This window comes from Salvelinus sp. IW2-2015, linkage group LG20 (genome assembly GCF_002910315.2).
Source record: "Salvelinus sp. IW2-2015 linkage group LG20, ASM291031v2, whole genome shotgun sequence".
NCBI classification, from domain to species: Eukaryota; Metazoa; Chordata; class Actinopteri; order Salmoniformes; family Salmonidae; genus Salvelinus; species Salvelinus sp. IW2-2015.
The window spans coordinates 55,049,406-55,121,494 of NC_036860.1; the positions used below are offsets into that span (position 1 = coordinate 55,049,406).

General features: G+C 42.6%; 3 protein-coding genes across 6 annotated transcripts in view; 2 read left to right on the forward strand and 1 right to left on the reverse strand.

The window, feature by feature from the left end:
• LOC111980168 (E3 ubiquitin-protein ligase RNF34) overlaps positions 1-2,179 on the forward strand; it is a 22,290-nt gene extending 20,111 nt beyond the window's left edge. For 2 of the 3 annotated variants that reach the window (XM_024010830.1, XM_024010831.1), the window contains 2 exons: positions 361-402; positions 702-2,179. In XM_024010830.1, coding sequence (XP_023866598.1) covers positions 361-402; positions 702-886 — 227 coding nt within the window. In that variant the 3' untranslated portion in view covers positions 887-2,179. The remainder of the gene's footprint in view (positions 1-360; positions 403-701) is intronic. The other variant, XM_024010832.1, reaches the window with a different exon arrangement.
• A 5,119-nt stretch (positions 2,180-7,298) lies between these two features.
• On the reverse strand, positions 7,299-52,847 carry LOC111980664 (lysine-specific demethylase 2B-like). The gene is made up of 22 exons (XM_070449501.1): positions 52,508-52,847; positions 52,025-52,131; positions 47,552-47,696; positions 46,606-46,684; positions 46,409-46,455; positions 45,792-45,970; positions 45,593-45,699; positions 42,518-42,611; positions 41,943-42,096; positions 41,627-41,742; positions 36,327-36,453; positions 35,592-35,998; positions 35,399-35,485; positions 15,639-15,875; positions 15,372-15,515; positions 13,042-13,129; positions 12,554-12,885; positions 11,142-12,187; positions 9,988-10,152; positions 9,150-9,306; positions 8,645-8,863; positions 7,299-7,952 (listed from the first exon to the last, which is right to left on the reverse strand). Exons 1-21 carry the CDS (start codon positions 52,521-52,523, stop codon positions 8,753-8,755), a joined length of 3,945 nt encoding a protein of 1,314 aa, XP_070305602.1. The 5' UTR covers positions 52,524-52,847; the 3' UTR covers positions 7,299-7,952; positions 8,645-8,752.
• On the forward strand, positions 47,720-51,446 carry LOC111980663 (calcium release-activated calcium channel protein 1). Of its 2 annotated transcripts, none has more exons than XM_070449502.1 (2): positions 47,720-49,567; positions 49,835-51,446. In XM_070449502.1, exons 1-2 carry the CDS (start codon positions 49,411-49,413, stop codon positions 50,389-50,391), a joined length of 714 nt encoding a protein of 237 aa, XP_070305603.1. In that variant the 5' UTR covers positions 47,720-49,410; the 3' UTR covers positions 50,392-51,446. The 2 variants fall into 2 exon arrangements, with proteins under 2 accessions (XP_070305603.1, XP_023867288.1); XM_024011520.2 differs by having other exon boundaries at positions 47,721-49,524; positions 49,831-51,446.
• Positions 52,848-72,089: the final 19,242 nt, after the last annotated feature.

Here is a 72,089-nt window from a genome sequence, read left to right on the forward strand (position 1 = left end):
TAAATAATTCTCTCTACTATTATTCTGACGTTTCACATTCTAAAATAAAGTGGTGATCCTAACTGACCTAAGACAGGGAATTTTTAATAGGATTAAATGTCAGGAATTGTGAAAAACTAAGTTTAAATGTATTTGGCTAAGGTGTATGTAATCTTCTGACTTCAACTGTATATTTGAGTTGTGTACAGGAAATGACTATGTACAGGAAATGACTGTGTAATGGAATTGTGTATAGGAAATGACTGTGTACAGGAATTGTTTTAATACTATGTGAGAAGGAAGAATTGGAGTAAGAGGTTGTGTCCTATTAGAATCACTAATGGTTGTTTTGTTACTGCTCCTTTCCTTCTGTAAATAAAGTGGTGTCATATCCTCCGCCTATCTGCAATGGTGAGGTGGAAGGTAGGCATGTCTAACTCCACCACTATCCCACCTGCAAAACCATCACTGTCTTGAAATACATCTCTCCATATTGATGCATGCTGAAGTCTAATTTCCCATTCAATCCCAACCATAACCCCTCCTGAGTAATACGCTATGTGCTGTTCTGAGAGAGACCACCTCATCCTGCTGTTTAACTGGCTATTTKGGCACTACGTCATCATGTACAGTATGTGAATGACCCAAGAGAAGACATCCATCCTCAGGCTGCTAGCTCCGTGGAGTAATACTATTTTCTCATGTGTTGTTTTTCTCCACAGACAGTGTAAAGGCTCAGCTGGCCTCTGATGACCACCTATGTCGCATCTGCATGGACGCTGTGATCGACTGTGTGCTGCTAGAGTGCGGTCACATGGTCACCTGTACCAAATGTGGGATGAGGATGAGCGAGTGCCCCATCTGCAGGCAGTACGTGGTGCGGGCCGTGCACGTCTTCAAGTCTTAACTCTGYCTTGAGCGTGCATGTCAGCCAAGGACATTGAAGCTGTGACGTAGTGTGTGCATATGCTTGAAAACCTGAGGGAGTGTGAATGGTTTTGCAAGTTTCCAAGGACTTRATGCTGCAGCAGATGTGCACATCCTCCAGTCCAAATGACATGCAGAGCAGACAGCTTCACACAGCCTGACTTTTACTACAGCTACTAGAACTACAAGAGCCCCACAGGAAACTGCTCTGTCGTGTCTGAACCTCCTTCTGTCTTTAGTGTGATACACACTGAATTGTTTCACAAATAACTCTACAATATCTTATTTTACAGTGCTTCATTTCAATTAGTTTTTTACTTTTAATAAACCATGAAGCGGAATTGGTCCCATCAGAGCCGGTATACCGAACGGGGACACAGGGCTTGTGCCCCGGGGCCCAGACCTTCCTCAACCAAATTTGTATTATTACATTTTTTAGGGTTGTGGGTCAGTGGGCCCCCCAGATAGCAAATAGTGTAAAATTACAGGAAATGAGCTTTAAAACGGCAACATATTCTCTTTGCCTCATGATAAAATGTGTAGAAGGAGGGGGGAGTGCCTTGAGGTCGGTGCCCCAGGGTTCCAAATGCAGTAGTCTGGCCCTGGGTCCCATGGATACTTGAATTGGATATGTTTCATGGTGAGTAGGTATGAGGTGATCAAGGTGGAGATCATTATGATATCCCAGGGTTAGAGTCAATATGGTTTACACACTCACACCACACCAGGCTATACTATACGTATCTCCTTCAATGTTCTTTAGTATGTGCAATATTAAAAAATAGACTTCTACATCTGTCTATGAAACTAGTCTGAGAAACTCAACCAGGCTGCATGTCTCTGTGCTGTTCCATTCTACACACACACAGGGGAGGGTGTTTTAGGTGCCAAACTTCATTACTGATGTCTGATTGCTGTTTCTATGCCAAGTGTCACTCCTCACTTCAGACCATGCATTGTAGATTTGAGCAGCATCCAACCCAATCAATATGTAAACCATCAAGCTCAGTGATTGGTTGGATTGTAGGGAAGCTCTTGAGCCACATGCTATGGGTTATAGGGGGCTWCAGTTCAAGGCTGTCCAACCCATGTTCTCCTTGCATGTGTTTAATCAGTCACAAGTGATATCACATTATGATGATCTTGTTTGGTTTAGAGAAGGCTCCGGTCTACTGTGGTAACATACCATATGCTGTGGCTGGGTCATCCCATGCTTTACGTTCCTATGCTCTTCGTCGGTGTATCTTTTATTAAAGTCTGGCATGACTGACAATGTGTCTCTGCTACTTAGCTTAATTAAGCAATATCATTCCATTACTTTTCCTAGGTGTGTTGTCCATTGGCTCAGTGTTCACCTCTTGAAGGTGACAGGTGCTAATTCCTCTGTTCTGAGCTCATATTTAAAYGTCTTTTATCACGTTGTGGGTTTGTCTTTTAATATCTCTTTTCAAGAGAAGAAAAGGATGCATAAACTCAGTCTTAAGTTTATTTGTTTATACAAATACAACTTCTGTTCTATCATAAAATTATATTTATTCAAATGTCTATTTAAAAAAAAAAATCTACTAATGCCTTTAGATCGTTAGACAAAAAGCTTATTGCTGTAAAATAATTGCATATGATATGTAAGCTATTGATAAATATATATTTTTCCATTTGCTTTGGATGTCTTAATATAATTTATTAGCATTTGATATTTTAAGAGGTTGAATATAATTTTTTTCAGAATGTAAATTCCCTTAATTTGATCAAATTAATGACTCTCCAATCAAAAACAGAGATCACTGATCATGACATTTCCCCATTAAAGTTTTCATTTTATTTTGGAGCATTTCTTGTCCTTACCTGCTAGGGGATTCAAAACCTTATGAATATTTGTACATTGCACACGGTAGCGAACACTGTCACTGTGTTTACATGTATGTTTATAATAATGCTGCGATATCTCAGATGTCACTTGTAGGCAGCTATATGATGTCAAAGTAGGATGAGTTATAGCTATGAGCACTCTATGGAATCCTGGAACTTTGTATTTTGGAATGTTGAACTTTTTATTTTGGTAATTACAAGTATTTAATAGATTGAATAAAATACTGTACCATATAATAAGCAGAGATCCTGTTTTKTTTTTTTAACACTGCTGTATCTGACCGGTTACCCTAAATCAATTGTTTATCCCCGGTTTAATGAATGCAAGTTGACAAAATGGCAAACTATTCCAAATGTTGATGTTTAAGGTCTTTATTTCAGAATGTAAAAACCGTTAATAGATATTCCAACATATGACATACTTTAAACATATTTCACAAATGTTTTGTTTACATATTGCACACAATGCTTATAAACATGACCAAAAAGATAAATTAAGACAATCGTGGAAACATGACCAAAAATAGAGAGTTCAGTATTTAGAATTAATTTTTAGTAACTCAAGTCACAAACAGTTCTCTATACAGTATATACAGTTGAACCAATGACATACTAGTACTAAAATATTTCCCAACTGCACAGGGAAGACATGGTTGGTAGATAGACCTGTCCTCATACAAAAGAAGTATATTTATATACACATTAGGACCCCCCAGTAGCCATACTTTTGTTATTTCCTGTAATTAACACACGTTAAATACAAACTGGGGAACTGTACGGTCAGTGTCTGACAGGTAACTAACTACATTCCTTATATTACACCAGTAGTAAGTAGTGGCTTTACTTGTGTATGCAGGTTATTATACACATACTATACTGTGTCTGGTTAAAGAGATTCTCCAGTACTTTTGTATACTTTTTAGCCAGTAGTTCTGAAAGTAGCGCTCATAAGATAAAACTGGTCCCCGAAAACTGCATACCACATCAGATATGTGCACCACATCATTGCTCTCTCTCTCGCTCTATTATGTGTGCATCTTGCTAGCTGTCACTCAAGCATTTCACGGTTAAGTCTACAACCATTGTATTCGGCGCACGTGACAAATACAATTTGATTGCGAGGGGCTGAAGCTCAAATTGCTAGGGGGCTAGCCCACGTGGGGGAAAATGGCAGAGCCTACAGTTTCCAGTTAACAGTCGCTTTCAAACTAGCGATTTCATGGAACAGTAATTCTGTTCATAGATTATGCATGTATGAACGGCATTGACACATTCAGTCGAAAGTGGGAGGTTTAAAAAAGACTCACTAGTCGGCAAAGTTCAGGAGCATGTCTTTAAAACCTGCATCTAAAACAGTATGGTAATGTCACCAGCCTAGTATATGGAGACTGATTGACAGATTCTTGGTATGCAAGTAGTAGACTTTACATCAGTCTCATGATGCTTCCTCTAGCAAACGGTCACTGGTGCCAACTCACACTGGCTTGATAAACCTGGGAAAGTACAGTAATATTTAAAAAATTGTCAAAGTGGAAATCGATTTTTATAGATATTTAGAAATTGAAGTGGAGTAAAATATTTAGAAATTGAAGTGGAGTAAAACAACTGTTCTATGGAAAGGAGAAAGTACCTGTGTACAGACAAATACACATATCAAAATGAAATAGCAGCACTTAAATAAATACAATATAAAACACCTGCACAGAAAACAAGCTAMTGCTCTATTGGCATAAATCTTCAGAGAAGGTTTGAGTCTAAATAATAAAAAACAAACTGAGGCAGATTGAATAGTGTCAATCAAAATGGTACATGTAAATCAGTGCATTCAGTACTGCACAAAAGTATGAAACACTTTCTGATAAAAAACATTGTTCTGTATAATGTAGAAACGGTGCATTGCAACAAAATAAAATAATGAACAGAATTAGAAAAACATGACCATTGTGTAAACCAGGGGTGGCCAATCATTTTGGCTCGAGGGCCACATCAGCTTTTCAAAATTAAACGTTGAGCCGCACAGATTTATTTTCGGACTGATGTGTTTGTTCGTCAAMAGCAAATTTGCAGGTCAGGAAAAAAAGGCAGTTATTTGAAAATATATCGTCCCATTATAATATCTATATAGTTTTAGATGTTCAAGAGTGGCCTGGAGTGGTTTTTAACCCAAAWCAATCATTCCTCATAGAAAGAGAACACCTGCTCTTTCAATGACAGACTGACCAGGTGAATCCCRGTGAAAGCTATGGTCCCTTATTAATGTGATGTTAAATCCACTTCAAATCAGTGTAGATGAAGGGGAGGAGACCCGTTAAAGAATGATTTCTAAGCCTTGCAACAATTGAGACATGGATTGTGTAYGTGTGCCATTCAGACGGGGAATGGGAAGACAAAAGATTTAAGTGCCTTTCAAAAGGTTATTGTAGTAGGAGCCAGGCACACCAGTTTGAGTGAGTCAAGAACTGCAATGCTGCTGGGTTTTTCACACGCAACACGTTTCCCGTGTGTATCAAGAATGGTCCACCACCCAAAGGACATCCAGCCAACTTGACAGAACTGTAGGAAGCATTGGAGAAAACTTGACACCTTGTAGAGTCCCCAACGTAATGAGGCTGTTGAGGGCAAAAGGGTGCAACTCCATATTAGGAAGGTGTTCCTAATGTTTTTTTCACTCAGTGTGTGTGTGTGTGTGTGTGTGTGTGTCTGTGTACATACATACACTACCGTTCAAAAGTTTTGGTCACTTAAAAATGTCCTTGTTTTTTTAAAACACCAGTCTCAACGGCAACAGTGAAGAGGCGACTCCGGGATGCTGGTCTTCTAGGCAGAGTTCCTCTGTCTTGTGTCTGTGATCTGTTGCCCATCTTAACCTTTTATTTTTATTGGCCAGTCTGAGATATGGCTTTTTCTTTGCCGCTCTGCCTAGGCCAGCATCCTGGAGTCGCCTCTTCACTGTTGACGTTGAGACTGGTGTTTTGCGGGTACWATTTAATGAAGCTGCCAGTTGAGGACTTGTGAGGCGTCTGTTTCTCAAACTAGACACTCTAATGTACTTGTCCTCTTGCTCAGTTGTGCACCGGGGCCTCCCACTCCTCTCTATTCTGGTTAGTGCCAGTTTTCTCTGTTCTGTGAAGGGAGTAGTACACAGCGTTATACAAGATTTTCAGTTTCTTGGCAATTTCTCGCATGGAATAGCCTTCATTTCTCAGAACAAGAATAGACTGACGAGTTTCAGAAGAAAGTACTTGGTTTSTGGCCATTTTGAGCCTGTAATCGAACCCACAAATGCTGATGCTCCAGATACTCAACTAGTCTAAAGAAGGCCAGTTGTATTGCTTCTTTAAATCAGCACAACAGTTTTCAGCTGTGCTAACATAATTCCAAAAGGGTTTTATATAGTTGAAGTCGGAAGTTTACATACACTTAGGTACCACGTTCATCTGTACAAACAATAGTATGTAAGTATAAACACCATGGGACCAYGCAGCCGGCATACCGCTCAGGAAGGAGACGCGTTCTGTCTCCTAGAGATTAACGTACTTTGGTGCGAAAAGTGCAAATCAATTTCAGAACAACAGCAAAGGACCTTGTGAAGATGCTGGAGGAAACAGGTACAAAAGTATCTATATCCACAGTAAAACGAGTCCATATATCACATAAACCTGAAAGGCCGCTCAGCAAGGAAGAAGCCACTGCCTCCAAAACCGCCAAAAAAAAGCCAGACTACGGTTGCAACTGCACATGGGGACAAAGATTGTACTTTTGCGAGAAAGGTCCTCTGGTGTCTGATGAAACAAAAATAGAACCGATGGCCATAATGACCATCTTTAGTTGGAGAAAAAGGGGAGGCTTGCAAACCGAAGAACACCATCCCAACCAGTGAACCACAAGGTGGCAGCATCATGTTGTGGGGGTGTTTGCTGCAGGAGGACTGGTGACTTCGCAAAATAGATGGCATCATGAGGAAGGGAAATTATGTGATATATTGAAGCAATCCTAAGACATCATCAGGAAGTTAAAGCTTGGTCGCAAATGCGTTTCCAAATGGACAATGACCCCAAGTTATACTTCCAAAGTTGTGGCAAACTGGGGTTAAGGACAACAAAGTCAAGGTATTGGAGTGGCCATCACAAAGTCCTGACCTCAATCCTATAGAAAATTTGTGGGCAGAACTGAAAAGCGTGTGCGAGCAAGGAGGCCTACAAACCTGACTAGTTACCACCAGCTCTGTCAGGAGGAATGGGGACAAAATTCACCCAACTTATTTGGGAAGCTTGTGGATGGCTACCAAAACTATTGACCAAAGTTAAACAGTTTAAAGGCAAAGCTACCAAATACTAATTGAGTGTAGTTAAACTTCGACCCACTGGGAATGTGATGAAAGAAATAAAGCTGAAATAAATCATTCTCTCTACTTTATTCGACGTCACATTCTTAAAATAAAGTGGTGATCCTAACTGACCTAAGACAGGGAATTATTACTAGGATTAAATGTCAGGAATTGTGAAAAACTGAGTTTAAATGTATTTGGCTAAGGTGTATGTAAACTTCCGACTTCAACTGTATATATGTATGTATGTATGTATGTATGTATGTATGTATGTATGTATGTATGTATGTATGTATTTATAGAGTTCACTTGCAGAAAGAAAAAATTAAATACTTCAATATCTTAGCAAAGACAAACAAAGAAAAAAAAAAACATGCGCTGTCAAATTTCCAGTACAGCCAGGTGTCCTGCCTTACATGTTGAACATCCTGTTCTGGAAAACATTCTTGCTTCAGCAGCACAAGAGCCATTCAATGAGTATCAGGGCAACAGTCACTATTAAAATGTCTTATGCCATTTCCAATGTGGGTTGTTTTTTGCACAGAGATGCGTGAAATACAACACCGTCTCCATGGTGATAACATCACCCTTGCCAGTTCCTTATTCTAACGAGTGTCCTAGCTAGCCAGTGCATACAGTACAGTCTTCGTCAACCTGCTGTTTGTCCACTAGCTGAGTTTCAGCAGTAGTTTCTCCTCTACTAGTTCAAACTGTACACTCACTGACATCTCAGCAATGAATTGCTCRCAGCCCTCTTTGGTCACCTGCTTGCAGTATCGCAAGTCAATATGACAGATGCTTCCACAGCGCTTGAAGTAGGTCAGGGACTGGTCCGTGACTCTGTTGCACACTGCAGAGATTAGGGAGGAGGAATATACAGTATTAGGTTGTCGTAATATGAGACCATTCATCATCTTCAGTTAAAACACAAAGATAGGCGCCTCCTATATACTTGGTCATAACAGTCATTTGTTTTCTAGAATAAAGGCTCCAACCAAAACCTCACCATAGTCATGAGCATATTGAGTGCAGTCAATGGGTGACGGCTTCCCCCATTAACAGTGACTGACAGTGGATAATTAGACATCAGTGGTGCCAGAGAACCCCCTGTCTGTCTGTCCCACATTGACCCAACCTTTAACAGCACTACTCAGGGAGAGGAGAACCATGGGGGTACTTCAGTTATGGTGTTTGGAATGGAGCCTAGTTTTACTCCACCCCATGGCTCCAACTGTGCATCAGAAATAGAGACAATTCTCTATTTAAGCTATTTATACTTTATACTGGTGTTTATGGGGTCGTTATATGACTTTATGGAGGCACACATTCATCTCAGTAGGGAACATTTGTTATTCAATAAGACCTATGAAGCAATGAATGAACATTGCAATGAGCAGTCAATGGCCATGTCCGGATTCTCACCAGTATGTTCTAAATAGTGAATAGTACTGTTAGCGGTGATTACTTTTAGTAGAGACATTCTGACATGGCCAATGTCTATAGTGATAGTAGGCATTGTGACATGGCCTTGTATGATCCTACCGGAGAGGTTGATGTCAGTGAGCGAGTCTCTGGTGGTGGTCCCTGCAGCGGTCAGGATGTTGACTGACTGGTCAGTAACGTGGTTGCAGTAGCTCAGGTCCAGTCTGGTCAGTTGGGGCATGTAGCGGATGAGGAGGCGCAGAGAGGTGTCCGTGATGTCCAGCCCGGCCAGACGCAGGTCCACCACATTTCGCAGCTTACTCCTGTTGTCCAGCTGACCTAGAGAGGTAGAGAGAGACAAAGATTGAATGCATGTCAAGTTCTTTTTTAAATATTTTTTTAAAAAGCTTCCTTACTTCTACTAGGAGCAAAATCGAATGCAAGCTTTTCCAGCTGTGTGGCCTATAAAGACCGACACAAATGGTCAGCAGAGAGCACAGCAAGACCTGACATGGATGGGCTGCARYAGCCTGACTGGACTCCAAAGCAGATTGACATACTGTTCAATACTTCACACCATGTGTCCAGATGGTCACTAACACAGTGCAGGATGGCGAAAACCTACCTGGTCTGTTGTCTGTGGTGGGGTGAGAGCAGATCCCTCATCTGGGCGTCTTTGAGACCCTCTACCACCTGACGTCCAGGGTCCGCGCAGGGGGCAGCTGGCGGTTGAGAGGCAGACACAGCCACCAGGAGCAGCCTGAGAGCAGGCATCCGCAGACCTGCAGGACAACAGTCAGGGGTTAAGAGGGTCAAATCAACGACATCACTCACTCTCCAATTCCACTAAACACACCCTAGCACTGTCAAAATGACCGACCGAAACACAAGCCATAATAATACAGAATGGGTTTGCCTCCCTTGGACAAGTCAGTCCTAATTAAGTAACTCAAAACTCAAAGCGTGTAACATTATCTGCTGCCCCGTTCAATCCTTTTGGGGGGTCTTAATAGTCTCCAACAGTTCATTAACCTGAGGGTGCAAATCAAGCAAACAAAAACCATCACTATGCAAATGTAATTACAGTCGCCGCATAATTAATTCTAAGAAGAAACAAAGCCAATCGTCAGAAACACTGAGGAACCCTGGGGATACCATTATTATGAGCAGAATCGCAGACATACGGCAGCATTCTCTGAAACTTCCAGCTCACCCAACCAAGGAAACAAAGACAGCGTTACATTATCCACAATACGTCACATTAAATACGTTCTTATCAATGCTCTCAGTACAAAGAAGCACAGTAACAGCTGCAGTGGTACATCAGGTTTGCAGTGTGTACCCAGAGCCATGGACAGACACAGTATAATGGCTAGGTGATACTGTAACCGTTCTATTAAAAAGCCACAGAGGGATATGCACATTGCCTCAGTTACAACACTGCTGGCTAGTGTTGAATATACCTGGCAGTCTGTTGATGAGCCAGCTGAGCTGCTTCTTGGAGATGTTGGTCCAGCTGAGGTCCAGAGCCACAGGCTGTCTGCGGATGATGCCACTCAGCATGAGGGGAGTGATGACTTACAGCGGGTTCAGGATCGATCTGCGTCCACAGTTTCTTATCACAGCACCTGGGAGGCAGGGACGAAGGTAACTACACGATCACACAGCCACCATAGCTACAGCTGTGGAAAGACTAACACTGACGGAGAGCTCTAGGCAAGCCACGAGCCTTACAGCTTAGTGTTCATACGGTCTTTCCAATAAACAAAGACCACTTTGAAAAACACAACCCACTATTCACAAGACTGACTTGTCCAACTTCGTACCAGACGTTTTGGTCTATCAGGCCCTGTCTGGACTTGGCAGTTCATGCAGCTTTAGTATTCTGATAATGGAGTTCTGATCATGGAATTCCGAACACGTCACGAGTCTACATTTAAATGCGTCCACATTGTGTCCGTTCCTGCACTATAATCAAATGCCAGTGTGCATTCTACAAATGGTGGAATAAACCAAATATGATAACAACAACAATAGACGGCAGTAGCTAACTACTGTATAGCTAAGTAGCCAGCTAACCTCTGTAGTTACCAAGCAATGCTGAAGGGATTGCATAACTCTAGCCAAACAAAAGCATTTATGAGGCCAGCAAACACGATCCTCACACGCTAGGAACGCATTTCCTCCAATGTTATAATGATGGCCTTTCGAGGGAGTTTTTCCTAGCCACCGTGCGTCTACACCTGCATTGCTTGCTGTTTGGGGTTTTAGGCTGGGTTTCTGTACAGCACTTTGTGATATCAGYTGATGTAAGACGGGCTTTATAAATAMATTTGTTTTGATAAGGTGCCTCTCGGTCCCAAAACACARGTTTTCTAGACACTGATGACGTCGTCCAATGTATGCGCTTTTGGTAGCCTGATTGCGTCCAGACTGAGGAGAAATCCGCACACAACGCATCCCTGACCACCTCCTGAAGTGGTCAGACAGATCTGAACACAATCAGACCACAAAGTGACTTTTGTGCGTCTAGACCCATACGATCTTCGTATTCTGATAGCAGAAGTTGCATGTAAATTGTCAAGTGTAGACACGACCTCCGATAGCTACAGCTCACCATCTGTTCCAGGTCTTGCAGACGCGCATGCAGACACACAGGTCTCTGTGTGCGAGGTGGCCGAACACGACCATCCACACCTCCCTGCGCATCACGTGGGCCTGTCCGTCATCCAGGGGAAGTCTGTCTGGCGGGGGGCTGATGGGAGGCGGCCGGATCACGTGACGCTCCATCTGTACACACTTGGACGGTGAGTGGCAGGGAGGGGGGCGTGGGCAAATAGGTGTGATCGGAGAGCTGCGGTTCCACCCCAGGGGCGAGAGCTGGCGGGCCGTCCCATTTAATTCCCGCCCCCTGGGGTGGAGCCAGTCTCCGAGGTCACTGCTGCCGTTGTCGAGTGGCCGCTTGGGCTTATGCTCCTCCCCGTCACTCTCAGGCTCTGTCTTCATTGGCCTGTGATTCCGATTGACTAACCTGTCCTCGATCTTCAATGGCCGGCGGTTGTGATTGGATAGGCCATCCTCAGTCTTAATTGGCCTGCGGTTCTGATTGGTGGGGGAGTCCTCTGTTTTTAGTGGTCTGCGGTTCTGATTGATAGAGTCCTCAGTCTTCAGTGGTCGACGGTTGTTATTGGTTGGGCTGTTCTCCCCCTTCAGTGGTCTGCGGTTCTGATTGGCCAAGCAGTCCTCGGTCTTCTGGATCTCCAGGTTGAGCTCTTTGCTCAGCTCCTTGCTCAGCTCTTTGTTGGGTAGGCGGCGTCGCTGGTGTGCCTTCAGCTGGCCAAGTGTCTTCTCTGGGGCATCGCCCCCCTCACTGCTGGGCCCTGCCCGGGGAGAGCTGGAGCARGACTGGTCACTCTCTCTGGCTGCAGACGTCCGTAACAGTGGACTCAGCATAGTCTTTACTTTACCGTCTTTACTGTCCTCTACACCATCTTTCTCCTCTTCTTCCTCCTCATCTTCATCCTCTTCTCTTTTCCCTTTAGCTGCAACCCTGTCCCCTGTGTATCTGTCATCTTCATGGTCTTCGTCCTCATCAACTTTCTCTTGCTTGATGGGCCGTAACAGCTTGGAGGTGAAGGAGTCATCGGGTTTTGGGGGCTTCTTCTGTAAGGGCACATGGGGAGCATATCAATTACTCTGACATTCATTTGTTACAATCATCTTTACAGTTTTAATTTGCATTTTTATAAAGACCTTATTTATCATAGATTTTTGTAAGTCGCTCTGGATAAGAGCGTCTGCTAAATGACTTAAATGTAAATGTAAAAATTTTTCTCCAAAAGGTGTTTGACAAGTAAGTGGACTACAAATCCTCAAATCAAAAGGGTTGTTTGGTAATAGAATCTTGACAAAATAAACTCTGGGCCTTATCAAATCTGTCTCTTATCAAATCAAGAGGAATGCTCAGTAAAGACAGTCAATATAAAAATAATTATCCATAGTCAGCTTAAAGCCTGTTGGATAAATTACCTTTTTCTTGACAACAGGAGGCTCGTCCTCATCTTTGATGTCGAACAGCTTCCTCTTCTTCCTCAGAGGGTTGTCCTCAGGCCTGGGTCGGGGATGAGGTAGCCCGCCCAGAGACAACATGGGAGAACGTTTCTTCAGAGGAGGATATTCCTCTGCTTTCCTCTTGGGGGTGTCATCACGCTCTACCTTCCTCTTCACTGCAGTGGGTGATGTTGGCACACTGGGCAGGTCGGACTCTTCCTTAACGTCACGGTTCAATCGCGAGTCCTTCAGTAGCGACCCGGGAAGGTTGGACGCGTACTTGAATCCTGGTCCTCTTTTTTGCTTGACAGCCAAAAGGGAAGAAACAAGGGAAGACAACTTTATACCTTTTGCCTATTTGTTTCCAGACAATTCAAGTCTTTTTATAATAAACGTGATTTATTGAACAGTGCAGAGCGTAGATATTCTGCCTAGAACATTAATTTCCACAACCACATAGATGCTTACTTTCCCGGTCTTCCCTGCATGGTTGCATTTTGGACACTCCCAGCAGTTTGGCAACTCTTCATTTACAACTCCACCAGAATTCTTCACCTGAACAAGAGAGCACAAGTAGTGAGTTGGTGAAGGTGATAGGAAGCACAAGTAAAAGTGATAAAGTATGAAACAAAGCTATAATTTATCATTTGCAGAATAAGTCCTTTATAGCAGGGGAAGGCAACTAGATTAATCTGCGGACCRATTTTTGTCGGAGCGGAAGATGGGGGGGCCGGAACATAATTATGATAATATGTACACTGCAAATTGACCACAACTTAGACCCTCATATTTTTKGGGGGTGAAAAATATAGCTACGAGCAGCAATAAACAGGGTTCACAGGGTGACAAAAGGAACACAAKATCAGTTGGATAACAAAGCAAGCACTATCATGTAGGAACTACTGTATCTTCCTTTATGTGCACTAAATACAAAATCATTAGCGTTACATATGCAAAGAGTGAGTTGTTAATATTTTTCTTGTTTAAAAAAAAAATATCAATACCAAATTCAGTGTGGTACATCTTAAGGACGTCCATGATAACAATGACAAGTTTCAAGTCGATAGGCCACTGTTAAATGTGGATTTACAGTGGGTTAAATGAGCTCTTAAAATCAGATTTTGATTTGTCAATAACTCAGCCATCTTTTACTGATCAGGACCAAATTTGGTGTCATTTGGTCCTATGGCTCATGAGAAGATTTTTTAAAAGTATTTTGGCATATTTTAACATATGTGCTAATATGCATCTACTGGCGAACATTTGAAGTGAACAACCAAATTTGGAGTGAATCTGGCTTTTGTCAATGAAAAKATTTGTTATGATTATTTTAAGTTGTAGCATTACATAGTTAAACAAGTGAATTRTTAGTTTGCTTATTTGTTAAGATATCAATGCCAAACTTAACATGGTTCATCAATGTAATGTCTTTGATGACATTACACAGGATTTACAAAGGATTTAAAATTGACACATGAAATCACATTTCCTGATTTATCAATAACTCAGCCATCTCTTAACTAAACCCTTAGCTTTTCTCAAGGTCCATCCTGTTTCCATTGATCATCCTTKAGATGTTTCTACAACTTGATTGGAATCCACCTGTGGTAAATGTATTGATTGGACATGATTTGGAAAGGGAATTCCCTGTCTATATGAGGTCCCACMGTTGATAGTGCATGTCAGGGCAAAAACCAAGTCATGAGGTCGAAGGAATTGTCCGTAGAGCTCCGAGACAGAATTGTGTCGAGGCACTGATCTGGAGAAGGATACCAAAACATTTCTGCAGCATTGTAGGTCCCCAAGAACACAGTGGTCTCCATTCTTAAATGGAAGAAGATTGGAACCACCAAGACTCTTCCTAGAGCTGGCCACCTGGCCTAATTGAGCAGTCGGGGGAGAAGGGCCTTGTTCACGGAGGTGACCAAGAACCTGATRGTCACTCTGACAGAGCTCCAGAGTTCCTTTGTGGAGATGGGATAACCTTCCAGAAGGACAACCATCTCTGCAGCACTCCACCAATCAGKCCTTTATGGTAGAGTGGCCAGACGGAAGCCACTCCTCAGTAAAAGGCAAAAGGCACCTAAAGGACTCTCAGACCATGAGAAACAAGATTTAGATTTTCTGGTCTGATGAAACCAAGACTGAACTCTTTGGCCTGAACGCCAAGCGTCACGTCTGGAGGAAACCTGGCACCATCCTTACGATGAAGTAAAGTATTGAGTAAAGGGTCTGAATACTTATGTCAATGGGATATCAGTTTTTTATTTTTCATACATTTGAAAACATTTCTAAAAACCTGTTTTTGCTTTGTCATTATGGGGATTGAGAAAAAACAACATGTAATCCGTTTTAGAATAAGGCTGTAACGTAACAAATGTCAAACGGAGCAGCGGATAGATATGGGGGTTTAAGTGAGACTGCTTATAACTGCGCCACGGCTTTGCTCTGAACCCCTAATAACAATAATTTCATACCTTGAATACATTGAGACACGTTCACGTATGTCTCTTTATTTGTGGGAATACCTGGGAATAGATTTCCTAAATTAAACTAATKTTTTGCTCCTGGTGACTTTACATTCTTTTGACCAAAAACATAAATCTTAAAAATTCTAAATACTTTTCTTTGGGGGTGCGGGACAAAACCAAACCACTCTCAGTCGCCGACCCCTGCTCTATAGGAGGAAGGGCTACCATAAACAAATATTACTGCAGTAATGTAAGTGCTCACAYTGAATCAATTAAATCAAACAGATAAGATGCTCATTAACAGCATACTGTCTTGAGCAGTTTACCTTGAGGCAGAGTGGATGGACTATCTCATTGCAGATGGAGCACTCCATGAGCATGAGGTTAAATTTGTCCTCCTCTTCCTCCACTGTGTCCTCCTTCCCTGCCTCCCCACACACCAGACACACCGCAGTGTGTGGCAGGACAGGCTGGAGACAACAAACACCACATTAGTATATTAGAAACTCCCCCTCTGCACATAGTCACCAGATAAAATGTCCACACACATACAAAGAATGTCCAAATACTCTGCAGGTTAGTATGAGGCCTACCGCAATACACTGCCTCATGATGCAGGACTGTTTCATGCGACCCGGCCCGCCAAACTTCTTCATGTCTTTACAGAAGTGGCATTCTCCACACTCTGTCCTCAGGCACGCCTCACACTTCCGACATCGCGTCCTCCTTCTCCGGGCCCCAGACGTGCTCCGGCTGGCCGATAGCTTGACCGCAGGCGCAGGAGACGAGGCCGCCATTTTGGGTTTGGGCCTGTTGGGAGGTCTCTGCTGCTGAATGGAGAAGATGAAGAGGTAGGAGTCAGGTATCTTTATAGTACAACAACACAAAAAGTGAAAGCAAGGTCTAGTACAGAGACAGATGGATCTGGGCCTATATTCACAAAGAGTCTCAGAGTAGGAGTGCTCATCTAGAATCAGGTCCCAATCAGTCCAAATACTCCCAATTCATTATGATCTAAAAGACTGACACTTGATCAACACCTACTCTGAAAGGCTTTGTGAATACAGGATCAGGTCTGCAGGGTGTTGCAGTATTTGCTGTCATATTGACCCCGGAATTGGCAGCTGTTTAGGGAAACCAGGTGAATTGACTCATCTAATCAATCCCAGCAGTTGACCAACTAAGTTCTGCACCACAAGAAGCAGTGCTTTTATGATGACCTGTGATACCTAGTTCGCTGGTCTAACCATCTACTACGGAAAACACAGAACCATGGGTACAGGCCTAGATCCCTGTCATTTGAGTGAAGAGAAGGCAGAGAAAAAGGAGCCAAAGGGCGGGCTGCCTTCTGAGAATTCATTATCAAATCAAAGTTTATTTGTCCCGTGCGCCGAATACAACAGGTGTAGACCTTACAGTGAAATGCGTACTTACAGGCTCTAACCAATAGTGCGAAAAAAAGGTATGTGTAGGTAAGTAAGKAAATWAATWAAACAACAGTAAAAATACATTTGAAAATAAGAGTAGCAAGGCTATATACAGACACCGGTTAGTCAGGCTTATTGAGGTAGTATGTACATGTAGGTATGGTTAAAGTGACTATGCATATATGATGAACAGAGAGAAGCAGTAGTGTAAAAGGAGGGGTTGGCGGGAGGTGGGACACAATGCAGATAGCCCAGTTAGTCAATGTGCGGAAGCACTGGTTGGTCAGCCCAATTGAGGTAGTATGTACATGGATGTATGGTTAAAGTGAGTATGCATATAAGATAAACAGAGAGTAGCAGCAGTGTAAAAGAGGGGTTGGGGGGGGGCACACAATGTAAATAGTCCCGGGTAGAAGTCTTTTTGTCCTAGACTTGGCACTCCGGTACCGCTTGCCATGCAGTAGTAGAGAGAACAGTCTATGACTGGGGTGGCTGGAATAAACCCCCACTGCCTTCCATTCTGCTAGCAAATGTGCAATCTTTGGAAAATAAAATCGATGACCTACGCGGAAGATTAAACTACCAACATTCAAAACTGTAATATCTTATGCTTCATGGAGTCGTGGCTGAACGACGACATTATCAACATACAGCTGGCTGGTTATACGCTGTATCGGCAGGATAGAACAGCGGCGTCTGGTAAGACAAGGGGCGGCGGACAATGTATTTTTGTAAATAACAGCTGGTGAACGATATCTAGGGAAGTCTCRAGGTTTTGCTCACCTGAGTTAGAGCATCTCCTGATAAGCTGTACACCACGCTATCTACCTAGAGAGTTCATCTGTATTTTTCGTAGCGGTCTACATACCACCACAGACTGAGGCTGGCACTAAGACTGCACTGAATGAGCTGTATTCCGTCATAAGCAAACAGGAAAACACTCACCCAAAGGCGGTGCTCCTAATAGTCGGGGGCTTTAATGCAGGAAAACTTAAATCAGTCTTACCAAATTTCTATCAGCATGTTAAATGTGCAAACAGAGGAAGATTTTTTATTTTATTTTTATAAATAAACACAATTAAACACCTCTGGACCACCTTTACTCCACTCACGCATACAATGCTCTCCGTCGCACTCCATTTGTCAAATCTGACCATAATTCTATCCTGATTCCTGCAGGAAGCACCAGTGACTCAATCAATAAAAAAAAATGGGTCAGATGAAGCAGATGCTAAGCTACATGACTGTTTTGCTAGCACAGACTGGAATAAGTTCCGGGATTCCTCCGATGGCATTGAGGAGTACACCACATCAGTCATTGGCTTCAACAATAAATGCATAGATGACGTCATCCCCACAGTGACCATACGTACATACCACAACCAGAAGCCATGAATTACAGGCAACATTCCCACTGAGCTAAAGGCTAGAGCTGCCGCTTTCAAGGAGCTGGAATCTAACCCGGAAGCTTATAAGAAATCCCGCTATGCCCCCCGACGAACCATCAAACAGGCAAAGCGTCAATACAGGACTAAGATCGAATTCATACTACACCCGGCTCTGACGCTTGTCGGATATGGCAGGGCTTGCAAACCATTACAGACTACAAAGGGAAGCACACCCGAGAGCTTCCCAGTGACACGAGCCTACCAGACGAGCTAAACTACTTCTATGCTCSCTTTGAGGCAAATAACACCGAAACATGCATGAGAGCACCAGCTGTTCCGGAAGACTGTGTGATCACGCTCTCCGCAGCTGATGTAAGACCTTTAAAACAGGTCAACAGGGCCAGACAGATGACCAGAACATGTACTGCGAGCATGCACTGACCAACTGGTAAGTGTCTTCACTGACATTTTCAACCTCTCCCTGTCCGAGTCTGTAATACCAACATGTTTCAAGCAGACCACCATCGTCCCTGTGCACAGGAACACTAAGGAAACCTGCCTAAATGGCTACTGACCCGTAGCACTCACGTCTGTAGCCATGAAGTGCTTTGAAAGGCTGGCCATGGCTCACAGCAACACCATTATCTCAGAAACCCTAGACCCACTCCAATTTGCATACCACCCTAACAGATGATGCAATCTCTACTGCACTCCACACTGCCCTTTCGCACCAGGACAAAAGAAACACCTATGTGAGAATGCTATTCATTGACTACAGCTCAGCGTTCAACACCATAGTGCCCTCAAAGCTCATCACTAAGCTAAGGACCCTGGGACTAAACACCTCCCTCTGCAACTGGATCCTGGACTTCCTGACGGGCCRCCCCCAGGTGGTAAGGGTAGRTMRCAACACATCCGCCACACTGATTCTCAACACAGGGGCCCCTCAGGGGTGCATGCTCAGTCCCCTCCTGTTCTCCCTGTTCACTCATGACTCCACAGCCAGGCACGTCTCCAACACCATCATTAAGTTTGTTGATGACAACCGACAACGACGAGACACCCTATAGGGAGGTGGTCAGAGACCTGGTCGTGTGGTGCCAACAGCCTCTCCCTCAATGTGATCAAGACAAAGGAGATTGTGGACTACAGGAAAAAGAGGACCGARCACACCCCCATTCTCATCGACGGGGCTGTAGTGGAGCAGGTTGAGAGCTTCAAGTTCATTGGTGTCCACATCACCAACAAACTAACATGGTCCAAGGAAGCACCCCAAGACAGTCGTGAAGAGGGCACGACAAAACCTATTCYCCCTCAGGAGACTGAAAAGATTTGGCATGGGTCCTCAGATCCTCAAAAGGTTCTACAGCTGCACCATCGATAGCAACCTGACTGGTTGCATCACTGCCTGGTATGGCAACTGCTCGGCCACCAATACAGAGGGTAGTGCGTACGGCCCAGTACATCACTGAGGCAAAGCTTCCTGCCATCCAGGACCTCTATACCAGGTGGTGTCAGAGGAAGGCCCTAAAAATTGCCCAAAACTCCAGCCACCCTAGTCGTAGACTGTTCTCTCTGCTACCGCACGGCAAGCGGTACCAGAGCGCCAAGTCTAGGTCCAAGATGCATCTAAACAGCTTCCACCCCCAAGCCATAAGACTCCTGAACATCTAATAAAATGGCTACCCAGACTATTTGCATTGCACCCCCCCTCCCCTTTTACACCGCTGATACTCAGTGTTGTTATCATCTATGCATAGTCACTTTAATAACTCTACCTACATGTACATATTACCTCAATTACCTTCGACTAACCGGTGCTCCCACACATTGACTCTGTACCGGTACGCCCCTGTATATAGTCTCGCTATTGTTATTTTACTGCTGCTCTTTAATTACGTATTACTTTTATTTCTTATTWWAAWTKTTTTTACTGCATTGTTGGTTAGGGGCTCGTAAGTAAGCATTTCACTGTAAGGTCTACACCTGTTGAATTCGCCGCATGTGACTAATACAATTTGAAGTCATCAACATCTGACCGCACTCAAGTGAGAACATGCAATTTTTCTAACTCAAATCATCTGCACTCCAACATCTTAAAAGCTTGGTTTGAAAGTGTTTCCATGTTTCCCTAGCAACATTGTATGCCAAAACACTAACACTTTTACGTAACAACGAGAGGGCACAAGTTTATATATGCTGTAAAATTAAATTGAAGGCAGTGGGAGATGGAGGGGAGAGGGGCTGCTTTGATGTGGAGCATTTTCCATTATTGAGTCTATTTCTTCCTGAAAGAGTGTTTATTTTCCCCTCTTATTTCTGGCCCTGAGCCAACGCAGAGACAACGTTGTAAGTGCTGCTSATAAAACACACACACACACGTTAAAATATTTTTCTGGATCAAAAAAGGTGGGTGTGGCAATAGCCATGGTCGGCCCATCGACGCAGCCGAATTCGGTCCAGTTCATGTGCAAGAACATTTGAGGCCCCCAATCTTGGCGGTGTAGAGTAATGTTTGCATTTTAAGCCAATTACCTGCAATTCTACACATGGAGCGGAGAGAAAATGTTGCAATATTATAGCGAATTCCTTGCGATTTAACATCCTGCCGTGGAGCTGAGAAAAATGTGCAATTCTATGCATTTTGCCATGGCTAATGCTGTAATATGCTCAAACAAAATCAATAATCCCGAATGTATTCATTTTTCCCCCTAGCTTTTATTTTGGTGAGTTAGTTCTCAAAGATGATATATATCTTTTTAAATACAGTGGCCACAAAGGCAATACTTTGTAGAGCCACCTTTTGCAGCAATTACAGCTGCAAGTCTCTTCGGGTATGCCTCTATAAGCTTGGCACATCTAGCCACTGGGATTGTTGCCCATTCTTCAAGGCAAAACTGCTCCAGCTCCTTCAAGTTGGATKGGTTCCGCTGGTGTACAGCAATCTTTAAGTCATACCACAGATTCTCAATTGGATTGAGGTTTGGGCTTTGACGAGGCCATTCCAAGACATGTTTCCCCTTAAACCACTCAAGTGTTGCTTTAGCAGTATGCTTAGGGTCATTGTCCTGCTGGAAGGTGAACCTCCATCCCAGTCTCCAATCTCAAAGACTGAAACAGGTTACCCTCAAGAATTTCCCTGTATTTAGCACCATCCATAATTCCTTCAATTCTGACCAGTTTTCCAATCCCTGCCAATGAAAATAAYAACATGATGCTGCCACCACCATGCTTCACTGTGGGGATGRTGTTCTCGGGGTGATGAGAGGTGTTGGGTTTGCGCCAGACATAGCATTATCCTCGATGGACAAAAAAMTACATTTTAGTCTCATCTGACCAGAATACCTTCTTCCATATGTTTGGGGAGTCTCCCAAATGCCTATTGGCGAACACCAAACGTGTTTACTTATTTTTTTCTTTAAGCAATGGCTTTTTTCTGGCCACTCTTCCGTAAAGTCCAGCTCTGTGGAGTGTTTGGCTTAAAGTGGTCCTATGGACAGATACTCCAATCTCCGCTGTGGAGCTTTGCAGCTTTGTTGCCTCTCTGATTAATGCCCTCCTTGCCAGGTCTGTGAGTTTTGGTGGGCGGCCCTCTCTTGGCAGGTTTGTTGTGGTGCAATATTCTTWAAAAAWTGTAATAATGGATTTAATGGTGCTCTGTGGGATGTTCAAAGTTTCTGATATTTTTTTATAACCCAACCCTGATCTGTAGTTCTTCACAACATTGTACCTGACCTGTTTGGAGAGCACCTTGGTCTTCATGGTGCCGCTTGCTTGGTGGAGCCCCTTGCTTAGTGGTGTTGCAGACTCTGGGGCCTTTCAGAACAGGTGTATAAGTACTGAGATCATGTGACAGATCATGTGACACTTCAATTGCACACAGGTGGACTTTATTTAACTAATTGTGTGACTTCTGAAGGTAATTGGTTGCACCAGATCTTATTTAGGGGCTTCAGAGCAAAGGGGGTGAATACATATGCACACACCACTTTTTCATTTTTTTATTTTTTGAAACATTCAATTTTTTTMATTTCACTTCACCAATTTGGACTATTTGGTGTATGTCCATTAAATGAAATCCAAATAAAAATCCATTTAAATTACAGGTTGTAACGCAACAAAATAGGAAAAACGCCAAAGGTGATGAATACTTTTGCAAGGCACTGTATACAGTACCAGTCAAAAGATTGGACACACCTACTCATTCAAGGGTTTCTCTTTATTGTTCTACATTGTAGAATAATAGTGAAGACATGAAAACTATGAAATAACACATATGGAATCATSTAGCAACCAAAAAAGTATTACATAAAAATATATTTCATATTTGAGATTTTTCAAAGTAGCCACCCTTTGCCTTGATGACAGCTTTGCACACTCTTGGGCTCCCGAGTGGCGCAGCGGTCTAAGGCACTGCATCTCAGTGCAAGAGGCATTATTACAGTCCCTGGTTCGAATCCAGGCTGTATCACATCCAGCCATGACTGGGAGTCCCATAGGGCGGTGCACAATTGGCCCAAGTTTGTCCGGGGTAGGCCGTCATTGTAAATAAGAATTTGTTCTTAACTGACTTGCCTAGTTAAATAAAAGGCTACATTTACCTACAATGCATTTCAATCAACATGTGTGCCTTGTTAAAAGTACATTTGTGGAATTTCTTTCCTTCTTAATGCATTTGAGCCAATCAGTTGTGTTGTGACAAGGTAGGGTGGTATACAGAAGAAGCCCTATTTGGTAAAAGACCAAGTCCATATTATGGCAAGAACAGCTCAAATAGGCAAAGAGAAACAGCAGTCCATTATTACTATAAGACATGAAGGTCAGTCAAACCTGGAAAATTTCAAGATTCTTCAAGTGCRGTCGCAAAAACCAGCAAGCGCAATGAAGAAACTGTCTCTCATGAGGACCGCCACAGGAAAGAAAGACCCAGAGTTAACTCTAATGAACTTATCCTCTGCAGCAGAGGTAACTGCACCTCAGATTGCAGCCCAAATAAATGCTTCAGAGTTCAAGTAACAGACACATCTCAACATCAACTGTTCAGAGGGGACCGTGTGAAATCAGGCATTGGACACCAATAAGAAGAAGAAGAGAMTTGCTTGGGTCAAGAAACACAAGTAATGGACATTAGACTGGTGGAAATCTGTCCTTTGGTCTGTTGAGTCCAAATTTGAGATTTTTCGTTCCAACCGCTGAGTCTTTGTGAGACGCAGAGTAGGTGAACAGATGATCTCCACATGTGTGGTTCCCACCATGAAGCATGGAGGACGAGGTGTGATGGTGTGGAGGTGCTTTGTTGGTGACACTGATTTATTTAGAATTAAAAAAGGCACACTTAACCAGCATGGCTACCACAGCATTCTGCAGCGATACGCCATCCCATCTGATTTGTGCTTAGTGGGACTATCATTTGTTTTTCAACAGGACAATGACACAACACACCTCCAGGCTGAGTAAGGGCAATTTACCAAGAAGGAGAGTGATGGAGTGCTGCATCAGATGACCTGGCCTTCACAATCACCCGACCTCAACCCAATTGAGATGGTTTGGGATGAGTTGGACCGCAGAGTGATGGAAAAGCAGCCAACAAGTGCTCAGCATATTTGGGAACTCCTTCAAGACTGTTGGAAAAGCATTCCTCATAGGGCGGCGCACAATTGGCCCAGCGTCGTCCGGGGTAGGGGAGGGTTTGGCCGGTGTAGGCCGTCATTGTAAATAAGAATTTGTTCTTAACCGACTTGCCTAGTTAAATAAAAAGGTTAAATAAAATAAAAAGCTGGTTGAGAGAATGCCAAGAGTGTGCAAAGCTGTTATCAAGGCACAGGGTGGATATTTTGAAGAATCTCAAATATATTTTGATTTGTTTAACACTGTTTTGGTTACTACAGGATTCCATGTGTGTTATTTCAGTTTTGATGTCTTCACTATTATTCTATGTAAAAAATAGTAAAAATAAAGAAAAACCCCAAAATGAGTAGGTGAGTCCTAACTTTTGACTGGTACTGTATATAGGTACATTATCTTTTCTACATATTTCAAAATTACAACTTAGGCGGACCAGAAAACACCTAGGTGGAACACCCAAGCATTTTCTATACAGAACAATCCCTTATATAGATGTACTGTACGCAAACAACAAGGACATACAGGCTATGCCTGGTCACTTAAAAGACCCAGGGGATATTAGCTACTGTAAACAAACTCATATTTTAAATCATATTCAAAATCACACTGATTTTCATATAAATATTTTATTTGTTATACTATTTTGATATTGAATACTGCAGAGTATTGTCTACACATTTCACTGTACCTGTGCACGTGACAAATAAAACTTGAAACATCCCGAGGGTACTGTGAACTCATCTATATTAGGCAGACTATTGGAGGTTTGTTTCTGTACTGAACAAAAATACAAAGCAACATGTAAAGTCTTGGTTCCATGTTTCATGAGCTGAAGATCCAGAAATGTTCACAAAAAKATTATTTCTCCCACATTTTGTGCACGTTTGTTTACATCCCTGTTAGTGAGTATTTCTCCTTTGCCAAGATAACGCATCCACCTGAAAGGTGTGGCATATCAAGAAGCTGATTAAACAGCATGATCAGTACACAGATGGACCTTGCGCTGGGGACAATAAAAAGCCACTCTAAAATGTGCAGTTGTCACACAACACAATGCCACAGATGTCTCAAGTTGAGAGAGTGTGCAATTGGCATGCTGACTGCAGGAATGTCCACCAGAACTGTTGGCAGAKAATTTAATGTTAATTTTTCTACCATAAGCCACCTCCAATGTCATTTTAGAGAATTTGGCAGTACACCCATCTGGCCTCACAACCGCAGACCATGTGTAACCAGCCCATCCCAGTACCTTCACATCAAGCTTCTTCAGCTGCGGGATCGTCTGAGACCAGTCACCCAGACAGCTGATGAAACTGAGGAGAATTTGTYTGTAATAAAGCCCTTTTTGTGGGGAAAAACTCATTCTAATTGGCTGCGCCCCTGCCCAGTCATGTGAAATCCATAGATTAGGGCCTAATGAATTAACTTCAATTGACTGATTTCCTTATTTAACTGTGAAATCGTTGAAATTGTTGCATGTTGCGTTTATACTTTTGTTCAGTATGCTTCAAAGAGATACTGCGCTCATCACGACCGTTCACCCATAGACCACAGGGTTATAATGTACGTCACTAAGCGGCACATACTGATATATGGTTATGGGCATAGATACACTACATAACCAAAAGTATGTGGGCAGCCCTTCAAATTAGTGGATTCGGCTATTTCAGCCACACTCATTRCGGACAGGTGTATAAAAATGGAGCACACAGCCATGCAATTTCCATAGACAAACATTGGCAGTAGAATGGCCCGTACTGAAGATCTCAGTGACTTTCAACGTGGCACCGTCATAGAATACTACCTTTCCAACAAGTCAGTTTGTCAAATTTCTGCCATGCTAGAGCTGCCCCGGTCAACTGTAAGTACTGTTATTGTGAAGTGGAAACTTCTAGAAGCAACAACAGATCAGCCGGGAATTGGTAGGCCACACAAGCTCACAGAACAGGGCCGCGAGAAGTTAAGTGCATAGCACGTAAAAAACGCCTGTCCTCGGTTGCAACACTCACTACAGAGTTCGAAACTGCCTCTGGAAGCAACGTCAGCCTCAGAACTGTTTGTCGGGAGCTTTATGAAATGGGTTTCCATGGCCGAAGCCGCACACAAGCCTAACACCATGCCCAAACCGGATACGGTGCGTACGCAAGTTGATTTTGTCCCCCCAGACAGAACGCAATCACGACACGCAGGTTGAAATATCAAAACAAACTCAACCAATTATATTAATTTGGGGACCGGTCGAAAAGCATTAATCATTTATGTCAATTTAGCTAGCTAGCTTGCAGTTGCTAGCTAATTTGTCCTGGTATATAAAATGTTGAGTTGTTATTTTACCTGATATGCAAAGTCCTCTACTCTGAAAATTAATCCACACATAAAACGGTTACCGAATAGTTTCTAGTCATCTCTCCTCCTTCCAGGCTTTTTCTTTATATGGCGATTGGCATCAAACTTTCATAATAAGGTGTATTACAACTACCGACCGACCTCAGTTCATCTTTCAATCACCCACGTGTGTATAACCAATGAGGAGATGGCACGTGGGTATTTGCTTCTAAAAGACAATGAGGAGATGGGAGAGGCAGGACTTGCATCGCGTTCGGAATAACAAATAGAAGCACCTTCTATTTTAGTGGCAACGAAGACGCTCGTTGGCACGTGCGAGCAGTGTGGGTGCAATGATTGAATAACATGTATGTGTAMATTTATTTTGCAACGCTTGCACACTTGACACGTCCAGTTTGGGTAGCGTGTAAGATCTCCATGCGTAATGCCAAATGTCGGCTGGAGTGGTGTAAAGCTCGCTGCCGCCATTGGACTCTGGAGCAGTGGAAACGTGTTCTCTAGAGTAATGAATCACACTTCACCTTCTGGCAGTCTGACGGATGAATCTGGGTTTGGCGGAAGCCAGGAGAACGCTACCTGCCCGTATCCATAGTGCCAACTGTAAAGTTTGGTGGAGGATGAATAATGGTCTGGGGTGTTTTTTCATGGTTTGGGCTAGGCCCCTTAGTTCCAGTGAAGGGAATTCTTAACGCACAGCAAACAATGACATTCTAGACCATTCTGTGCTTCCAACTTGGTGGCAACAGTTTGGGGAAGGCCCGTTCCTGTTTCAGCATGACAATTTCCCAGTGCACAAAGGGAGGTCCATACAGAAATGGTTTGCCAAGATCGGTGTGGAAGAACTTGACTGGCCTGCACAGAGCCCTGACCTCAACCCCATCGAACACCYTTGGGATGAATTGGAACGCCGACTGCGACTAGGCCRAATCGCCAAACATCAGTGCCCGACCTCACTAATGCTCGTGGCTGAATGGAAGCAAGTCCCAGCAGCAATGTTCCAACGTCTAATGGAAAGCCTTCCCAGAAGAGTGGAGGCTGTTATAGCAGCAAAGGAGGGATCAATTCCATATTAATGCCCATGATTTTGGAAAGAGATATTTGACGAGCAGGTGTCCATGTACTTTTGTACTGTATATACACTGAACAAAAATATTTAAAAAACACAACATGCAACAATTTCAAAGGTTTTACTGGAGTTACAGTTCATTTAAGGAAATCAGTCAATTAGGTCCTAATCTATGGRATTTCACATGACTGGGAAAACAGATATGCATCTATTGATCACAGACACCTTTTTTTTTTTAAAGGTAGAGGCGTGGATCAGAAATCCAGCCAGTATCTGGTGTGACCATTTTCCTCATGCAGTGCAACATCTTCACATAGAGTTGATCTGACTGTTGATTGTGGAATGTTGTCCCACTCTTCAATGGCTGTGCGAAGTTGCTGGAMATTGGCGGGAACTGGAACATGTTGTCGTACACGTCGATCCAGAGCATTCCAAACGTACTCAATCGGTGACATGTTTGGTGAGTATGCAGACCATGGAAGAACTGGGACATTTTCAGCTTCCAGGAATTGTGTACAGATCCTTGTGACATGGGCCCGTGCATTATCATGCTCAAACATGAGATGATGGCGGCGGATGAATGGCACGAAAATGGGTCTCATCACGGTATCTCTGTGCATTCAAATTGCCATCTATAAAATGCAATTGTGTTCATTGTCCGTAGCTTATGCCTGCCCATAACCCCACCATGGGGCACTCCGTTCACATCAGCAAACCGCTCGCCYACACAACACCAGTGAGGCTGGTTGGACGTACTGCCAAATTCTAAAACTAAAGTTGGATGCAGCTTTTGGTAGAGAAAGGAACATTAAATTCTCTGGAAACATCTCTGGTGGACACTCCTGCAGTCAGCATGCCAATTGCACGCCCCCTCAAAACTTGAGACATCTGTGGCATTGTGTTGTTTGACAAAACTGCACATTTTAGAGTAGCCTTTATTGYCCCCAGCACAAGGTGCACCTGTGTAATGATCATGCTGTTTAATCAGCTTCTTGATATGCCACACCTGTCAGGGGGATGGATTGTCCTGGCAAAGGAGAACTGCTYACTAACAGGGATGTAAACAAATGTGTGCACAAAATTTTAGAGAAATAAGCTTTTTGTGTGTATGGGATCGCTGAGCTTTTTAGCCTACTCGAGTATTTCATATCTATTGCTTCTGATATTGCTATGTAGCCCAGATTGTCTCTTTCCAATTATACCTGACAAATTGTCAATTTTTGATACTTTATATATTATTTTTTAATATGCATCGACTGCCCATTTGCCAGTCTCTAATGAACTATCTGCTTGCACCTGTTGCGCCTGTTACGCACAGCAGGTGTTTTAAGTACGTGTCTTCTTAATTTGTTTGTACAGCACTGATGAAGGCATGAGGCCAAAACATATGCTCAGTTTATTGAATTTGTTTTATTAGCACCTTGCACTTTCTGTATTATTTTGAGTGTGGATTAAATTAATGATATTATTTTTTGCATCTTGGCCTCTTTGGGTTATTCCTCTTCATGGTTGAGTGCAAGTACTTTTTGAACTCTACAGATACTCTCCCACGCACTAGCCACCTTTCATTCTATCCTGAGCTAACCCTCATACTGACTTTCTATCTATTATTTCAACTCGTGAAACATGGGACCAACACTTTACATGTTGCGTTTAGATTTTTGTTCAGTGTATAACCTAGCTGTGTACAGTACATGGTGATTGGGCACGAGCTATGCCAGAGGAAATGTGGTTACTGTGAATTCAAATGGCAGGTATCCAACAGGCACTTGTTTCCACAGCAACCCACGGTACTGAACATGTGTTACTTTCCCCCCATCCTGTGATTTACAGTTGGTAATGGCATGTACTAAGGAAATGCAGGTGAATGCTGACTGACTGCTCAGAGCTGCACCAGCAACACTGGGTGTGTGTACTGCTTTATATTTCTATCTGAAGAGCATTATGCAAAACACAATATGTGAGTCAGAATAATAACAACATTGAAATTGCTAATTCACTAATCCCTTTGATCCTCATACTAAATCACTAAGCTGTGCACACTCCACCTCCTCCCTATCCTCACTCAATGACCAACCAGCGGGACTAACAGGTTTTGCAAGAATAAAACCACAAACCGCTTTGGAAGAATTTGCATGATGTAATGAGGTGTTTGAATTCAATAGAATGGTTATGTCATCATAACATTCTCCACCTAGCCTAGTGAGAGCAGTAGGAAGAGATGAGATAAATCAGTGATCACAATTACAGCAAAGAATGGAACAAAAAACAGCCACAGCCAATCAGGTGTATCAGATTTCTATAGCAACATCAGCAGTGCACATTTTCCAAGGATCAGCATAGCAACAACAAACATCCTATTATTCCTGTGACATGCAGAGAGAGTTGGGTAGCCAACCAAGTGCTGCTACCACTGGACAGAGAAAACGCAAATAACCTATCAGCGAAGAACATCAGGGTCAGGGGCTAAACCTTGCCTTGTTCTAGACTTATCCTAAAACAAGTGTACACCAAGCAGAGTGGCTAGGCTGGGGTGATCAGAGATCTTGGCAAAATAATATTTTATTTTAGATATTGGGGGCATCTATAATCTGTGGTGGAATCCAAGGATCTCTGTTTGGATTACAGACTCGGGGCCTGACTGAGCCAGAGAGGAAGTGCAGATAASWAAASRAGWCTYSTTTWSTTATGCTCCCTCTTGTCTCTCTGCAGCAGACATACAGTGCATTCGGGAAGTATTCAGACCCCTTGACTTTTTCCACATTTTGTTACGTTACAGCCTTATTCTAAAATKGATTAAATAGTTTTTTCCCTAAATCAGTCTACACACAATACCCAATAATCACAAAGCAAAAACAGGTTGACATTTTTGAAAATGTATTAAAAATAAAATAAATTATAATAAAGAAAACTTTGTCACATGCGCCGAATACGACAAGTGTAGACTTCACCGTGAAATGCTTACTTACAAGCCCTTAACCAACAGCGCAGTTCAAGAAAATATTTACCAAGTAGACTAAAATAATAAATAACAATTTAAAAGTAACACAATAAGAATAACGAGGCTATATACAGGGGTCACCGGTACYGAGTCAGTGTGCGGGGGTACAGGCTAGTTGAGGTAATCTGTACATGTAGGTGGGGGCGAAGTGACTATGCATAGGTAACAAACAAACAGTGAGTAGCAGCAGTGTACGAAAGGGGAGGGGGGAGGGGTCCAATGTAAATTGTCCGTTGCCGATTTTATGAATTGTTCAGTCGTCTTATGGCTTGGGGGTAGAAGCTGTTGAGGAGCCTTTTGGTCCGAGACTTGGCGCTCAGGTACCTCTTGCCGTGCGGTAGCAGAGAAAAAACAGTCTATAACTTGGTTGACTGGAGTCTCTGACAATTTTATGGGCTTTCCTCTGACACTGCCTATTATATAGGTCCTGGATGGCAGGAAGCTTGGCTGATGTACTGGGCCGTTCGCACTACCCTCTGTAGCGCCTTGCGGTCAGATGCCAAGCAGTTGCCATACCAGGCGGTGATGCAACCGGTCAGGATGCTCTCGATGGTGCAGCTGTAGAACCTTTTGAGGATCTGGGGACCCATGCCAAATATCACATTTACATAAGTATTCAGACCCTTTACTCAGTACTTTGTTGATGCACCTTTGACAGCGATTACAGCCTCGAGTCTTCGAGTATGACGCTACAAGCTTGGCACAGCTGTATTTGAGGAGTTTCTCCCATTATTCTCTGCAGATCCTCTCAAGCTCTGTCAGGTTGGACGGGGAGTGTTRCTGCACAGCTATTTTCAGGTCTCTCCAGAGAAGTTCGATCGGGTTCTAATCTGGGCTCTGGCTGGGCCATTCAAGGACATTCAGAGACTTGTCCCAAAGCCCCTCCTGCATTGTCTTGGCTTAGGGTCATTGTCCTGTTGGAAGATGAACCTTCGCCCCAGTCTCAGTCTCAGGTCCTGATCTCTCTGTACTTTGCGCCATTCATCTTTCCTTCGATCCTGACTAGTCTCCCAGTCCCTTCCACTGAGGAGTGGCTTCCGTCTGGCCACTCTACCATAAAAGCCTGATTGGTGGAGTGCTGCAGAGATGGTTGTCCTTCTGGAAGGTTCCCTCATCTCCACAGAGGAACTCTGGAGCTCTGTCAGAGTGGCCATTGGATTCTTGGTCACCTCCCTGACCAAGGCCCTTCTCCCTCGATTGCTCAGTTTGGCCGGGCGGCCAGCTCTAGGAAGAGTCTTGGTGGTTCCAAACTTCTTCCATTTAAGAATGATGGAGGCCACCGTGTTCTTGGAGACCTTCAATGCTGCAGAAATGTTTTGGTACCCTTCCCCAGATCTGTGCCTCGACAACCCTGTCTCTGAGCTCTACGTACAATTCCTTCGACCTCATGGCTTGGTTTATTCTCTGACATGCACCGTCAACTGTAGGACCTTATACAGACAAGTGTGTGCCTTTCCAAATCATGTCCAATCAATTTAATTTACCACAGGTGGACTCCAATCAAGTTGGGAGAAACATCTCAAGGATGATCAATAGCAAAAGGATGGACCTGAGCTCAATTTCAAGTCTCATTGCAAAGGGTCTGAATATTTATGGAAATAAGGTACGTTTTTTGTATTTTATAAATTTGATAACATTTCTAAAAACCTATTTTTGCTTTGTCATTATGGGGTATTGTGTGTAGATTGATGGAAAAATGTTTATTTAATCAATTTTAGAATAAGGCTGTAACGTAACAAAATGTGTTAAGTCAAAATGGTCTGAATACTTTCCGAATGCACTGTACAGTCAGCAATATGTTTGAAACATCAAATCGCAGTATCGGATCGCAATACATATAGAATCATATCGTATCGGCACCTAAGTATCGTGATAATATTGTACCGTGAGGTCCCTGGCAATTCCCAGCCCTAACATGCAGCGTTCTATGATCTGTCCTGTCACCGGTCACCTCCTTGACATATCTGTCACAAGCAACCATAGACAATGACAGAGGATCCATTTTGCCCATATCAAAAGTCATAACCCAACAGGTTACCTGACAGCATTTAGTGATTTTCAAGTTAACCTGGCTCAAAGGAGTAGATCTAACGCTGTCAGATCGGACCTGACCCCAAAGGACCACGGACCTTACATGAGAAAATATGTTCCAGACAGCCCTCCACATTGTCCTGAAAATCCCCTCGTCTCCCAGCAACACAAAAACACAATAGGATTGGGWATCCTGTAGAGCAGTGACAGAAGGGTGTAAATCTCCATCTAAAAAGAGGAAGTGAAACTAACTTTACAGAACCTGAACTGACCCATCAGTCAGTCTCAGGAAGCTCAGGTCATTGAGTGACATAAGATGTTCCTCATCATATCCCAAATGGAGACTGTACAGGGAGCATTATATCTCCTTGCAAGGACATGCAATGACAGAAATGTAGCTTATCTATCTCATCAGCGTCAAAGCCTTCCATGCTTAGAAAGTTTGTTATCTGTAAACTATGTAATGCATTACCAGAGCACACATGTAGGTATGTTATGTAGCTAGCTAGTAGGGCCCTGTGATTTGGTTAATCATGTCACATGACATGGATTTTAACCTTTAAAGCTTTTTTATCAAAGCTGTCCCATTTTCTTTTTATGTCAGATGGTCCAGAACTTTCCAGAATTGCTTTCATTTTTGGTCTAATTCTCATTTCTGGAAAAGGCTTAAAATAATGGTGAAAATCCAGGTCATGTGACATGATTAACCAAGACACAGGACCCTAGATCTAAGGTATGATGATGAACATTCCTCTACAAACCAGCGTGCTATTCCTTAGCTCAGCAAAGCTGAGGTTCAGCAGAGGAGTTGGAGTATGTGCCACAGTGTAATAACCTACTGCGTCACAGTGGAACACAGGAAGACCTGCTCAATTTGAATAGCCCATATCCACACAGGCACACGCCCAATCAGTCATACAGCACAAACAAACACGATGTGTGATCTTAGATAAAACACCACTGCTGGTAAACCTCAAAAACGCAAGCGAGGAATAATAGATGCAAGGCTCTCTTAGACTGAGGCACTGAGCTCCCAGAGGTACTGTCAAAAAATATAGATCGTGATTTATTTKAGGTTACTTTGTGAAAATGTATGTATGGCGATCAAAAAGGTTTGTTGCTAATGCCCCCCCCCCCAAAAAAAAAACAGTTGTCCAAACATTGACACTGTTATTGTGGGCTTCTGGGGGATTTACAAGCCTAATGAATTTGCTCTTGATATAACAACTCAAAGGCATTTATCTCAATMTATCATCTCATAGGCACTGAGCACATGAGAATAATAATCATCTGCAACCAGACAGTTGAGATGGAGGTGATATATATATATTTTTTTKAACACCAAAAACATGCACATCCCTATCRAACAGGAACACCACGTACAAATGCTGTGTTGATATCAACAGCAACAGGGAGGGAAAAAATATATTCCGCCATCTCATCTGTGGCAGGATCGAAAAGAATTAAACTGTATCCAATGATAAACACACTCACAGTCAGTGTATAATTGGAAGGGGCTGTGGAATGCAGTGCTATGACTATGTGGCAGAGGAGTCTATACACAAACACAATCTTCCTCAGCGTTTACATACACAATCTCCTGGCTCATTTACGTGCCATAGCCAATTCATACGGTACACATCAACTATATTCCCTCATTATCATACACAATAAATATATTAAATGTATCAGATGTATTCTTCCCTGTTCATACATACAAACCTATTAAATATTCATCTCTAATCTGCATCTTTCTGCCTGATCTCTCACACACATTCTTGTTGTTTATCTCGTTTCTCTTCCCTGTTCTGGAACAACCAGTAGTTTCCCTGAGGACTGACGCTGCTGTCTGAACGGTCTGTGCCATCACACCTCCTTACTGCATTTCTCAGGCACACACACACACACACAACCTGTAAATCAACATACAACCACAGGGAAGAAAATAAAGAACACAAGAAAGGAGGCTAACACAGAAACAGAAGCAGCATTTCTCTTCAGGTGGCTCCCTTTCCCTACAACAATCAATCACCACTCAGCTCAATTAACTGTGCCTCACAGACAGACACATTCCTCTCCTTTGCTATGTCCCGAGGAGTTCAGTGCGCTAACCAACCTGCTCAGCCTCTGAGTCGTAATCCTCATCGTCAGTGCTCAGCGACATGGCCATGGCTGCTTTTCATACCCTGACCAACTCACAGCAAACTGACATGGCTGCAGCCCGCCCCAGCCTGAGCCTCCTCCTCATCCAGCTGCTGCTGCCGTCTACCGCACAGCCCTCCCTCCTGCTCCACAATCTTCCAGCAAAGGCAATATACACAGCAGAGCAGAGCAGGCTAGCTCATGAATAGGGAATGGCTAGGTCTCTGGGAGGAAGGAGTACAGGGAGACAGTGCAGCCAATGGGGAGACCATATGCAGATAAGGTATTTGAATATGTGCAGTGGAGCCCCACCTTCTTCCAGTCAGGAAGGAGAATGCAGAACCAGTTTGGGGATATTCCTACATGAGCAGGATCACTGGGAAGGAAGACCAGACAAATTCAGCCAATAGAGAGACAGATGGTGTTTTATTCCAAAAGGAACACAAAAAGAGCCCACAGAATCAGCATCTGGCCTTTAAATTGATCAACGACGTGTAGGGGGAGCAGCAGACCACAGATTTCTATGATCAAAATCCATCCCATATGCAGCTATGTGCTACTGTGTCCACATCACACTTCTTTGTGAGGGATTAATCTAGTCTGTTGCTTTCCTGCCTGCCCGCTGCATCAGTGAATCTGGCTTTGATTGCTCTGCTCTGGCTTCTACTTTATGCCCAGCTGTACGGTGGTTGGTTGGAGCTTTTAATGCAGTAAAGGAAGTTAAAGATCAAAAGGGGCTTCACACAGACCATTTTCTATCATGCCGCCACTCCTCCCCTCAATCCCCATTCTGTCTTAGTCAATACAACAGTAGAAGTGATGTCTAATGAGATGCAGTGACAATTAAGCATTTTTGGACTTCGATACACAATAATAAATCAGACTTATTTGCAAATTATTTGTCAAGCTGATCAATAGGCCTAGATAGATCACCCATAAGGAGCATAGTTTTAGTTAACCTTTTATCAGTAAACTCAAAGCCCTCACTTGGTAAACAAGATCACGCAGAACAGTGTTAATTATCCAACAATGACAGACACTGTGGATGAGACCCAGCTGTGACATGGAAGAGATGAGGAGCAAAACAATACAGAAAATCTCATTATCTCCCTCGTTAGGCAATTCTGCAGCCCGCTAAATCAACATTATGCAAATAAGTACAACCACTGCTCTAGGGAAGAAGATAATCTAGTTTGAGAGAGAGACACGAGTACCAAAATCACAACATACGCCCTGCTCTACTAAGCCAAGACAGAGTATGAATATGGGMAGGCTTTCAGATGACAAATGAATGACAATACTGAGGCTACAAACACCGCATTCTCACCTTGGCAGACTTCTTGGGCCAGAACACCACAGGTACACCAGTGGCAGCCATTTTGGGATCATCGTCTTCATGTTCCTTCAAGACAACCTGGGGAACGGGTAAAAGAGTAAGTTCCTGTGTTTTGTAATGGTACGTCCAGATATTTACACAGAGACAGAAAATACATTAGAGCTGAGCTGGACGAGGCACATACCTTCATGTCATCCAGCAGGGCCTGGGGGTCCTCCATGCCATCTGGGACACATTTCTTATTTTCGGGGAGTGCTTCCAACTTCTCCACCAGGGCCTTAAGGCCCTTCAGTTCAAACTCAGTCAAATGAGTCCATTTACTCTGAGACTCTGAGCCTGGCGAACCAGAGGGGGTTTTGGGGAACTCTGGAGGCTGGATGGAGGTGGGGATGCAGCTATCATCCAAGGCAGCTTTGAGAGGCTGAGGGGCGCTGGGTTTACCCTTCCTGTTATCAGGAGAGCAGGGGTCATCAAATGCTGACCTGTCACTCCGTTCTTCTCGTTCCTGCTGCGTCTCGCAGGAGTCCTCCTCGTCCATGTCCTGACTTGGCGAGTCAGAGGGGCTCTCAGTGCTCAGCTTCGTCTCCAAATCTGAAGAAGTGCAGGAGGAGGATGAGAGAAGACTAAAGGACCAGTCTGATGTGCTCCATGTGTAACCATTCCGGTCAGATTATAATTTCTGTCACTTTCATCATGCTAGCTATCATTTCTGTGATAACGCAGTCTCACTGATTAAACAGAGGTCAGAGGTGTTATAACATTGGCTCTTAGCAAAGGATTAGAGAGTTACCCACTTGTGAGTGGTAATTACAACAAGAGTGCAAGGCAGGAGCTCTCGGGATAGAAGAAAGATTKAAGCAGCATTCATGGACACACCCGGGTCATTGGTTAAACAGCTCCATTAGTTGGGCTCACTCACCGATTAGCAGAGGCTCTCTGTGAAACTCCGGAGCAAGATAGGAGCGCTTGGTCAGGCAGTGCACGTACCTCTCCAGGACATACCAGCACATCTCATTGTAGAACGGGTAGCGGAACTTGGAATGAACCTGAAACGAGTTTGGAGAGAAAATGTGATTATACAAAAGTCTCTAAAAAGACAATCAGGGTAGTCATTCCCATGTTTAGTCTGCTACCATTTTGTACTGATTAACAAGAGTTAACGCCTAATCTTCACTTTAGGTCTGGTGGTTTATTTACTTCCTTCTGTATTAATACTCAAGCAGTAGGCCTAATGTCTGGGACTAGACAGTTATCATTTACTCTAGGCTAAAACATGAGGATCGCCACAGGAAAGGAAGACCCAGAATTACTTCTGCTGCAAAGGTAAGTTAATCAGAGTTACAAGCCTCAGAAATTGCAGCCCAAATAAATGCTTCACAGAGTTCAAGTAACAGACACACCTCAACATCAACTGTTCAGAGGAAACTGTGTAAATCAGGCCTTCATGGTCGAATTGCTGCAAAGAAACCACTACTAAAGGACACCAATAAGAAGAAGAGACTTGCTTGAGCCAAGAAACACGAGCAATGGACATTAGACTAGTGGAAATCTGTCCTTTGATCTGTCCAAATGTGAGATTTTTGGTTTCAACYGTCGTGTCTTCGTAAGATGCAGAGTAGGTGAACGGATGATCTCCGCATGTGTGGTTCCCATCGTGAGGAGGAGGTGGTGGTGGTGGTGTGATGGTGTGTTTTGCTGGTGACACGGTCAGTGATTTATTTAGAATTCAAGGCACACTTAACCTGCATGGCTACCACAGCATGTCCAAACTTTTGACTGCTACTATATAATACAAAAGTATGTGGAAACACTTTCAAATTTGTAGAGTCGGCTATTTCAGCCACACCCATTGGTGACAGGGGTATAAAAAAAAAATGTTTTTTAAAGCACACAGCCATGCAATCTCCATAGACAAACATTGGCAGTAGAATGGCCTTACTGAAGAGCTCAGTGACTTTCAACGTGGCACCGTCATAGGATGCCACCTTTTCAAAAAAGTCAGTTTGTCCAATTTCTGCCCTGGTCAACTGTAAGTACTGTTATTGTGAAGTGGAAATGTCTAGGAGCAACAACAGCTCAGCTGCAAAGTGGTAGGCCACACAAGCTCACAACAGGACCACAGAGTGCTGAAGCACGTAAAAATCGTCTGTCCTCGGTTGAAACACTCCGTATTCCAAACTGCCTCTGGAAGTACCGTCTGCACAAGAACTATTCGTCGGGAGCTTCATGAAATGGGTTACCAATGCAGAGCAGCCGCACACAAGCCTAAGATCACCATGCGCAATGTCAAGCGCCAGCTGGAGTGGTGTCAAGCTCGCCACCATTGAACTCCGGAGCAGGTCAAACACGTTCTCTGGAGTGATGAAGCCTACCAGATGAGCTAAATTACTTCTATGCTTGCTTCGAGGCAAGCAACAGTGAAGCATGCATGAGAGCACCAGCTGTTCCGGACGACTGTGTGATCACGCTCGCCATAGCCGACGTGAGAAAGACCTTTAAACAGGTCACTATTCACAAGGCCAGACGGATTATCAGGACGTGTCCTCCGAGCATGCCCTGACCAACTGGCAAGTGTCTTCACTGACATTTTCAACCCGTCCCTGGCCGAATCCATAATAMCTACATGTTTCAAGCAGACCACCATAGTCCCTGTGCCCTAGAACACCAAGGTAACCTGCCTAAATGACTACCGACCCATAGCACTCACATCTGTAGCCATGAAGTGCTTTGAAAGGCTGGTCATGGCTCACATTAACACCATCATCCCAGAAACCATAGACCCACTCCAACTTGCATACCACCCCAACAGATCCACAGATGACACAATCTCTATTGCACTCCACACTGCCCTTTCCCACCTGGACAAAAGGAACACCTACGTGAGAATGCTGTTAATTGACTACAGCTCAGCATTCAACACCATAGTGCCCTCAAAGCTCATCCCTAAGTTAAGGACCCTGGGACTAAACACCCCCCTCTGCAACTGGATCCTGGACTTCTTGACAGGACTGCACGGCCAAGCACGACTCCAATACCATCATTAAGTTTGCCGACGACCCAACGGTGGTAGGCCTGATCACCGGCAACAATGAGACAGCCTATAGGGAGGTCAGAGAACTGACAGTGTGGTGCCAGGACAACAACCTTTCCCTCAACGTGATCAAGACAAAGGAGATGATCGTGGGYTACAGGAAAAGGTGGGCCAAGGACGCTCCCATTCTCGTCGATGGGGCTGTAGTGGAGCAGGTTGAGAGGTTAAAGTTCATTGGTGACCACATCRCCAACAAACTATCATGGTCTAAACACACCAAGACAGTCGTGAAGAGGGCACAACAAAACCTATTCCCCCTCAGGAGACTGAAAAGATTTGGCATGGGTCCTCAAAAGGTTCTACAGCTGCACCATCGAGAGCATCCTGACTGGTTGCATCACTGCCTGGTATGGCAACTGCCTGGTATGGCAACTGCCTGGTATGGCAACTGCTCGGCCACCGACCTCAAGGCACTACAGAGGGTAGTGTGTACGGCACATTACATCACTGGGGCCAAGCTTCCTGCCATCCAGGACCTCTATACCAGGTGGTGTCAGAGGAAGGCCCTAGTCATAGATTGTTCTCTCTGCTACCGCACGGCAAGCAGTACCGGAGTGCCAAGTCTAGGTCCAAAAGGCTTCTWAACAGCTTCTACCCCCAGGCCGTAAGACTGATGAACATCTAATCAAATGGCTACCCGGACTATTTGCACTGACCCCACCCCTTTCTTTCTTTTTTTGATGCTGCTGCTACTACTCGCTGTTTATTATCTATACATCTTCACTTTACCTCTACCTACACGTACATATTACCTCAACTAATCTGTACCCCCACACATTGACTCAGTACCGGTACCCCCTGTATATAGCCTCGTTATTGTTATTTTATTGTTGCTCTTATTTTTTACTTTAGTTTATTTAGTAAATATTTTTCTAAAACTGCATTGTTGGTTAAGGGCTTGTAATGGTTTCACCATCTGGCAGTCCGACAGACGAATCTGGGTTTGGTGGATGCCAGGAGAACGCTACCTGCCCTAATGCATAGTGCCAACTGTAAAGTTTGGTGGAGGAGGAATAATGGTCTGTGGCGGTTTTTCATGGTTCGGGCTAGGCCCCTTAGTTCCAGTGAAGAGAAATCTTAACACTACAGCATACAATGACATTCTAGTCGATTCTGTGCTTCCAACTTGGTGGAAGGCCCTTTCCTGTTTCAGAATGACAATTCCCCAGTGCACAAAGCGAGGTCCATAAAGAAATGGTTTGTCGAGATCAGTGTGTAAGAACTTAACTGGCCTACACAGAGCCCTGATCTCAACCCCATAAAACACCTTTGTGATGAATTGGAAAGCCTACTACGAGCCAGGCCTAATCGCCCAACATCAGCTTCCGACCTCACTAATGCTTGTGGCTGAATGGAAGCAGTTCCCCACAGTTCCCCACCCCACAGACTACCTCCATATTGATGCCATGATTTTGGAATGAGATGTTCGACAAGCAGGTGTCCACATACTTTGATCATGTCGTGTAAGAAACTAGATGAACAATTCAACTGCATTTGATAGAGACAACGGTTAAGTTAAACACACACTGGCAAACCAGAGGCCCTGTTCAAGGCCAAGCTCTTCCATTCATTCCCATCTCTCCAGGGAGAGCTTGCCCTCTCAGACACAGCAGCATGATCTGATTCCCACTCTCCTCTTAGAAACACAGCTATATTTATCTCGCTGAGATGATTTCATACAGATCAACACTTTTCAGTGATAATCCTTTCTTTCTCCAGCTCCATTTCTGTGTTGAGGTGTAAAAATAGAGTGAACGCAATGTGCCAAGCCCTGGGGAGCATATGAAACGGTCTCYGTTTCTCTCATGCCTCTTTTCCAGCAGAAACAAAAATAGTACTGTACTTTCAGCAAAGCTGACTCTTCCAACCAGCTATCCATCATAACTGAGAAAGCTACATTTAGCCAAGTATCCATATAAACCTCAAAGCCTGCAGGACAAGCATCCATATCATTACAGCAACTACTCCGATCTTATTATTGGAAAGAATACCGGAATAAAAAGAGTGAAATATTTCTAGACATTCCTCTAATTAGGTCATTACAATACAAACACATGCATACACACAAAAGCAATAGGCTCATATACACTTTATTTCATCAACATAAGAAGCCCCAGGGAGTTTATGTGAAAAGGAGAGAAACACTCTTTCCTTTAAGTATTTCAGTCTCAGGCTGCCAGTATTTAATCTCAGTTAACCCAGAATTTAAATCTTGCGTAATTTGATCAGCTGCGTRGGTCCATACGGTTCGGTTGGCGAAATCTCCACCCTAGCAAAAAGAAACTCTCAGCCAAAACCCCCTCCCCTCCACTAATTAAACCTGTGTTGATCACCCCTGGAGTTTAAAATTGCTTAAGCACCRCCTTTGTCCAATTATACTTCCAAATAATCAGTGTCAGATTCGTCGGTTTACGCGCAGGATCTCTCCACGAGAGATTAAGCCAATATGACACAACAAGCTCCATGATTCATTTCTGCCCTTTTAGAGCTGTATTCTGATTTTACATGAACCGCTGTCACAGACTATTTCCACATGAATATGGATGGATTTTCTTCCAGGCACAGACCTCATCCGCGCCATCATGAGCACATCAGTCTGTTTCTCAATTGGATGGTAATGCAAATGACAGAATTTTCAGCACCTGGGCCTTTGTGTCACATTCCTGCCTTGTTTCAATCCCTAGCTTCCCAACTTCTTCTTTCATATACATTTCGGATTTCACCTATCCAGTTCAGATTTGTAAAAAAACAGAGGTAGGGGCTGAGGAAGGGACTATTCAGTTCTCATACTCAGACATAGCAAACTAAGTGACCTAGACTTGTTTGTATGAGGTGAGGCTTTTTCCCCATCAATCTTCATTGTAGAGACACAGTTTAGTTTCACTAATGTGGTCCCGTGTGGCTCAGTTGGTAGAGCATGGCGCTTGCAACGCCAGGGTTGTGGGTTCATTCCCCACGGGGGGACCAGGATGAATATGTATGAACTTTCCAATTTGTAAGTCGCTCTGGATAAGAGCGTCTGCTAAATGACTTAAATGTAAATGTAAATGTCTAATGGTTTCACTAATGGAGCAGGTCAAAGGTGGAGTGAAGCGTCAGTACTGGAACACCTGTATGAGACAGCCTACCTTAGTCCTGTTCTCTATCTCATAGATTGAGAGTTGCATGGGAATGTTAAAGCTGTGCAGAATGTTGCCACCGAACACCAGTGTGTCCTCGGGGGTGTAGACTGCATGAATCCAGCCTGAAACGGGACAGCCAGCCAAACATCATGAGAACCAGCTGACCCACTCAAAACATGCTCAGGCAGACAGACATGGTATGCCCAAACATGTTCTCAAACACATGCCTGAATAAAGCAGTGCATGTACTGTATGGTTTGTTACAATGATATTAATGATATTATGATAGGAATAGATCAAAACAAAATGCTAGGCAGCTCACCGGAGGGGATGAAGAAGGTGTAGCCCTGTTTTAGCTCAACTCTCTGGCAGCCATCTGCACGATCTCCCAGGAAGACGTCACTCTGCTTGCCTGACAGAACCCAGTCCTCATACAGGGCAAGGTTATGAGGTGTCGGAGGCACCAGCCAGAACACCTGAGCACAGGACAGGGAGATAAAAGTTGGGGATGTGGCTTTGGTTGTCATCTAAAAACAAGGGCGATATATTTCTCAAGGTTACAGCTTATATTAGAGAAGTCAGCACATTTCGGAGATTTGCTCATCCTTTCACATAATGTTCTTCCCCCTCGCTTCCTCTTCATGCCCTAGCTTGACCTTTGCAAGTTTGTATAATGTGATCCGTCAAAGGTGTGCATACGGACACCCTAGCAACAATCCTCTGATGTCTGCTGACTCTGCAGCAATCGCTGAGACAAACAGGGAACGGGTTCACTTGTAGCGCCTCTACAGAAATAGGATACATGTACAGTACCAGGATTGGGGGACGGTATACGAGAGAGCCTCAGGATGCACTATTTTGCCACATACAATCTGGAAAACAAACATGACAACTTACCTTTCCTCCCTTGAAAACGTGATACCACACAGACGTGCCCCCGAAATCAATGTGGAAGTCAGTATAGCAGCCCTTCACGCTCATCAAACAGTACCTACAGAGGGACATGAGAGGGGTGAATGATGACCCACTGGATCTGAATAGTTATGACGCACCTAGGGGAGCATATTTTCTTTGTTTGACAGCCTAGACGTTAAGAGCGTTGGGCCAGTAACCAAAAGGTCCCTGGCTGGAATCACTGAGCCGACTASGTGAAAAATATGTTGATGTGCCCTTGAGCAAGGCACTTAACCCTAATTGCTCCTGTAAGTCGCTCTGGATAAGAGCATCTGCTAAATGACTAAAATGTAACTAAGAAGACTATGGGTTAGGGGCTGAGCTGAATGAACATCAGAAACCGAAAGGGGGGAAATAAAAGATGTGCAGTACAGCCACCAAGTATAGTCACCAATTATTTCAAAAAAGTGTGTTAGAAATGTTAAGCGAGCTMATTTTTTGTTAATTGTTCTTACCCCAGAAACTATACAGTAATTGTACCATTTCAACATTCCAGCTGTGCAATGTACAACTGAATTTGAAAGCTATTTGGATGAAAATGTCTTTGTGATTAATTTCTAAGTGATTAATTTCTAAGAAACAAGCAGCTCAACCACAATATCTGTTTGAAATCCGCTACGCTCTACTGTACTACAACTGCCAGTACCCTATTCCAACAAACACCAACAACAACAAAAAATCAGTAACCACAAATAAGCTAAGAGAATCACTCACAACAGCCTCTCCTCTGGAAGTTAATTGTGGAATGATTAGGGCTCCGTGGGACATAAATCATTCAGTAAGATAAGAATGAGAACAGGTCTATTAATAGAATGGGACCCGACCACTGACTCCAGTAGCCTCATATAAACCAGAATGATTACSGCTGCGCTATAGTAAAACTATGTAAGCTCGCGAAATCAGGCGGCTTGCGAGGCTATGACTCCAGGGCTTCAGTGGAGAAAATGGAACACTATCATTTACGACCGGGACGATACCAATATCGCAATATTTTTTCCATTACAAAACTGAAAACACGAAGCAGACAAAACTATTTGGTCCTTTAAAAACCATCTGTATGTAACYTAATGTGCTACAGCTTGGAAAATAAATGAATGTGACTGAATGACCAAATTTTTATTTTTTTCTCMCAACATTAGTGCTGTTTTCCTAAAGTTGTTAAATACACTTCGTGTTTTGTTTCCTTGCCACGATACTAATGAGTATCACGATACTGGTATCATCCCGGCCATACTATCATTACATGGCACATTATTGTTAGAGCCACAGCCATGATTTTTGTTAGGTGGTTTGATTTGTATGTAGGTTACTGTAAAATGGTGCATCTGTTCTCCTGRTATCATTTTGCAGCCAGCACAGTTAGTCTACGCTCAAGGTTTATCAGATTGAAATCAGCTAATAACAAGTGCATACCACACAGAGTGTGTGATAGATTTTTTTTAAAGGCCAAATAAAAAGTTTGGGACGAGACGATACCAGTATCACAGCCCTAATGTTGGAAACAAACATCATTATGTTGTCCTCCAGAGTCAAAAAAATAATAATTCCAAGCTATAGCACACAATATTTTAGAGTTTTGGTCTGCTTCATGTTTCCATTTTTGTCTGAAAAAATKGTGATACTGGTATCATCACAGCCCTAGTAAAAAGGCTGTGATASTTCTACTGTGGATATGGTAGGGTAGAAATTCCACTCTTCAAGCCATGGGACATCCAAAATTAGTGATGAATAAACCATATATTAATTATATACCTGGCACTGATCAACATAAACCCTGGCTCATTTTGTCCATACATATCATTTGATTTGGTCTAGTTACATAAGTCTATGGCTAAGTTATAGTTCTCCAGCCCCGGCTGACTCTTACTGTATGAGGCCAGTCAGACAGATACAGGCTTGTCATCCATCCCACAGCAGTGTATCTGCACCTTCCCACAGAGACACCGGAGGAGAGGGTTCACATGGGCTGGAGACCGGAGTATGACCTTGACTGAGGTAATGGTGGAAACTGCCAGTGTAAGCACATTATAAATGCTCCCACTCAGAGGGAGAAGGTCACCTCATCCATATAGACACATATCACCGACACTCAACAGAACATGTTGAGACGCATAATACTGTATGGCTTACAGACTTCACTGAGGGCCCATCTGCTGAACCTGTGAGACACTCACATAATCACACACACAGATCCCCAGCCTATTGTACAGCAGTTTGCAGCTCTCCTCTGGACAGAGAGTGAGCAGACCCTGGGCTATTGAAGCCCAACATCCCACTACAAAACACCACTCACGATCAATCACACCAGCCCTTGAGCGTCTCCATTAAAGACAGTGTAAATAAATCAAATGACATGATAGAGTACTCCCGACATCTCTCGATCTGAACAGCTTTTCCCAATAAAAGACAGACGTACCCGATAGCTATTCCTCTCTCTGACCCAGTTCGCTCAGGACCACCCCCCACCCCACCCGCTAGTCACCGACCAGACAGGAGAGAACTGCTCCGGATTTTATTTCTGCCCTGCACCATTAAGTAAAAAATAGAGAGGAGTGAGAGTAGGAGAGAGAATATTAGAGTGAAAGAGAGCTAGAAAGAGAGAGGGGAAGAGTGAGGGMGAATGGGAGGGCACAATTGGCTCTTGAATTATGTCTATGTCATAATGCTGGTAGCTGATTGGCTGAAGAGGAGCCATGAAGTCACTTCGGCATCCTGTGAAGAACCGCCYTCTACCATGAAGGAGCCCTGCTGCCTAGCAACCATCAGAGGAAGTGAATGACAGCAGGGGGCTAAAAGAGAGAGGGCAAAGGGACTTTGGAAAAAGGAGGAGTAAGCTAATATTTCCTCCCAGCAAAGCAGCAATTTTCTCACAGCTTTTTAAAATAAACTTTGGCCTGTGCTTCAGCGTTTTCCTGTTATGTACAATCAACTGCATTTTTGTAACAGGTCCACACATCAAAAGAAACGTTGTCATTGCACACAATAACTAACTGAATTTCTAAAAGACAAATTACTTACTTCTGTACTTTGGGGTACTTCATCTCTGAGATGACATTAGTGGCTTCAGTTTGTCTTTGTTTCAGTTTAAGGGGCCACATGTTGTCCACCCAGTCCACTAGATCCACCTATAAGAGAGAGTTGACAGTTGGCATTCACTATCAAATTTGCCCTTGTTCATAATGGATAAATGAATCAAAAACTGGCGGTGCCATCTTACCACAGTGGGCCTCTTGACGAGGTTCTCCAGTTTGGTGTGACTGAACTCCAGGCTGATAACATTAAAGAGTTTGTCCCGCTCCTCCTCAGGCGTCTCATAGTAGCGGACAAACTGGGCCATGCTCATCTCAGAGCCTTTCTGAGTGCTCACGTCCATCACATCAACGGCACGACGGCTACCTGCAAACACAAACACAGCAGTCTTACCGTAAACCTGAACACTACCAGGTCACATGAGAGATCCTATTAGAGGTAATTAAGTAAAAAGCCWAAATAAAAAGTGGCATTTAACTGTAACTGATTTCAGTCTGACTTTCTGTAATATAGATGGATAGGCCTATGTGTGTTGTGTCTGCACTGGAAATTTCTGAAATGCATCTTGGTAAAGTGAGTCATCTAACCCTGCATTACAGGCTTTAAAAAAAGTTTCCATCAACACCCACACACTTTTTGACTTGACACCTTTTCCGGCAGCATGCTTTTCATTCATCAACAAATGCAGGGTATTGTTGAGTACAGTGTGGGCACTGCTGTCCAAACTAAATGATGAGTCTAAGAGAAGGATTTATGCAGTGAAAGGAATATGTACCATGCCTAATATTTAAAAGATAGACTTACCAACCAAACCCTTAATCTCACTGACGGTGAACTCCGGGTCTGGCATTCTGTATTTTTTCAAGAATAAAGTCAAGATAAGCATATTACCTTCAAACCATTCCACAAAACCTAATATTTAACCAAGGCAAACAAGAACATTTAATAGGCTAAATAGGACTTTATTGTTCACATGTCTTCATATTGTACTCATCTCTCACCTGAGCCCCAGTCCATCTTTGGCTTTGAAAATAAGAGGGGTCTGAAGTGCTTCTCTTTGAACATACTCATAAGTGAAATCTGAGAATAAAAAAAGTGTAGGTGTTCATTATAACTTCACTCTGCACATGGTACAGTAGAGTACAATTTGTGTGCGTCTCAATGTCTGCGTTTAGACAGGCAGCCCAATTCTGGTCTTTTTTTCTCTTCACTAATTGGTCTTTTGACCAATCAGATCAGCTCTGAAAAAGATCTGATGTGAAAAGATCTGTTGTGATTGGTCAAAAGACAAATTAGTGGAAAAAATATCAGAATTCAGCTGCCTGTCTAAACACTGCCATAGATGTGTGAGGACATCCTGCACAAAGACAAATTAACCAAATGTAACTTCTCCCCTAATGTGTGTGAATGCAATGGATGAAAAGGAAGAACATTTTAAAGGCCCAATGCAGACATTTTTTATCTCGATATCAAATCATTTCTCGGTAACAATTAAGTACCTTGCTGTGATTGTTTTCAATTAAAATGCAAAAAAAAGTAGCTACAGTAGCTTCTTAGCAAAGACCAATTTCTCAAGCAATCATTTTCCTAAGACTGTCTGGGAGTGGTCTGAGTGGGGAGGGGAAAATGGGAAAACTAGCTGTTATTGGCAGAGGTTTGGAATGCTCTTTCTTATTGGTGTATTAACTAATTTACCACTTGGTGATGTCACAAGGCACACCACAACTCCATCCTACCAAAACAGGCTGAAATTTCAGGCAGTCTTTTCAAACAGCTCTTACACTAAATGGGCAGTATCACAGTATTATTCCAACCTCAGTGTGGAAATATATGAAATACAAGARAATTACATTTTTGACTGCACTGGCCTTTAAGCATGTCCACCAGTGAGGGGACAGTGAGTGTGGTAGGCTAAAATTACGAATTAAGCATTTTATTTTAAATTACCTTTGCCGTCCATYAACTGAACGAAATGTCTGTTATACGAATTACTAACAAGTTTCTCCTCCAGATTAAAACCCCTGACATTTGCAATTTCTTCAACGTCAGAGAAGTCCTCATTTTCGTCGTACATTGTCCGGCAGATGGAGCGCTAGTAGAGGAATGAAAATACAGGTTATAAAAGTCAATATTTATCACGTCTAACCAATAATGTTCTTAAAGTACTAGAGTATATAATGAACATGCAAGTATAGTTTTGAATAAGGGCGGTCGTATCAAATTAGAAAAAGCAAAGGCCAGGCAGTACATTATCTTATGTAGGCTCGAGAGAGATAACAATAAAACAGTGGTGCACGTGGCTATGCTGTATTTGTGGTTGTAGGTGGGCCTTTAGCTGCAAACACCTTTACAGATGATTAAACAATGCTAGTTAATAACCTCACTCGTTATGTCCAAGACAAACATTAACATAACGTGCTAAGATGCACAATAACAACGGTAGGCAGAGTCTGAGTGGGATTGTGAATGACGTCTATAATTTACCAAGTAAAATATAGCCTAAGTAACTACATAAAGCTGACGTTTGTCAAATTTTAACAACCTATGACATCTTCTGTTCTGAGGGTCAATGAAATTATGATAAGCTAGGCTACCACTGATATCTCAGCTAACCTAGCTAGCTAGTCCAGTTAAAAGCGAGGCTAGCTATGCTAGAATAGGGTAATAATGCTACACACCAGCTTGCGTCCAGAATCTGCACCAGCTTCCATGATCTGAGCCCTTGCCTAGTGTATCTGTTCAGCCCTTCATTTAAAAATGATAATAATCACATTTAAACTAATTATCACTGCGTTTCGACTCAACTAAGTGGTAACCATATTTGTTTTGTGCTGGATAACGTCACCGACAGAATCAAAACATTGTTGGACAACGTCATGCGTCACCTCCCACACTACTTATTCTTCACGTCAACTATGAAAATAGTTCTGAATGTATAACAAACAAATGCTATTACATTTATTTCGCCGACTATTTCGCGGTCTGTCATAGACCTGCAATTGCATACACAACAAAAGCTGCTTGGAGTCCGCATGCATGCTAGCTCTAGTTTAGATCCCTCAATATGGATATATTGCATGCATGTACGCTCTTGGGCACAATGGGCCGTGGGAACATTGTCTAAAATTATTCAATTGATTATTGCAAATTGTTAGTTAGTAGCTAGACATTTGTATCAACGTGTCATGCGAATGGCTAAATTWTAATCATCCACTGTCGTTCAAATTATTATAAATAATTTGCAAGTATAACTGACACTGTTTGGTTCGCATTCTTCACCGGCATACGTTTCAGATAGCCAGGTTCTATTTTCCACGAGTGGCCCTGCATGACTGRCTAATGACAGTAACCAAATTATTGTACGCACTATAAATATCGTTTCAGGGTAACTAGTTACCATGTGAAAGTTTAATGTATTTTTGTTTGTATGATCCAACTAACTTATTATACTTATTATGGATAGGCAGAATTGTGCGTAGTTTATTAAGCTTCGCCGCAGTGGCTTATGGGTGCAGCCAGCTCGAGCGAAACCGCAGGGTCTAGATGTTCGGTTCAGAGGCGCTGCAGAGGAAGTAGACGGTATGAAGTTTAAACAGCGTTATGCTTACAATACTTTGCCATTATTTAATGTCAACATAGCGTTAGCGAAAGTCGATTGAAAGTATCTGAACTGCTGCCAATTTCTACATCAATTTATTTGGACACCGAGGATGTTATCTCTGGCTAGCTAACGCCTATCGTTTTTATTAAACAGCCACATACGAATCAAACAACGCCTGTTCAGTCTATTCAATTTCAGCGGCACAATGAGTCTGAACGAGCATTCATTGCAAGCACTGTCTTGGAGGAAGCTTTACTTGAGTCGAGCAAAACTGAAGGCTTCCAGTCGAACGTCTGCTCTACTATCTGGGTTCGCTATGGTAAGGAATATACTCGCCCAAAGATGCATTGCAGCAAAGGCAAGTCTTTGATGTCCATAGTAGGATGACAGCTAGGCATAATCCAAAAGCAGAATCCTTGTGTATTCATCTCATGTTGTATAGATTCTTTGCACCCCCTAGTTTTGCATTGCAGTTTTTCTTCATTTGGGAAGATCATGTCTGGATGGAATTTTGACAGCACGTTTTTCCCCCTTTTATAGATCTCTAGTTCCAGACGTTCTGTCATGAATGCTAATTTTCTCTGATATACATTTCATACTGTTACTATCCCTTTCTCCTCTCTAGGTAGCAATGGTGGAGGTTCAGTTGGACACAACCTATCCTTACCCACCTGGTCTCCTCATTGCCTTCAGTGCCTGCACCACTGTGTTGGTGGCTGTTCACCTTTTTGCCCTGATGGTTAGTACCTGCATCCTGCCTAACATTGAGGCAGTCAGCAACGTTCACAACCTCAACTCCGTGAAGGAGTCTCCACATGAGAGAATGCACCACCACATCGAGCTGGCCTGGGCCTTCTCTACAGTCATTGGCACCCTGCTCTTCCTGGCTGAGGTTGTACTCCTCTGCTGGGTCAAATTTCTACCCATTAGGCCTAAGAACCACAATCCCAACAATGGGACCATATCTGCAGGTGTGGCTGCTGCCATCACCTCCACCTCCATCATGGTGCCTTTTGGCCTGATATTTATAGTATTTGCTGTACATTTCTACCGTTCCCTTGTCAGCCACAAGACAGACAGACAGTTCCAGGAGCTGGAGGAGCTATCCAACCTGACCAGGCTGCAGAATGAGCTGGACGGCAGAGGGGAGTCCCTCATGCAATCCCCCAGCTCTCAATTCCCTTAAAGACTGACCACTCTGACAAGATAGATATCTCTACCACGACAATACTTTTGCCATTAGTTTGACATTTCTATTAAAAACACTGCATCATTTATATGAAAGTGTTGTGCTATTCACTGTTTGAAATGTTCACATTTCTAGATTTTTTACTTGCATATAACTGTAAAACTATGCCACTTAACGCATGTACACATTTTCAACAGAAAAAAAACACTGTCTTAACTGGCACTTGGAGCGTTTGTATTGTGGACAGTTTTTTAAAATTCCATTTACCTTGCAGGTAATAATGCATGGGGCTGAAGAGGGCTCTCATTAACAATCTATTGTGACAAGGTGGCTTGCTTTATTGTTATGAGCACCACTGAAGGTCTTATGGTGTTTAAGACAACTCTGAACCTCGCAAGTTAAAATTTGCGTAGAGCTTCCTGGGAAACCCATTTCTCATCTTTCTACAACGAGTTTCCAAGCAGGAAATGTAAGTTCCGAGTTGTCTTGAATGTGGCATTACTTCTGTAAGAGGTGAATATGTTCCGTATTCAACCTAATGTTCTGATTTTTACTTTTTAGAGTTAATGTTTGATATTAAATGTAATCGGCCTGCTTAAGTTATTTGTAGTCCAAATGTTACTGCATAAACTCACAACAGTTTACTATTATGTAAACTATTTGTTATTCAATTAAAAAATTTGTACCATGGTTGTCTGAACAATGTTTTTGTGACATAAAGCTATTTTCACTGCTGCTTAAACAGTGAATACAGAAATGAACTGCACATATTTTCTCAACACAATTTGCTTTGTAAAAKGTGTTATGTTGCTTTAATTTCCTGTCAAAAGTGCACCCTCTGACTTGTTTGCACACTAAGTTGGTAGGTCTTGGTAAATATAGAACATCCTTAAACCATGTAACCATTTGCTTTTTGTTTTGCTTCTAGGATACATTTTTTAATACCTCAAATTGCCATTGGGGAATGATAGACAGATGGTGCTGTGACCTCATTACAAGTCTGATCATGTTCAGTGGTCCTGTTTCAGAGAAGTAAAGTTACTAAGATCTTACTCATGATGTGCTCTCTTTATTTGTTAAATTATGGCATTTTACTACGTGTCCAGAGATCAACAGAGATGAAGCACTTTAGGGTGGTCCTCCTGTTGTCCTTCTGTGGTATGTCCTATTCACTGGTACGTTGACTGTGTTTCCATTAAAACTGATCTTACATCCAACAGATGTACCTTAAGCAGAGAAAAGTGGGACACCTCACCATACAGTGAATTGATCATCACCAGACCTGGGTTCAAATACATGTGTATTTTATGATTTTTTCTTTATTTTTCAAATAATGTGGCCTGAAGCAATTATTTTGGAAGTAATTTAAAAGTATTTTCAAATACCTGGGTTAAATGCATGGAAGTGTATTTGAGTATTTTCAAATAGCTGCCAATACTTTCCAAATACATTCCAATATTCAACTACTTGTCTTTTCAAATAAATATCAGAATACTTTGAAATGTATGTGAAAGTAATTGAGATATTTGAAATAGTATTTGAACCCTGGTCTGCTAGGGGGCTCAGCACCACACCTGCAACACCAAGTAAAAGACAAACTTTTAAATGCTTCAAAATACAAAGTATGTACCTTAGGAGTTGTGTATATTGTCGTTGTTGTTGCCTCTTCTCTTYCAAAGTCCGACACTGTTCCACATTTGGCCACTGCGTCCACCCAGAAGCCCTCATAAAGCTGACCTTTGTCCAGGTAAAATAACTTCCAGTTGCTTTCATACCGTTTTTTTCCTTGATTCACTAATTTGTGTTGAAGCCAATCTCAAAACCTGACATACTGTTATAGTTTACACCCAAATCCATACAAATCCAAACTGAATTCATTCACTTTGTTTCACCAAATCAATTTTTTTATGAACTAATCGCTGTTTCCACAGTAGTAACAGACTTGTGTGCAATATTTCGTTATTTCAGTGTTTCATTGAATTACAGACAAATTGTCAAAGTTGTGGACAGCTCATCTACACTAATAAAGATGCATGCAAATGTAGGCTACAATTACTTAATCTACCTCACCTCTCCATTTACACACTGGAAATCAACTTTGTCTTGAACGCACCCGTGGTGACAGTCATGAGACTTCCATGTAAGGTAATATTCCTCTACCTAGACGAAACATGCCCTGTCCGTGATGTTTGTCTTCAGCCATTCTCCCTCAGATACAGTATAGTGGGAAAGGAAAAAAGTGTAGGTCCTATAGCTACATCCTTATTACCTGTTGAAAGATTATTTTTTTAAATGGAGAGAACCAGTCACGGCCCATGGGTCTAAATGGTGACGCAGTAAAAGAGAATTTATGCTTGATCCGAAAGGTGGTCGGAGGCGCGGTATGGATGGTGTGACGCCATTGCCGAGCCTTTTGAGACATACAGTTGCCAAATTGAGCTCTGTACCGCATCGCCATGCAWAACGAAAATGTTTTAACAATGCAGAGGGCTCCGCATTGACATGATTGGTTGATGGTAAGTGGGGGCGGGAGGTCTAGTATAAACACAAACTCACTTCCTTGACAACTTCCTTCACAACAGCTCTGCACTGTTCSGTGAAGCGCAAGAAGTGTGAATGCCCTACAGAGGCCATATCACCCTAAATGCTGCACGGCCAATGCAGATGGAGGGTTAACCATGCAACGCCTTTAAACCTAGGCCTAATACCTCAAAATAAATGATGTGTGCAAAATTTAGGCTATGTCATGCAACAGTAGTACCATGCTTCTTGCTCTCCAACTAATCCCCTGTGTATTCATCTCCATAGACTGAATAAACAGCATTTTACATTATCAGCAAAAATATTGTAATCAGATTGGATACTTTTGAAAAATTTGATGATTACTTCAAGGATTACTTTTACATTCAGAAAGGATGTTTGCGAGAAAAAAAATCGGACACTTCTGTTTTCTCAATGACATTGAAATCAGCATTGAAAAAATTCGAACGTTTAAGTTTGTTCCACCTGAGCGAGTCTGACCACAAATCAGAGACCACTATGATGACACACCAAATTAGTTTGATCAATCGCGGGAAAAGAGCAAGAATAGGATTTTGTAGGCTACAGTCCAAGCTATGTCTTCCAATAGTGAGACTGCTGTCGTCATCCAAAGATTAACCAATTTGAATAAACGCTTGTAGGTATACAGTGTTTGTTTACATGTACAATGTTTACAAACATTGGAGAAAACCAAGCTTATATTTTGGGTTCTCATGGAGTGTGACAGTTTATAAGTTATATTATTTTATAAGTTAGCATTTATATGTTATATTCTTCAAGAATCAATTGATATATAATTTAGTCCAAAAATTGATGTAGCAACTACAGATGGACCCTTTTAAGTCTATCAAAAGTGTGCGAGTTTGAGCATATGTCCATTAGGCCTATGGATTTATTTTAGCAGCATGAATTGGATTGAGCAATTAAAGCCCTACTTTTATTCCATAGGCTTGGATCCGCACTATGCAGCTGTTACAAGAGCGCATTTTTCACTGGCTGTCCACAGGTTTCAAAAACAATGATTGATAGGCAGCTTAAACTTCTTGAATTCAACCATTATGGGTTCAGCTACACATTTTAGATTTGTGAACAGCCATCCACAACAACCACAATCTGTAAGGCGCAAATAGCTAAATGAGAAAGCAGCAGTGTGATTCACATCAATGCGCTATGTAGATATCAATAATAAGTGATAACCGTATCACCGTAGACTACACCACTGCTGTCATCCTTACCTACGAACGCCGTTTGGGTCTTTGAGTGTCAAAAAAGATAATAACACTATTTGACGTGTCAAATAAGCATGTTGACCAATCAGGACCCGAATATGACTACACGTCACATAATAATTTAACATTTCATTTTTGACTTAGTTATTACACATTGATTACACTATCACTCGTATTTCATATGTCACAACGATTCACCAATATGTATGCTATGATGCTGGTAAAGTTGTGTCTGGCGCCCGTGCCGCTGCTGCACGAGTGCAGACACACTTACCCAAGCTCTAGAGACAGTGCTGGTCGTAAAAAAAGCTAGCTAGCTGATGGATGCAAACAATGTTCTTCCCCAAAAACATAACAAAACGACAATCTGTTTCAGTAGCTATAGTTAGCTAGCTGACTATCTAGCTAAATGTCATCATCTAAAATACCCCTAATTTATAAAACGGATCTAATTTGATTAATGGTGGTCGGACACACCTATTTCACATAAGCTAACCACAATAAAGATTAGCCAAAACAGTGGAATTTGCTGTTTGCCTTCAACATAAAGGTCTCTCAATGAATGTCAAATGCAAACAATACAAATAGTGGAATCATGCCATACTGGAATAAATCATGCTAAACGAGGTTGAAATGTTCTCATATAAATTCAACAAAAGTTTAATTTGACAAAAATCTGTTGAAATCACACTGGATGTATTAGACTTTAGAATTGCATTGGGGGCATTCTTATTTCACTGTACAGCCTCTATGGATTGTGGATCAATGATTTGGGTTATCAGTGACACCCAGAGAACATTAGCATCATAGCTCATTGCGAGACTCTGAAACAACTGTGAATTGAGCCACATTTATTGTCAACCTATGTGTATTGAACACTATTCCAGAAGAAAAACAATACTGTGTGGATGTTTTGGAGTCTGATAACTCTGAGGAGGATGTTAGGAAAAAATATATTGGGTATTGAGTAGACTGATAGCCCATTTCATTGATCCCCAATCCTTAGGTAAAGCTGTACAGTGCAATATGAATGTCAATACACACAATTTTGATTACTGTCCGGTATTATGGTCAAGTGCAGCAAAGAAAGAACTARCAAAGCTGCTGCTGGCTCAAAACAGAACAGCAGGCTTTGCCCTTAACTGCGCATACAGAGCTAACATCAACATGCATGCCAGTCTATCCTGGTTGAGGGTTGACGATAGATTAACTGCTTCTCTTCTAGTTATGAGAAATATTACTGTAATAAAAATTCCAGATTGTCTGCATAATCAAATAACATTCAGCTCAGACACCCATACATACCCCACAAGACATGCCATCAGGGGTCTATACACAGTCCTCAAGTCCAAAACAAATTCAAGGCCACACAGACACACTAACATACCATTTTGTTTTTGTTGTTGTATTGTTTGTATCTCATTGTATTTTAAATTTGTGTGACTATCCTTGTCTATCAGTGTTATGTTACTTGTCATGTTTTGTGTTTTTTTGTGGAACCCAGAAAGAATAGCTGCTGCTTTGGCAAACGCTAATTGGGATCCGAATAAAATGATACAAATAAACAATGAATAACAAGTTTAAAAAATAACATGACTATATACAGGGAGTACCAATACCGAGTCGATGTTCAGGGGTATGAGGTAATTGGAGGTAGTCATGTATTCCAATGGCACAGGAGATGGCTGCCGTTTTACGGTCTCTTAACCAATTGTGCTATTGTGTGTATTTTTCGCRTTATTTGTAACTTATTTTGTACATAATGTTTCTGCCACCAACTCTTATGACCGAAAAGATCTTCTAGATTTCAGGACAGCGATTACTCATCTCGTACTGGAAGAAGATTTTTTCTTTAACAAGTCGGACACAAAGGATTTACTTCAGACCCCCGACAAGGCCCTCATCCCCGTCAATCGCAGGAGAAAGAGACAGAGATATCGGGGACGTAGGTCGGGTTGCCTTGTAAGGATCCGACGGCGAGTGGGTAATCAGCCTTTACCATCAGTCCTATTAGCCAACCTACAATCATTGGATAACAAAATAGATGAACTACGATCATGTATATCCTACCAACGGGACATTAAAAACTGTAATATCTTATGTTTCACCGAGTCTTGGCTGAACGACGACATGAATAACATACAGCTGGCTGAGTTTTCGGTGCATTGGCAAGATAGAACAGCTGCCTCCGGTAAGACAAGGAGTGGCAGTCTGTGTTTATTTGTAAACAGCTGGTGCACGAAAAATAATAGTAAAAGTCTCAACATTTTGCTCGCCTGAGGTAGAGTATCTCATGATAAGCTGTCGACCACAATATTTACCAAGAGAGTTTTCATCTATATTCTTTGTAGCTGTCTATTTACCACTACAAACCGATGCTTGCAGTAAGACCGCACTCAATGAGCTGTATATGGCCATAAGAAAACAGTTAAACGCTCATCCAGAGGCGGCGCTCCTAGTGGCCGGGGACTTTAATGCAGGGAAACTTAAATACGTTTTACCTAATTCCTACCAGCATGTTAAATGTGCAAGCAGAGGGGAAAAAACACTCTAGACCACCTTTACTCCAAACACAGAGACGCATACAAAGCTCTCCCTCGCCCTCCATTTGGCAAATCTCTCCATAATTCTATCCTCCTTGTTCCTGCTTACATGCAAAAACTAAAGCAGGAAACACCAGTGACTCGGTCAATAAAGAAGTGGTTAGATGACGCAGATGCTAAGCTAAGAAATCCCACTATGCCCTCCGACGAACCATCAAACAGGCAAAGCGTCAATACATGACTAAGATTGACTCGTACTCCACCGGCTCCGACACTCGTCGGATGTGGCAGGACTTGCAAACTATTACAAACTACAAAGCGAAGCACAGCCGCAAGCTGCCCAGTGACACGAGCCTACCAGACGAGCTACATTTTCTTCTATGCCCGTTTCGAGGCAAGCAACACTGAAGCATGCATGAGTGCATCAGCTGTTCCGGGTGACTGTGTGATTACGCTCTCCGAAGCCGATGTGAGTAAGACCTTTAAACAGGTCAACATTCACAAGGCCGCAGGGCCAGACAGATTTCCAGGACGTGTACTCCGAGCATGCGCTGACCAACTGGCAAGTGTCTTCACTGACATTTTCAACCTGTCCCTGACTGAGTCTGTAATACCAACATGTTTCAAGCAGACCAGCATAGTCCCTCTGCCCAAGAACACTAAGGTAACCTGTCTAAATGACTACCGACCGACACGTAGCACTCACGTCTGTAGCCATGAACTGCTTTGAAAGGCTGGTCATGGCTCACATCAACACCAATATCCAAGAAACCCTAGACCCACTCCAATTTGCATACCGCCCCAACAGATCCACAGATGATGCAATATCTATTGCACTCCACAATGCCCTTTCCCACCTGGACAAAAGGAACACTTATGTGAGAATGCTATTCATTGACTACGGCTCAGTGTTCAACACCATAGTGCCCTCAAACTCATCACTAAGCTAAGGACCCTGTGACTAAACACCTCCCTCTGCAGCTGGATCCTGGACTTCCTGACGGGCCACCCCCAGGTGGTAAGGGTAGGTAACAACACATCCGCCATGCTGATTTTCAACACGGGGGCCCCTCAGGGGTCGTGCTCAGTTCCCTCCTGTACTCCCTTTTCACTCATGACTGCATGGCCAGGCACGACTCCAACACCATCATTAAGTTTGCCAATGACACAACAGTGGTAGGCCTGATCACTGACAACAATGAGACAGCCTATAGGTAGGAGGTCAGARMACTGRCMGTGTGGTGCCAGGATAACAACCTCTCCCTCAACGTGATCAAGACAAAGGAGATGATTGTGGACTACAGGAAAAAGAGGGCCGAGCACGCCCCCATTCTCATCGATGGGGCTGTAGTGGAGCAGGTTAAGAAGTTCAAGTTCCTTGGTGTCCACATCACCAACAAACTATCATGGTCCAAACACACCAAGGCAGTCKTGAAGAGTGCACGACAAAGCCTATTCCCCCTCAGGAGACTGAAAAGATTTGGCATGGGTCCTCAGATCCTCAAAAAGTTCTACAGCTGCACCATCGAGAGCATCCTGACTGGTTGCATCACTGCCTGGTACGGCAACTGCTCGGCCTCCGACCGCAAGGCACTACAGAGGGTAGTGCGTACAGCCCAGTACATCACTGGGGCCAATCTTCCTGCCATCCAGGACCTCTATACCATGCAGTGTCAGAGGAAGGCCCTAAAAATTGTCAAAGACTCCAGCCACACTAGTCATAGACTGTTCTCTCTGCTACCACATGGCAAGCAGTACCAGAGCGCCAAGTCTAGGTCCAAAAGTCTTGTTAACAGCTTCTACCCCCAAGCCATAAGACTCCTGAACAGCTAATCAAATTGCTACCCAGAATATTTGGATGTACCCTTTTACGCTGCTGCTACTCTGTTTATTATCTATGCATAGTCACTTTAAATCTACCTACATGTACATATTACCTCGACTAACCTGTGTCCCCGCACACTGACTCTGTACCGGTACCCCCTGTATATAGCCTCGCTACTGTTATTTTACTGCTGCTCTTTAATTCGTTTTTATTTTGTATTTTTTACTTAACACTTATTTTTCTTAAAACTGCATTGTTGGTTAAGGGCTTGTAAGTAAGCATTTCACTGTTAGGTCTACACCTGTTGTATTTGGTGCATGTGACAGCTAAAAAAACATTTACAGCTAAAAAAACATTTATTAACACAAGTTGTACCATGTATCCAAGTGAACAGCTCCTTTTAGTTTGTCTTTCAAAGCAAAGTCAAATTTGACATTAGGTCAAGATAGCTAGCTAGGTGGTAAAAATAGACATGAATCATGATGAGTGGCAACCACTGAGGTATAGATGGATTAGCTGACATCACAAAAACGATGCATAAGCTTAAATGGGGCAGAAGTCCGTGTGTTGTTGTGATTCTAGATGGCCAGATAGCTACCAACAATGACAAGAAACTGCCATGTGAGGAATCGTAAGCAAGTGACTAGTTTCAGCTAGTTTAATCTTATTCTTGATACCATGACTTGTTTTGAGGCGTTTTGACTGATTTCATGTTAATAGTAATATGGCAGAAATTCGCTAGCTAGCTTACCAACAACAGTATTTTGAGAGATGAGAGAGATAGCAAGTGCTCATTGTGTAAATGTATTTATGTTTTCAATAAACATTTTAGATGAAATATAGTTGACATGTTGTCAACAACCTAARCCAGGGGTAGGTAACACTGTTCCTGGAGTAGTGCTGCTGCTGCTGCTTCTTATTCATCTACCATATAATGGCAGTCCACAAACCAACGTTAAAGGTGCATGCCGCCACCTACTGTGCTGGAGCGTGTGGTCAATCACGGTTTACAACATTTCTAAATCCTCCTACCTAACTCAGTACTTCTGAGAAAATAAAAAAAGTCCCCTACTAACTTCTAATAGTCCCTCACCATCCCCCAAATCCCCCCCCAACCAACCTCAATGACCCTACACGTCAATCTTGCCCTCTCTTCAACATACTTCAACAATATAACACATGCTCCACCGTTTCATCGACCATACACTCCAGACACAAACCCTTCACATGCTTGCCAACCAGATGTAATGACGAGTTCAATGTACAATGTCCTAAACGCAATCGAACAAACATCACCTCTTCTTTCCTAATCTGATCTTTGAATCCTGGTCCACCAAACTTTCTTTGGAGGGCATACAGTGGCAAGAAAAAGTATGTGAACCCTTTGTAAATATCTGAATTTCTGCATAAATTGGTCATAAAATTTGATCTGATCTTCATCTAGGTCACAACAATAGACAAACATAGTCTGCTTAAACTAATAACACACAAACAATTATACATTTTCATGTCTTTATTAATACCGTGTAAACATTCACAGKGCAGGKTGGAAAAAGTATGTGAACCCTTGGATTTAATAACTGGTTGACCCTCCTTTGGCAGCAATAACCTCAACCAAATGTTTTCTGTAGTTGCAGATCAGACCTGCACAATGGTCAGGAGGAATTTTGGACCATTCCTCTTTACAAAACTGTTCCAGTTAACCAATATTATTGGGATGTTTGGTGTGAACCGCTCTCTTGAGGTCATGCCACAACATCTCAATCGGGTTGAGGTCAGGACTCAGGACAGGCGTATTTTTTGCTGTTGAAGCCATTCTGTTGTAGATTTACCTCTGTGTTTTGGGTCGTTGTCCTGTTGCATCACCCAACTTCTGTTGAGCTTCTATTGGCGGACAGATAGCCTAACATTCTCCTGCCAAAATGTCTTGATAAACTTGGGAATTCATTTTTCTGTCAATGTCCAGGCCCTGAGGCAGCAAAGCAGCCCCAAACCATGATGCTCCCTCCACCATACTTTACAGTTGGGATGAGGTTTTGATGTTGGTGTGCTGTGACTTTTTWTCTCCACACATAGTGTTGTGTGTTCCTTCCAAACAACTCAGCTGTAGTTTCATCTGTCCACAGAATATTTTGCCAGTAGCACTGTGGAACATCCAGGTGCACTTTTGCAAACTTTAGACGTGCAGCAATGGGTTTTTTTGGACAGCAGTGGCTTCTTCCATGGTGTCCTGCCATGAACACCATTCGTTTTTAGTGTTTTATGTATCGTAGACTAATCAACAGAGATATTAGCATGTTCCAGAGATATCTGTAAGTCTTTAGCTGACACTAGGATTCTTCTTAACCTCATTGAGCATTCTGCCCTGTGCTCTTGCAGTCATCTTTGCAGGACGGCCACTCCTAGGAAAAGTAGCAACAGTGCTGAACTTTCTCAATTTATAGACAATTTGTCTTCCCGTGGACTGATCCTCAATGATGTCACCATCGCCATTGATTCTTGATTCTACGCAATATTGTGCTGCTATTTTTATTGACTTGTCCAAAGCTTTTGATACGGTAGACCATTCCATTCTTATAGGCCGGCTAAGGAGTATTGGTGTCTCTGAGGGGTCTTTGGCCTGGTTTGCTAACTACCTAACTCAAAGAGTGCAGTGTATAAAGTCAGAACATCAGCTGTCTCAGCCACTGCTTGTCACTAACGGCGTACCCCAAGGTTCGATCCTAGGCCCCAGGCTATTCTCAATTTACATCAACATCATAGCTCAGGCAGTAGGAAGCTCTCTCATCCATTTATATGCAGATGATAGTCTTATATCCCTCCCCGGATTTTGTGTTAAATGCTCTACAACAAAGCTTTCTTAGTGTCCAACAAGCTTTCTCTACCCTTAACCTTGTTCTGAACACCTCCAAAACAAAGGTCATATGGTTTGGTAAGAAGAATGCCCCTCTTCCCACAGGTGTGATTACTACCTCTGAGGGTTTAGAGCTTGAGGTAGTCACCTCATACAAGTACTTGGGAGTATGGCTAGAAGGTGCACTGTCCTTCTCTCAGCAGAAATCAAAGCTGCAGGCTAAAGTTAAATCTAGACTTGGTTTCCTCTATCGTAATCGCTCCTCTTTCACCCCAGCTGCCAAACTAACCCTGATTCAGATGACCATCCTACCCATGCTAGATTACGGAGAAATAATTTATAGATCAGCAGGTAAGGCTGCTCTCGAGCGGCTAGATGTTCTTTACCATTCGGCCATCAGATTTGCCACCAAAGCTCCTTATAGGACATATCACTGCACTCTATACTCTTCTGTAAACTGGTCATCTCTGTATACCTGTCGCAAGACCCACTGGTTGATGCTTATTTATAAAACTCTCTTAGGCCTCACTCCCCCTTATCTGAAATATCTACTGCAGCCCTCATTCTCCACATACATCCCTGGGTCGCTCCTCTTTTCAGTTCGGTGCAGCTAGTGACTGGAACGAGCTGCAACAAACACTCAGACTGGACGGTTTTATCTCAATCTCTTCATTCAAAGACTCAATCATGGACACTCTTGCTGACAGTTATGGCTGCTTTGTATGATGTATTGTTGTCTCTACCTTCTTGACCTTTGTGCTGTTGACTTTGCCCAATAATGTTTGTACCATGTTTTTGTGCTGCTACCATGTGTTGCTACCATGTTGTCATGTTGTGTTGCTACCATGTTGTTGTCATGTTGTGTTGCTACCATGCTGTGTTGTCATGTTTTGCTGTTATGTTGTTGTCTTAGGTCTCTCTTTATGTAGTGTTGTGTCTCTCTTGTTGTGATGTGTGTTTTGTCCTATATTTATATTGTATTTATTTGTAATTTTTTTTATCCCAGGCCCGTGTCCCCACAGGAGGCCTTATGCCTTTTGGTAGGCCGTCATTGTAAATAATAATTTGTTCATAACTGACTTGCCTAGTTGAATGAAGGTTAAAAATAAATAAATAAATAAATGAACACCAAGGCTTTTAGAGATACTTTTATAACCCTTTCCAGCTTTCTGCAAGTCAACAATTCTTAATCTTAGGTCTTCTGAGATCTCTTTTGTTCGAGGCATGATTCACATCAGGCAATGCTTCTTGTGAATAGCAAACTCAAATTTTGTGAGTGTTTTTTATAGAGCAAGGCAGCTCTAACCAATATCGTCTCATTGATTGGACTCAATGTTAGCCGACTCCTGACTCCAATTAGCGTTTGGAGAAGTCATTAGCCTAGGGGTTCACATACTTTTTCCAACCTACACTGTGAATGTTTAAATTATGTATTCAATATAGACAAGAAAAATACAATAATTGGTGTGTTATTAGTTTAAGCACACTATGTTTGTCTATTGTTGTGACGTAGATCAGATCAAATTTGATGACCAATTTATACAGAAATCCAGGTAATTCCAAAGAGTACACATACTTTTTCTTGCCACTGTAAATATGCTCAGAGTCCCATCTCTTCTGCTACACATCTATCAAAATGGCTCTGATCTTACATTTAGCCTCACCTCTACCCAGTGGAACATTAATATCAATTATATATTGTTTCAAAGCTCTTTTGGCTAACTGGTCTACAATTKCATTCCCTTCCACACCCGAATGTGCTGGGACCCAACAGAATCTCACTATTACACCCATTCTCTCAATTCTCCAAAATAACATTAATACCTCCAATAGTAGGTCACTCCTRTTAGATTTACAAGATTATAAACTATTCAATACAGACAGAGAATCTGAGCATACTATAATTCTAACAGGTTGTACGTCCTCCACCCACTGGAGGGCAACTATTATTGCCAACGGTTCAACTGAGTATACTAACAGTTCATTGTTAGTGTTCTACATATCTGCACATCAAATTCAGGAACGGAAACGCCTGCTCCTGTAAGCCCACTATCTGGTTCCTTGGATCCATCTGTGAAAAGCGGTAAAAAAGGATAAACATTTCTACCAATGTAATTGTCAACCAGTTTCCCGATATCACCGACTTCTAACCAATCTTTCCTTTTCTCTACCAAGGTTATATCAACAACAGGATCTGGGAGTAACCATGGAGGAACATCCCCTATCATCACAGAAGGACCAACCTCTAACTCCCTCAAACCACTCTCATCAGCAAGCTTTCCAACTGTCCAACTTAAACCACTGCCTTGTCTACTAGTATATTCCCAACAGTCATCTAGAACAGTAGCAGTGGGATGCTCAACCTCACAGCTTTTCAACAACTTTTCAATAAGCGAATGACCATTTTTTACACCATATATCAAAAGGCATCTCACCTGCCTCCACTAGTAAGGCACATACATATGTTGATTTAAATGCACCAATACATATACTTAAAGCTATATGCTGGTTTCTGTCCAGTTTCTGAAGCCAAGTATTCGCCGCTGTTCCATAAACTATACACACGTAATCAATTGCTGTCCTGATCAGAGCCCTAAAAATATCCGTAATCGATTGTCTTTCAGCACCCTATTGCCAACCAGAGACCGAGCGCATAAGATTCACCACCTTCTTACACTTTGTTTCAACATTTAGRATGATCTTTCCATGTATACCGCTCATTGAACCATAGACCTAAATATTTGTACTTAGAAACCCTCCCCATAGGCTGTCCATACAGAAACAACTGTATATTATCAGCAACTTTCTTCTTCGAGAAGAACATACAGCAAGACTTTGCCACTGACAATTTAAAACCCAAATCAATCGACCATCTTTCAACATCCACTATAGCTTGTTGAATAGATTTGATCCCGAGAGACATTCTTTCCCCTCTTCCAAATAGCTCCATCATCAGCATATAGGGAAGCCCCAATACCCCACCTACATTCGAAAACACATTGTTAATCATAATATTGAACAAAATAGGACTGATAGCACTGCCTTGAGGAATACCATTGTCAACTCCATAGGCTTCAGATAAAATGTATCTTATTTTAACCCGGAAGAAGCGATTAAATAAGGCCAAAACCCGGTTATATAATCTCCCACCAAAACCAAGTCTTTCCATTCTCTCCACATAGAGTCATAATGTAAAAAAAGACAGTAGACATTACTTCATTCATGACCAGAGTTTTTTCAACTTCATTGTTCACCTTTATTAATGCATCCAAAGTAGATCTACCTTTTCAGAATACACTTTGACTCAAACCTCCATGTTCCAGGAAATATGACAATCTTTCAACTATCATCTTTACACAAGTTAGAGGTCAGTGCTACTGGTCTATAACTATCAGCACATGAAAGGTCCTTACCAGGCTTTACAAAAGGTAATATTACTGCACGTTTCCAACCAAAAGGTATAACCCCCTCACTCCAAATCGTATGAAATAATCCCAGGAGAACATGTATGACCTCATCAGGTAGATGCTTAAACATTACATAGCACAACTGATCATGACCCGGGGCTGTATATCCACAGCCTATTAAGGCTGAACACATCTCATGTATGGTCAAATCAGGATCCAAAGAAGAGTTAACAGTATTCATTTTCTTATACACATTAACATGAGCATTTAAAATGTCACACCTGTTTTGCTTATCAAATCAAATTTTATTTGTCACATACACGTGTTTAGCAGATGTTATTGCGGGTGYAGCGAAATGCTTGTGTTTCTAGCTCCAGCAGTGCAGTAATATCTACCAAGTAATATTTAACAATACACACAATCTAAGGTAAAGGAATGGAATTAAGAAAATATAAATATTTGGACGAGCAATATCAGAGCGGCATACACTATGATACAGTAGAATAGGATACAGTATATACATATGAGATGAGTAATGCAAAATATGTAAACATTATTAAAGTGTCTAATGTTCAATTTTTAAAGTGGCCAGTGATTTCAAGTCTATGTACAGTTGAAGTCGGAAGTTTACATACACCTTAGCCAAATACATTTAAACTCCGTTTTTCACAATTCCTGACTTTTATTCCTAGTAAAAAATCGCTGTCTTAGGTCAGTTAGGATCACCACTTTATTTTAAGAATGTGAAATGTCAAAATAATAGCAGAGAAAATTATTTACTTCATTTACTTTACTTTTATTTCTTTCATCGCATTCCCAGTGGGTCAGAAGTTTATATACACTCAATTAGTACTATTATTACTATTATTCTGACATTGTCACGACTTCCGCCGAAGTCGGCCCTTCTCCTTGTTCGGGTGGTGTTCGGCGGTCGACGTCACCGGCTTTCTAGTCACCACCGATCCATGTTTCAGTTTCGTTTTGTTTTGTCTGTATTACACACCTGGTTTCAATTCCCCTATCATGTTCCCTATTTAACCCTCTGGCATACATTTCTGTTCTGTCTGTGATTGTTTGTGTCGTTAGTGGTTGCTGTAGGTGCATGTGTGTTTGTTATTATTCCTATGTGGAATTTTGCGTGTATTTTGAGTAAACTCCGTTGTTTTACTCAACACCTGTGTCCTGCGCCTGACTCCGCTACATATCTGCACACAATCGCTGACAGACATTTCACATTCTTAAAATAAAGTGGTGATCCTAACTGATTTTTACTAGGATTAAATGTCAGGAATTGTGAAAAACTGAGTTTAAATGTATTTGGCTAAGGTGTATGTAAACTTCCCACTTCAACTGTAGATGCATGAGTTAGATTGTGATTGTAGATTGTGAGGTCCAGGCTGGATGTAACCCCTCTAACAACATCAACTCTTGTACAACCACATTCATCGTTAAGACATACTAATGCTCGTTTCCATCGTATCTTCCACAATAGTACCACTAGCATCTGTGTGCTTCCCCATAAACTATTACGTGCATTAAAGTCGCCTCAGCATATCTCTCTAGAGCCCAATTCTCCTGATATTTCATCAAACATCGCTACAGATAGTTGATGACAAGGGTTGTAAAAAATGTGGAACTTAATATTACTACCTACAGTGTAGATTTCCACCATCACACGTTCAGATGGGATAGTTATATTACCATATACAAGACCTTCTCTTATGAATGTAGCACAACCACCACCCTGTCCAATTGATCTATCAGATCTGATTGAACAATAACCAGGAATAATAAAATCAAGATGTGGTCTAAGCCATGTTTCTTGAACACATATCACATCAAGTTTGATCTCTAAATCTATTACATATTTCTTAAACTCCTGACCGTTAGCAACAGATCTTCTGGCATTCCACTGAAGGATGACAAAAGCCATAACTCTAATTATCATCATACTGAGACATTCCATCCATCCAGTATTATTAGGAGTCAACATATCAACAATCATGGCAACAGTAACATCTGTTACTCCTAAAAACTCTGTTGCTGCTTCCACAATGATCTTCAACTTGGCAGTTCTTCTTTCCACAAACGCAGTCAGGTTGATAACCTTTMCAATGAAAGTTAATCTAAGTAACTATTGAGGTGTCCTTTGAAACAATACATTTGTGAAAGCAAGATTTCTGAGCTGGTATTTGTGTYGACCAACAAAAGCAACAGTAGGTCTACTTATTCCAGGAGTAACCTTATTATCTCCATCATTCTGCATAATAGTTCCACCAATCTGGCTTGCAGCCTCTGCATAAGAGACATGAGTGATTTTATATCTTTGGGCCTCTCAAGCCTCTTACAACATTTAACCTTGACATTGTTCCCACATTCACCCTAATCRTGTTCCCCTCCACACTTGGCACATCTTTTCTTTCCTTTGCACAGAGCCACTACATGTCCCATTCTTTGGCATTTAAAACACCTTAATGGATGTGGGACAAACTCTAACAGTAAAAGCCAGGACGCTCATCTGTACTTTCTTAGGTACAACCTTCTAAAACATGAATAATACTGACAGGCTTTCACTTCTTCGCCTCCCTTTCTTACTGAACAGCCTTTTGGTTTCAACCATTATGCCCACCCTCTACATTTTATTTTATATAATCTAGGGACATAGATAGTGGAAGTCCAGAAATGGCCCCCCTCAGCATAGCCAAAGCTCCAGGGAAATGACTTGTGATTTTCTTCCCCATGAGAGTTTTCATTTTCAGTATCTTCCCTTGCTGAACATGGTCAGCACAGAATATTAACAGTCTACCATTACCAATGAACCGGGCTAATATGACTTCCCTTATCTCTTTCTTAACAGCATTGGTTAATTGAATAGGGTGTAGATGAAACACAATTACAACTTTCCATTCCAAGCAGTGGGGCCCCTTATTCATTTTAAATTTCTTGGGACTTGCCTGTTTTGCATGTTATTTTGGCATTAATACATGTCACATAGTTTGCAAACAATGTAAAAATACATATAATTGAGTTAATAAATCCACATACAAAACCGGTCTCTTTTTTGTTTTCTTGAGTAAGGAAGCTCCAAAATGCAGGCGTTTCAGCCTAGCTCAGTGCTTTCTGCGCCACCACCACGTTGCACAGTGATTGGCTCAGTGTTCTGTCACTCATGGGGACACTACGTCATCGCCAAGTCTAAGGGTAGAGCTAGAAAATTCAAGCCCCTTGTGTGCTGCCATAGAGTTACATTAGAAGTGCCCATCCAAGAAGGCTCAAGGTCATTGGCCACAGATAAAATGATGTCAAATCACATTATATGTACAGTAGCTTTGATTGGACTGATCATGACAACATCATACTTTCAAAATCTTAGCTAGCAGTTATCATCATGAATCAAGTCGACAATCTACTGGCAAATCATTTTAAATCCTTGTCATATGAAGACAAATTATGAAGAGAAATTATAGATAATACGTATTGCTGCTCATTGGCCATTGGATATAAACATTACACAAGTTGGAAATCGGGAATTCAACAATGAGTGGTTTGGAAGGAATCAGTGACAGTGGCTAATTGCAAGCATTGCAAAGCAATCACTAGCCTGCTATTCAGTGGAGTGGCTGTGTGGTCCCAAATCTGGGATTAAGGGGCTCTTTTCCAAGTTTAAAATGATAAACCTTCAACATTGGCCATGCTGTCAATGAAGCATGATTTGTGCCGCRCACAAAACAACTTAACTCGGAACTGCAAAAACTTGACTTCAGTGAGTTCAAAACAACTGAGAAGTCAGGAGTAAACAAGCTCCGACTGAGAAAATACGTTTTAAATGGTCATCCAATTCTGAATTGTAAATCCGGCCTCTTTCTAGAGCTACAACCTGAAGATCAATGACGTCATCATGATTCAACATTGTTTTTTCCCGAGTTACCAGTTGCTTTGAAAGCACCATAAATCCAGAGAATGCCAGACTTTGATGACAAAATTGTCCCACAGACGACCGCCGCAACACTTTCTTGAGTGAGCACAACAAGGGGAGTCCAAAAATGTATTGTATGCTGCTGCATAGATAGCTGTCTGAATCGCTGTGACCCCAACCAACCTCACTACTCACTGGACCCTTATGATCACTCGGCTAAGCATGCCTCTCCTTAATGTCAATATGCCTTGTCCATTGCTGTTCTGGTTAGTGTTTATTGGCTTATTTCACTGTAGAGCATCTAGCCCTGCTCATTATACCTTATCCAACCCTTCAGTTCCACCACCCACAAATGCGATGACAACACCTGGTTTCAATTATGTTTCTAGAGACAATATCTCTTTCATCATCACTCAATGCCTAGGTTTACCTCCACTGTATTCACATCCTACCATACCTTTGTCTGTACACTATACCTTGAATCTATTTTATCGCSYCCAGAAMCCTGCTCCTTTTACTCTCTGTTCCGGACGTCCTAGACGTCCAATTCTCATAGCTTTTAGCCGTACCCTTATCCTACTCCTCCTCTGTTCCTCTGGCGATGTAGAGGTGAACCCAGGCCCAGGCCCTAGCTCCACTCCTATTCCCCAGGGCCTCTCTTTTGATGACTTCTGTAACCGTAAAAGCCTTGGTTTCATGCATGTTCACATTAGAAGCCTCCTCCCTAAGTTTGTTTTAATCACTGCTTTAGCACACTCTGCCAACCTAGATGTCTTAGCCGTGTCTGAATCCTAGCTTAGGAAGACCACCAATAACTCTGAAATCTCCATCCCTAACTACAACATTTTCGGACAAGATAGAACGGCCAAAGGGGGCGGTGTTGCAATCTACTGCAGAGATAGCCTGCAGAGTTCTGTTCTACTATCCAGGTATGTACCCAAACAATTTGAACTTCTACTTTTAAAAATCCACCTCTCTAAAAACAAGTCTCTCACTGTTGCCGCCTGCTATATACCACCCTCTGCCCCCAGCTGTGCTCTGGATACCATATGTGAACTGATTGCCCCCCATCTATCTTCAGAGCTCGTGCTGCTAGGTGACCTAAACTGTGACATGCTTAACACCCCGGCCATCCTACAATTTAAGCTTGATGCCCTCAATCTCACACAAATGATCAATGAACCTGCCAGGTACAACCCCAAAGCCGTAAAGACAGGCACCCTAATAGATATCATCCTAACCAACTTACCCTCTAAATACACCTCTGCTGTTTTCAACCAAGATCTCAGCGATCACTGCCTCATTACCTGCATCCGTAATGGGTCAGCGGTCAAACGACCTCACTCATCACTATCAAACGCTCCCTGAAACACTTCAGCGAGCAGGCCTTTCTAATCGACCTGGCCCGGGTATCCTGGAAGGATATTGACCTCATCCCGTCAGTAGAGGATGCCCGGGATTTTTTTTTAAATGCCTTCCTCACCATCTTAAATAAGCATGCCCCATTCAAGAAATTTAGAACCAGGAACAGATATAGCCCTTGGTTCTCTCCAGACCTGACTGCMCTTAACCAACACAAAAACATCCTGTGGCGTTCTGCATTAGCATCGAACAGCCCCCGTGAAATGCAACTTTTCAGGGAAGTTAGAAACCAATATACACAGGCAGTTAGAAAAGCTCGCTTTTTCAAGCAGAAATTTGCTTCCTGCAACACAAACTCAAAAAAGTTCTGCGACATTGTAAAGTCCATGGAGAATAAGAGCACCTCTTCCCAGCTGCCCACTGCACTGAGGATAGGAAACTCTGTCACCACCGATAAATCCACTATAATTGAGAATTTCAATAAGCCTTTTTCTACGGCTGGCCATGCTTTCCACCTGGCCACCCCTACCCCGGTCAACAGCACTGCACCCCCCACAGCAACTCGCCCAAGCCTCCCCCATTTCTCCTTCTTCCAAATCCAGTCAGCTGATGTTCTGAAAGAGCTGCAAAATCTGGACCCCCACAAATCAGCCGGGCTAGACAATCTGGACCCTTTCTTTCTAAAATTATCTGCTGAAATTTTTGCAACCCCTATTACTAGCCTGTTCAACCTCTCTTTCGTGTCGTCTGAGATTCCCAAAGATTGGAGAGCAGCTGCGGTCATCCCCCTCTTCAAAGGGTGGACACTCTTGACCCAAACTGCTACAGACCTATATCTATCCTACCCTGCCTTTCTATGGTCTTCGAAAGCCAAGTTAACAAACAGATCACCGACCATTTCGAATCCCACCATACCTTCTCCGCTATGCAATCTGGTTTCAGAGCTGGTCATGGGTGCACCTCAGCCACGCTCAAGGGCCTAAATGATATCTTAACCGCCATCGATAAGAAACAATACTGTGCAGCCGTATTCAATTGACCTGGCCAAGGCGTTCAACTCTGTCAATCACCACATCCTCATCGGCAGACTAAACAACCTTGGTTTCTCAAATGATTGCCTCGCCTGGTTTACCAACTACTTCTCCGACAGAGTTCAGTGTGTCAAATCTGAGGGCCTGTTGTCCGGGCCTCTGGCAGTCTCTATGGGGGTGCCACAGGGTTCAATTCTTGGGCCGACTCTCTTCTCTGTATATATCAATGATGTCGCTCTTGCTGCTGGTGAGTCTCTGATCCACCTCTACGCAGACGACACCATTCTGTATACTTCTGGCCCTTCYTTGGACACTGTATTAACAACCCTCCAGATGAGCTTCAATGCCATACAACTCTCCTTCCGTGCCTCCAACTGCTCTTAAATACAAGCAAAACTAAATGCATGCTCTTCAACCAATCGCTGCCTGCACATGCCCGCCCGTCCAGCATCACTACTCTGACGGTTCTGACTTAGAATATGTGGACAACTACAAATACCTAGGTGTCTGGCTAGACTGTAAACTCTCCTTCCAGACTCACATAAAACATCTCCAATCCAAAGTTAATCTAGAATTGGCTTCCTATTTCGCAACAAAGCATCCTTCACTCATGCTGCCAAACATACCCTCGTAAAAACTGACCATCTTACCGATCCTCGACTTCGGTGGTCATTTACAAAATAGCCTCCAACACCCTACTCAACAAATTGGATGCAGTCTATCACAGTGCCATCCGTTTTGTCACCAAAGCCCCATATACTACCCACCACTGCGACCTGTACGCTCTCGTTGGCTGGCCCTCGCTTCATACTCGTCGCCAAACCCACTGGCTCCAGGTCATCTACAAGACCCCTGCTAGTAAGTCCCGCCTTATCTCTGCTCGCTGGTCACCATAGCTGCACCCACCCGTAGCACGCGTTCCAGCAGGTATATCTCACTTGTCACCCCCAAAGCCAATTCCTCCTTATTGCCGCCTCTCCTTCCAGT

Bases quoted from the DNA above. Each gene is read 5' to 3' on its own strand.
- LOC111980663 (XM_070449502.1), top strand. From the start codon at position 49,411: ATGAGTCTGAACGAGCATTCATTGCAAGCACTGTCTTGGAGGAAGCTT. The intron at 49,568-49,834 runs GTCTTTGATGTC...CTCTCTAGGTAG, and splicing joins ATGCATTGCAGCAAAGGCAA to CAATGGTGGAGGTTCAGTTG.